The 67,839-nt window shown below is 31.1% G+C and overlaps 3 protein-coding genes and 1 long non-coding RNA gene across 6 annotated transcripts; 2 read left to right on the forward strand and 2 right to left on the reverse strand.

Moving 5' to 3' along the window:
* Nucleotides 1–15,241: 15,241 nt before the first annotated feature.
* Nucleotides 15,242–19,802, reverse strand: LOC107860620 (WAT1-related protein At3g28050). Its single transcript, XM_016706035.2, has 7 exons — nt 19,100–19,802; nt 18,823–18,888; nt 17,656–17,769; nt 16,728–16,977; nt 16,344–16,502; nt 15,868–16,019; nt 15,242–15,761 (listed from the first exon to the last, which is right to left on the reverse strand). Exons 1-7 carry the CDS (start codon nt 19,300–19,302, stop codon nt 15,599–15,601), a joined length of 1,107 nt encoding a protein of 368 aa, XP_016561521.1. The 5' UTR covers nt 19,303–19,802; the 3' UTR covers nt 15,242–15,598.
* Nucleotides 19,803–30,770: 10,968 nt separating this feature from the next.
* On the reverse strand, nt 30,771–34,067 carry LOC107860621 (WAT1-related protein At5g40240). Of its 3 annotated transcripts, none has more exons than XM_016706036.2 (7): nt 33,626–34,051; nt 33,469–33,531; nt 33,253–33,369; nt 32,383–32,620; nt 31,796–31,954; nt 31,547–31,698; nt 30,771–31,159 (listed from the first exon to the last, which is right to left on the reverse strand). In XM_016706036.2, exons 1-7 carry the CDS (start codon nt 33,820–33,822, stop codon nt 31,015–31,017), a joined length of 1,071 nt encoding a protein of 356 aa, XP_016561522.1. In that variant the 5' UTR covers nt 33,823–34,051; the 3' UTR covers nt 30,771–31,014. The 3 variants fall into 3 exon arrangements, with proteins under 3 accessions (XP_016561522.1, XP_016561524.1, XP_016561523.1); XM_016706037.2 differs by having other exon boundaries at nt 30,976–31,206; nt 33,626–34,067; XM_016706038.1 differs by lacking the exon at nt 33,626–34,051 and having other exon boundaries at nt 33,253–33,353.
* A 321-nt stretch (nt 34,068–34,388) lies between these two features.
* LOC107861474 lies at nt 34,389–39,627 on the forward strand. The gene is made up of 3 exons (XR_001671818.2): nt 34,389–34,766; nt 39,300–39,454; nt 39,540–39,627. It is a non-coding gene; the product is annotated as an uncharacterized LOC107861474 (long non-coding RNA).
* An 8,544-nt stretch (nt 39,628–48,171) lies between these two features.
* Nucleotides 48,172–50,108, forward strand: LOC107860622 (RING-H2 finger protein ATL46). Its single transcript, XM_016706039.2, has one exon. It carries the CDS (start codon nt 48,743–48,745, stop codon nt 49,892–49,894), a length of 1,152 nt encoding a protein of 383 aa, XP_016561525.1. The 5' UTR covers nt 48,172–48,742; the 3' UTR covers nt 49,895–50,108.
* The last annotated feature ends 17,731 nt before the right edge of the window (nt 50,109–67,839 follow it).

The following is a 67,839-nucleotide window of genomic DNA, read 5'->3' on the forward strand; positions in this document are numbered from 1 at the left end:
ATGGTTTCAACCATTGAAGTATGTAGGCAAACAATTCCCATGACATAAAGAAAATGACTTAGAAATCATATTGAAAGCAAGTTATTAGCATTTGATTTAAAACCCCCATTTAAAAGCATGCATGTTCATAAAAACTACACCCATGAGATTTTTGGATAACTCCACGTACCTCTATTTCCAAGGATAATAGATGTTTCTTGAAACTTGCGGATTGGTAATTCCAAATATGTAATTATCTTTGAAACCCTACGGTCAAATCTTGAACTAGTTGAGTTTTTATTTTGAAACCCTAAGGAGAATCTTGAGCACTTTTGATGAAAGAATATGTATTTTGGGGTCCTTGGAACTAAATCTCGTGTTTTAGGGCTAAGTAAGGGTGAAAAAGGACCATTTTGTCCTCAACACGGAGTGTTTAAATACCATAAATCCTTACATAGGCGCCGCCCATCCCATTGTCTTTGTTCACATAGGTGCCGCCTAGGTTATCGCCTATGTTTACATAGGCGCCGCCTAGGCTATCATCTATGTTTACATAGGCTCTTCCTAGGCTATTGCCTATGCTTTCCAGTGGCCATGGGCAATTGGTTAGGCGACGCTTATCACTCTGAAGGGCCATAACTTCTTTCTCGGGTGTCGGATTTTAGCCAAATTGGTATCGTTGAAAATCTAAATCGAATACCTATCATTTGACACATAGTAGGATTCCTAATTCGATATATGCAGAGAGTTATGTTCGATAGAAGATGACACACTTTACAATATCTACTAAAACTTAGTCGATCTAAGTAGTTTCAACTCGTCCTTGAGTTGAAGAACCTCTATTGTCTAAATTCAAGCTTGAGCAGATTCACATGCTACACAATAATTAACATGTCGTATTGGCATAGGATTTTATGGCTTCGGGATTAGCAATGCATCGAAATCATGGTTTATATTGTAGCCCGAATTACGGGGCGTTACAACTTAAATCTGAAAAGTGTGTGTTATAACAATTGATATTTGACAAATATGTATAAAACATATCAAATTACAAATTATGTATGCTGCAGATGTATTTTTTTGATATGCTTAATGCTAACACTGCATATTTATTTTTGATATGATTTATCTTAACATTGCATATGTATTTTTGTTTTGCTTTTCGAAATTTGAGAATATAAGTGTATATGTGAAAATATATTTCGTACCTGTTTTACTTCCGTTTGATGGAGTATTTTGTTTGGGTAACTTTGTCTGCACTTAAAGCTGTAAATAGTGTGTTAAAATAAGTGATATCTGACAAATATGTATATTTGTTTATTTATTGGTTAAATCAAGTAGAAATGGGAAGCATACCAGTCCTTGTGAAACACTCTGGCCGATGAACGTACGAAAAGAACTTTGAAGAATATGTCACTGATGCTATACTGTTGAGCACATCAACAACATTCGTTGAGCTGCACGATGTTTTGGCATCTCACTTAAGTGTGGATTTAACCAGAAAACGTATTTTAGTGGAATATCAAATCACTGCTAATGCAGGGCAGATAGAAATACATAACAATATGGGTTTGAAGGTGTTTATATTGCATAAAACACTGATACAAGACATGAATTGTCTTCCTTTATATGTAAGCATTTTGGATAAAGTTGTAGGGAACAACTTGGCAAGTTCATCTATATGTGTTGCTGAAAGAGAAATCAACTGTAATAACTTTCAAACATTGATAAATACAACAAATGAAGGAGCTTTGGTGGTTTGTGAAGATACACAAGCATTAGATTTTTTTGAGATGGATATTGTTGAGGTGATTATCTCAGACCCACATCACAAGCATGTTGAGGACGATCAGGTTTACTTGACAAAAAAAATTTTAAGTCAATCATGAAGGACTATGCAATTAGGGAAAAGTTTCAAACGCGCAGTAAAAGGTCTAGTAAGAAAATGTATGTACATTCTATATCACTCTGATTTTGTTAAATATTACTTTGGATATGTATTTTGAATATATTTAATCATGTTTGATGCAGTTATACATTATTTTGCAAATCAAAAAACTGCGAGTTCTTAATGTGTGCATCAGGCATGGGAGACACTGGAATGTTTAGAATTAGAAGATTCATACCTAAACATACTTTCCCAATGAAGGAAAAGATCTATCCAAAGGTGCATGCAACTAGTATGTTGATAGCTGGTATGGTTAAACAAAAATTCAAAAACCACAAACAAAAATATAGTGCGACGGAAATAAAAAATGACATGAAGGAAGATTTTGGTATGGATTTGACATACACTTTATGTTAGAGGGTCAAGGAAAGAGCGTTAGAAGAGTTGAGGGGTAAGCCATCAGCATCTTATAGGAAACTGTCATCATACTTATATGTGTTGAATACTAATCATCCGGACTCACATTTAAGAATATAGAAGACAGATGATAATGTGTTCTTGTATGTATTTATCGCTCTACATGCATTCATTACAGGATTCGATCATTGTAGACCAGTCATAGTTGTTGATGCTAGTCATCTGAGAGGAATGTATACTGGGGCATTTGTAACAGCATGTACAACGAACGGAGCAGGTTAGTATCATTTAATAATAATTACATTGTATAGCTGATTGTATTTTTTAGTATTTCTGCTGTTGACTTGAAAAATACATATATCAAATTCATATATACATATCTGTATGTAATTACAAATATTTTCAAAGTTTCCTGAATAAAACATGTAAAATTGATTATATTTGATAGTTAGGTGTAATTATATTTTATTATATGTAATTGATACCATTTCTGGTAGATAAAATATACATTTTAATTGACCTATATTTGTAATAAATACATATGCAATTCCTAACTGTATTTAAATCGGTCTGCGTTGTGCAGTTTATATTTTTTCTTTGGCATATGGTGTGCTTGATTTTGAAAATAATGAATTATATATACAGGTCATATATTTCCTTTGACATATGGTGTGCTTGATTCTGAAAATGATCCATCCTGGACGTGGTTCTTCGAGAATCTAAACGAAGCGTACGGGGTAAGACAAAACATGTGTGTTGTGTCTGATAGGAATCCAAGCATCATAAAAGTTGTTGGTGATATGTACGAAGATGTTCCACATTATGCATGTATGTGACATCTATGGAAAAATATGAAAAAACTTTACAGAAATTCACACGATGCATTATCAGAGATCTTTTATACAATGGCCAAATCATATTCAAAGTCAGAATTTCACGTGTTAATAGAAAAAGTTGAGGCAGCTGATATGAGGGTGAAAAAATATTTGAAATTGGCGGGTTACAAAATGTGGGCTAGGTCGTATGCAACAGTTCACCGAGGATGGACTTTAACTTCAAACATTGCGGAGTCAATAAATGAAGTACTTGTATCAGCTAGAGAACTGCCAATTTATGACTTTCTTGAGGAAGTTCGAATACTGTTTGCAAAATGAAATTGTACAAATAGGAAGGAGGCTTCATATACCTTCACAACACTCATTGGAAAGTTTAATGACATACTTAGCGAGAACGAGGCTTTGTGTACCCGTATGACGGTATGACCTTTTAGATTTGTGTAAATTATAATTATGGAAACATAATTATGAAAATACTTTCCATGCAGTTGTAAATTAATGAAAAGATATACAACATAAAAAATATGAAAATTTAAAAATATAATATGTATTTTGTAGATGCATTTTGTTGTATTGAAAATTATTAACAGTTGCATATGTATTTGGCTGCTCTGTAAAAAAGTACTCTGCATATGTATTTTCATTTAAACAAGTATTTTTTTTAAATGTTGGTGTGCTTACAACATATCATGAAATATGGAATTCATTTTTTTGTATCGGTGCATTTAATTTTTTTTATGTCAGGTTGTACCAGCCACAGAATATGTGTATACGGTACACGATAAACAAAAGCACTTCATTGTTTGCATCAAGGAAAAAAAGTGCTCATGTAATGTTTTTCAAATAGATGAGATTCCATGTGCACATGCTTGTGCGGTGTTGAAGAAAAAGAATTTTGAGAAGGGGCCATACTGTTCAGATTTGTTTAAACCAAAAACTGTTTTGAAGACATATGATGTTCCAATCTACCCGTTACCATACAACGATGACTGGATAATTCCAGAGAGCATACGTGATGAAATAGTACTGCCTCCAAAATTCAAAAGACCTCCAGGAAGACCTGCAAAGAAGGATCGTGGAAAATCAGGTCGGGATATGTTTGAAAAGAAGAATATCAACTCATACGGTGGTTGTGGGGTTAAGGGTAACAATAGACGTTCTTGTAGGAAATATCGCAAATGATACATTTCTTCTTCTGTATTATTTCTTAAAACATTTTTTTTATAATGATGAACTAATTCAGTTTAGTTAATGCATTTATGAATCATTTGATAATTGAAGATAGTAATATTTGAATAATGGAGCTATATATGTTTCAAAAGTTGTACATTACACATGTATTTTCTAGCAGTAGTTCATATGTATTTTTGACATAGTAAATATATTTTAGGCTAAAGGTGGTAAACTTTGATTAACCAAACAAGTATATGTTTCTTAATTGTTCAAATGTTTAAATATATGTGACATATTCTGCAAATATATGTTTGAATTGCATAATGTTATTACTGGATATGTATTTACATTGTAAAAATACCTTTGATGTATAATTCATATGTATTTTTAATAAAAATATCATCACTACATATGTATTTTGTAACTAAAATCAAATCTATAACTGCATTAAAAAGTTAAATTTATCTGTAATTCAAATTCTCTTGTATAATGATTTAAAATGAACACATATCAAAATTACATATTAGGTTTGATCTATATGTATTTTTCATTAGCTTTATATTAACACGGCATATGTATTTTTTTGACGAATATTTTTAATGTATAATTCATATGTATTTTGTAGCAAAATATCAACACTGTATATTTATTTTATAAATAACTGCAATAATTTTTGAAATTTCATTTTAATTTAAATCCTAATTTATAATTATAGGTAATCAAAACATCCTCAAAATGCGTATAAGGTATGTCGAAGTTGTATTTTTGTAATGTTTGATTCTAGCATTTCATATGTATTTTTATGCTGAAAAATAATTGATTTATACAACATATGTATTTTTCTGCATAATATGAAAACTACATATGTAGTTTTTAACTAAATCTCACAGTAAAAGGTAGAACTCCATAAATCTCACACTACATGTTATATTTAATAATATAGGAAGGTGGTGAAAAACTTTAAAGAACAACAACAATATAGTAAAATACATATTATGAATGTTCTATATGTATTTTTGCAATATTTGATTTTAACACTGCATATGTATTTTTAGGCTAAATACAATTGATTTATATGATATATATATTTTTAAACATAATATAAAAACTACGTAAGTTTTTTTTAACAATACCTCACAGTAAATGGTAGAACTTCATGAAATAGAACCAATTCAAAACATAAAAATTAGTCTAGACAATCAAAAACTACATCCATAAACTAGTTTCTAAAATACAAAAAGTCAAAAATCCATCAACCATCATACATCAACAACTTCAGTGACACTAGTTATTCTAGTTTGCCTTGCAGGCCTCAATGGTGCTTCGACATCACTAATGGCATTTGCTTTTTATTTTCGGATCCCATAGTCCCACAAAAGTGCAGCATATCTTGTACGTAGTGCGTTGGGGTTGAACTCAGTCGCAATAACTTTGTGACCATAAGAAAGGCACTCTGCAAACATAATTATAAAGACACCACAATCCCTAAAAAAAAAATCTGATTAAATAGTGAAATATATTTTGTACAAACATACAATTTTGGTATATGTAAATTGAAAACTTACAAGCTTCCACTCAGTTGTTGAGGCAAATCATCTTCAAATAAAACATCAAACATATCTGAGGATTCTTTGTCTTTTTATCTTGGATGGTTTTGAAGATCAATTTCTTTCTTAACATAGAAATCACAAGTTTGGAGACACAATGGAATAATCGTTGCTATTTTTTCGATCTCAGCAAGAACAGCCGCATAATGACCACTGAATTCATATAAATCATACAAGAATATACACCTCTCTGAAAATGATAAAACCGCTTGAACCCAGTGATGTTTCTCATTTATATTGATCGGAACAAAAATGTCTTCCACTGTATGCCATGGCACTGCAACATGAATACGGAACCCATTGATGTATTCAATAAGATGGTGCTCCTGTCCTCCAGCATTAAGGTTTTGATGATCCATAGAATATACATCATTCAAAGATCTAATTACGTTCATAAAGTTACAGTCAACTGTACTGTATTTGTATGATTTGTTTGGCTCATTTTTGTACGAACTGTGCGGACCATATTTCGAATTTTTCCTCAAGTAGTATAAGAAGACATCAATATACTGCATTAGTGAATATCACAAAATTTAGAGCATTCAAAAAAATTATATTCTAAATATTAAAGTGTATGCAAGAAAAAAATACATATGCACTTTTTTATATTAATGTAGAAGACTTGTGTATCTAAAATTGCATTCTTAAAGTTCAGTTACATGCAGACAATGTTATCTAATAGTATATGCAACAGTATGTGATGTAGTATACTATATCATACTTTGAATACTTAAAAATACATATATGTTAAACCATATGTATTTTCAATGTAACCTAATATGTATTTTTAACTATTGTTACAGATGAAATGAAATTTTTTTAAAAATAATATACTAACCGAGTCTATCCATGTATGATCTGCAAACCCCATCGTATAGAATCAATTTTTGTCTTCAACAGTCTCACGCCAAAATGCATCTTTGAAATTTCTGATTTTCCCCTCTTGTAATGATCCACTTTTCCTTTCCTAGGTATTTTATGGAGATGGTAAACCATGAAAACATCTATTGATATAAAAAAATAATTTGAAGCAATTCAAAAGAACTACCTCTTGACAGTAGCTTTTAATAGGTCGGCAGAAATTCAGTCGTTGAAGTTCTTGACAATCTTTGTATCTATTATCCCATCAATAAGGTGATATAAAAATGGATGTTTCTGTGGGAATATTCGTATTAGCCCTGCTGAGCTCCCTATATAATTATAGAACACAAAAACTTAATAAATTCAAACGTATTTGCAACACATATTACATAAAAAATTATATATATCTTATTGTACTTACCAGCTGCTGAACCAAATTTTTTGGTGTATGGCGATTCCTTGAATTTTGATGGTCGCCTAATTCTTAAATTTGGTATGGGAGTATTAACTTCATGATTAGCGGATGGATGAATCATGATGCTTTTTTGATCATAGACATTCAAGCTAGGTAGAAACTCATCCGGAATTGTGTTTTGTGAATCAGGCCACAATTGTTCATCCCTCTGTTCATCATTGGTTACTTCTTGTGTATTAGGAGGTGTCCTAACTTTCTCCTCTGTAGCAAGTTCGACCTCTGCATTCATCAGTGAATTTGAACTCAAATCAGTGATCCCTCTGTTCATCTAACAAAAAAATTGAAAAAAAAATATTACTTTTTTTCTATCAACTTGAACCTAAATAAACTCTAAATATATTATAGTAAAATACATACTTGAGCATGATCTTCGGTAATAGTCTCAGAAGTTTTTGCATCCAAAATTTCATGTTCATCTTGACGGTTTGTCGATGGATGTATGATGATGTTTTGTATTTGATAGGCATTTAGGCTCGATAACATCTTATCAGGGATTGTGAATTGTGAATCAGACAAAATTGTTTCATCAATTTTCTCATCGCTGGTCTGGAAAAAAAAAATTAATTGTCCTCTGGATTATTACATGACATGAAGACAAAGTTAACATCACTATACGTACTCGACAATCATGTTGAACAACCTTCTCAGAATATAAGTAATTCAAATTTATGCTTTGGAGAAGCTCATCAGGGATTAATTGTTGAGAATCAATTTCAACATTCATTTTTTCGGAATTCAAATCAGTGCACCCCTTGATCAAGTAAATTTTTACCTTTTTACCAAGTAAATTTGCCTCCAATTCTTAATCAACCTCCGAACTTAATCGTTGTGGTGATCTTTCGGTACCAACATAATCCATATTCTGTAGGTCAGGATCTTTATCTGCATGTTGTTGCTACAAATACATATACAAATTCAAATAACATATTAATACTTGAGTCAAACAAAATATATTTTTTTTTATGAAAATGAATATATGTATATACAAATACATTTAAATACATATTGATATATAACATCAAACTCAAAAATACATATTAAAGAACATAACAAAAAAAAAAACTACTCTTTGTTAAAATACATATGAAGTGTTAAAAAATACATATGGGTAAAATAGAAATACATATGCAGTGTATAGAACACATTAAAAATACATATTGATATATAACATAAAACTTAAAAATACATATTTATGAACATAACAAAAAAAACACTCAGTGTTAAAATACATATATATGTAGTGTTAAAAAAATACATATGAGTAAAACTAAAAAATACATTTGCGGTGTGTAGAACACATTAAAAATACATATTGATATATAACAACAAATTGAAAAATATATATATTTGAAAAAAACTAAATACACACTGTGTTGCATGTTATAATGTTTTTAATAAACGAAATTATATGTATTATTATGTGAGCATCATAAAATATGTATATATACACTACGTGTGATGTAAAAAATAATTGTATTTAATGAACAATGCATATGTATTTAATAAGTAAACAACACATAAAAAGAAATAAAACTTGCATATCATACTAAAGTCAATCTTCAATTCAATTTCAAATTTGAAAGTTCTATAAACTTTAAAAGTACAACTAAATCTGTATTTGAACTTTAATATTTACCTTTGTACCATCAGAAATATTATCCGAAGATTGAACAACATCAGGACTGAAATATTGTTCAGATTGCTCTAACCCTCCCTCATCAACATATTTATCAGCTTCTATATCTACAACCTAATCCTGAAAAAATTATGTCCAATAACATAATGAGTTATTATGTTGTATTTGTATGAGGCAGTCCAATAAGTATACATATTCAAATCAACTAAGATTTTTAAAGAAAAAACTTACGTTCCTTTGAGCAAATGTTTTCTTCATCTTTTTGAAATTTTTTCTCATTAGTCCACGAATTTCTTTAAACTCGCGACGAACCTGTTTTGATACAAAATCAATAAACAAAATTTTTTTCATGTAAAACAAATATTTACCAAAAAATAATTACCTCATCGCGGAATGAAAATGTATATATGTATACTGTAAATTACATATGAATACATATGTATTTAGTAACAACAAACTTTGTCATTGTCATTGAACATAACATTCTTCAAAAACTCAAAGCGTGGACGTGGTGTAATCGTCTTTCAATTTAATAATCGAAAAATCTGATTATCAACCTTCGATGCAATCTTTGGTGGGACATTGGAACAACACTCGTAAAGCCACACTTGAATAGCCAGTGGCATTCCCTGAATCAAATAAAATTGACCACCAGCTTTCAACCGGTTGTTCAAACTTCTGGTCAAATCTTCAAAAGATAAAGAACCTCATGGAAAATCCTTATATCTTCCACTATCGACCAAATCGAAATGAAGACAAGGTATAACCACAGTTTCAACATTAGATAACACAAATGAATGCAGGAAATACAGGATTGCAAATTTCTCAACATCCTCATCATTGTTCTCCCCCCCATACTTTCTCCGTGAATGCTAGAAATAGTTGCCTTTTCTGTATAATTTCTATCCCATTGAAATACTTCTCAACCATCCTATTTGGTACATCCTCGTCAAAAATAAAGTCATATCTATTTGACACACAATTCAATCCAGTTATGATAACAAATTTCCTAGGAGTAAAATTAAGAAAGATGCCATTAGCACAAATCAGAATCCCAGAAGAAGAACTACCCTTCACCTCAAGCGTCATAACGCATCTGCACAACTGTGCTTGCACTATACATTGTTGTTTCTTCATAAAATAACCAAAAATATTATTGTCGCAAAAGTTTTTAAACTGTTTCGTGTTAAAATTGCGTGTATGCTTCCATAAATATCTTTATTACTGTACGAGCACATGTGTGGTGCAAATCTTGAAAGTTTTCTGACTATGAATATTTTGTCCCGCAAACCTATACAAAGTAAAACTACCATTTCTTAATCTGTAAACAAAATTCAAGCATACAAAAAAAAAATAGAACATGCAACCAACACTGAAAAAACATATCACATATAATCAAAATTATAAGCAACACTAAAAAATACAAATCAAGTATGCTAAAAATACAAGCAACACTGAAAAATATAAATCAATTGTGGTAAAAATACAACCAAGACTAAAAGAAACATATCAAGTAAGCCAAAAATACATATAGCCAATGGCATACCCTATAGCTAATATACGGATATGGTAGTTAAACTAAAAGTAATATGCATATATATTTTATCAGCGCAAAATATAATAAATTTTTAAAAAAATATATATTAAATATATAAAAATACATATAGCAAAAAAAACTTGTTCATGAGTATTAACCTATTTATTAACAGTATATTTTCACAATTATCCTATCATCTTCACAAATATGTTTTCTACTAAATTTGTCCTCCACATATCATCAAAAACATAAAATACATATTCAGTATTTCGAAAAATACATATAACTTACAACTTTAGTAACATCTAAACTTATAGCAAAGTACATTTACTTAAAAAATACATTTACACCAAAAAAAAAAAAATACTTCTTCATCACTATCTTCTTGAGAATCGTCAGCAAAAGAATTCTGCACTTCCTCGTCAACCTTACTACTCAAAACTTCAATTTCTTGAGCTTTTCTTTTCTTCTCTGTCCCCTTTTTAATTTTTATTTTCTTTGGAGAATGCTTTTTCTGCAACCTTTTTTTTTTTTTCATAATTTCTGTCATCTTAACCGGATCGTTACGAAATTTTGACCTAATCTACTTCGATTTGTGAGAAACTGTAAAGAAGATCAAACAACTTTAACAACTTCTTATTGAGTTAAGCCGATACTAAAAGACAGTCCACAATCTGAAACCAAATTTAAATTTCGTATGTCAGTAGTTTTATTTTGTGATTCTAGTGTTTGTTCATCCATTAAAACAAAAAAGAAATCTGATTATGAGATATGTTAGAGTTGAAAAATCTCAAAAAAAAAAAAATACAATAGTTAAATTAAGTGTTACCTAAAATATATGAAGATTTGATATAGCTAAAATCGTGCAAAAGAAAGTAAAAGTAAAGCTGAAAGTTTTTGTTAATGGCGGAAAAAAGGGGAAAAAATCTTTCAAAAATGGAGAGAGAAGGAATAGTGGCGTGAAAAGAGGGGTAACTGAAGGTTACTTTTTCAATGCGGTAAAAAAAAGAGAAACACAATAAAAATATGCCACAAATGCTATGAAATGTAATTTCATAAAACTAGTGTTATTTTTTATAATTTAATACATAGATATGTTACTTTATGTATTTTGTCCATCTAAAAAATAGACCCAAATTGAGGTGACTTCAAATTTTAGCCCAAATAAAAAAGTTTTCTTAAAATAACTTTTATCTATTAACTAATATTTTTTGGGACAAAATTACCCCTTATCAATAGAGTAAAATTACATAAATAATCCTCATAATGGATAATAACTCCATATTTTTGATCTTTCAACTTTTATTTTTTTTCTCTTTTTAATTTTACTTTGATTTTTATTTTTTATTTTCTCTTTTTATTTTTAATTTTTTCAACCCTTACTGTTTTTCTTTTTTCTTGTCAGCTTCTTTTTTTCTTTTTTATTTTATATTATTTTGGTTTTTTTGTTATTTTTAGTTTTTTTCTCAACCCTTAATTTTTTTCTTTACACCTCTCAACGTCTACTTTTATTAAAAAAAAAAAAAATTCTTTGATTTTTATTTTTTCTTTTTTCTTTTTTTTCTTTTTAAATTTTTCTCGACCTTTATTTTTATTCGATCTTTTTTTATTTTTATGAACCTTTATTTTTTTCTATTCTCTCTCAACTTCTACATTTTCTTTGATTTTTCTTTTTTTAATATTTTTCTTCATTTTCTTATTTTTTTCGTAATTTTTATTATTTTTGTTATTTTCTTCAATTTCTTCCATTCAAGTTACATCTCATGAACAAGAGTTGACACTATCACATTATAAAGGCAAGACTTATGACTTTCGAACAACAAGCTATGTTTCATGGGCAAGAGTTGACACTACTACATTGTAGAGGCAAGACTTATGACTTTCAAACAACAAGTTATGTTTCATGAGCAAGAGTTGACACTACCACATTGTATTTTGATTTATGAGATGTTTTATAACTCTTACCTTAGAGGCAAGACTTAGCTCAGGAACTTTCAAACAACAAATTATGCCCCACGGACAAGAGTTGATTCTATCACATTATATTTTCATTTATGAGATGTTCTACAACTATTGCCTTCGAGGCAAGACTTGACTCAAGGACCTTCAAACTACAAATTATGCCCACAGACAAAAGTTGACTTTTTCACGTTATGTTTTCATTTAAAAGATATTCTACAACTATTGGCTTAAAAGCAAGACTTAGCTCAAGGCCTTTCAAACAACAAATTAGGCCTCACGGGCAAGAGTTGACTCTACCACGTTATGTTTTCATGCCCTTAAATTTGCTTTGATGTCAAAAAAAGAAGATCTCTTTGCAGATTATTCAATTTTTTATTTATTAGCAAAATAAAATAGAAGTTGAGAAAAAAGAGAAAGCGACCAAACAAAATAGAGAAATAAAAAAATTGAGAAAAAAAGACAAGAAAAAAATAAAGATTAAGAAAAAAGTGAAGAATTAAAAAAATTGAGAAAAATAAAAATGAGAGGAAAAAATAAAAGTAAAGTCTGAGAAAAGTGGGGGAGAAAAAGAGAAATGATAAAAACCAAAAATAAAAGAAAAATAGAGGTAGAGACAAATGAATTAAAAAAAGAAAAAATAAAGAAATAGATAATGTTTGCGGAAAAATAAAAAAGAGAAAAAATAAAGGTTGAGACAAATGAATCAAAATATGAAAATAAAATTAAAGAAAAAAATAAATAATAAAAATAAAAATAAAATTTGAGAGATAAATGAGTATGAAAAGTTAAAAAATATTTGAGGTGTTGAGGAAAAAATTGTATTTGCACTATATTTAAACGGAATGAAATAGATAATGCTTGAGAAAAAAAAAAAAAAAGAGGAAAAATCAAAGGTTGAGATAAATAAATTAAAATAAAAAATAAAAAAGTAAAAATAATATAAAATAGAACAAGAGAGACGAATAAGTATGAAAATTTTAAAAATATTTGAGGTGTAGAGGGGTATTTGAGAAAAATCAGGACAAAAAAGAGAAATAATAAAAACAAAAAATAAAGGTTAAAGATAAATGAATTAAAAATAAGAAAAAAATGATGAAATAGATAATGCTTGAAAAAAATAAAGGTTGAGACAGATAAATTAAAACAAGAAAGTAAAATTAAAATAAAAAATAAAAAAAGTAAAATAATAAAAAATAGAATTTAAGAGACAAATGAGTATAAAAAGTTTAAAAATATATTTGAGATGTACGGGGGTAAAATTATACTTGTACAATACTTAAAAAGGTAGAAAAATTAGTTTTCAAAGACTTTTATTAGGGTAAAAAATCTAATGTCATTTTATATTTGTGACTATGACATGTAATTTTCTGAAACTAAAATATCTAGATATGACTTATCAAAGTTTGAGTTATTACGTGCCAACTAATTAGGCCAAATGTACATTATTCTTTATAATTTATCATTTTATTTATACATGTCCATTGCCTCCCAAAGGTTTACTTCTCTTCTTCTTAAAAATCCAAATAAGTGCTGAAATCTGGATCTTAATTAAATTAGTGAATAGTAGAAAACTTTTGACACAGACCTCATATACCAATATAGTGAGGATTAATAATAGAGATTACTTTATCCAAGAAGCAAATTTCTGTTCCCCCAAGTGATTTTCCCGACATATCTTAATAAGTTCAAGAGTTATTTTGAGATGACGAGTGAGTTCAGTGTGACGATGTATGAGTTTAAATTTTTTAAAAAGGGTAAAAAATTGTATAGTTGATTCTTTAATTAATAAGTAGCATGTTTTTATTTTTTGTGACCACTGTGATGGCTAGGCTTTGTGTTGGTTCGGTCAAATACGCCACCTTTTTCTTTTAATTACTGTCTAATCAATAAAATTCTCTTTATCTTATATCTTAAGAAAACGCAATAAAAAAATTACAGAATATATTTGTTTCTAGAGATTGCTTCGAAGACTTTGAATGTTCAACCCTAATCATCCTACTTTTTAAAGCTTATTAAAATAATTCAAATCTTAATTTATGTAAATAAAAATATACTTCTAAAGTATAATAATGCTTTAGGTAACACATTAAGTTTGTGTGGGTAGCGAAATGCTATTTACTTTATTAAAATTGTACAGGAGGGTAAAATATTAATTACCCATCGCATCGCAATTTTGGGGTGTATATTGATAGGATCATCAGGTACCTATTAAAAACGTTTTTGGATCAAAACGAATTGAGTTAAACAATGAATCAAATAACACGTCATATGTAACTCGCCCAACATTGGGATCCAACTTTTTTATTCTTTTTACCCTCCGCCCATTTTAACGATGGTTTTAGCTCAAAAAAATTCCATTTTGACTAGACAATTCTAATTAACTCCCAATGTCTAAATTCCATTTTGTATGCTTGATGGGTCGTTTGGGGTTCAGCCTTTGGATCAAGTCAACAGATGATGATAATCCATTAGTTTAAACATGAGTAGATTGAACAATTTACTAAAAAATGAGTTGATTTTGCTACTCTAGCATCCATATGCTTGCAATTTTTAGTGTTTAATTTGACTAGAGCACTCTGCAGATAGATGCTGCAATAGATTCTGGATACCAGTGCACTCTGCAGATAGAAGTAACTGCTTCCACATGCGGGTTCAATTCGTGAAAACAACCTCTTGCAATAATGCAGGGTGAGGCTGCGTCAATAGACCACCCTTGTGATCCGGCCCTTCTCCAGACCATGCGCACAGTGAGAGCTTTACTGCACCGGACTGCCTTGCCTTTTACTGTTGTACAATCTAGACCCTCTTGCAGACTTAATTGAGGTTTAACAATCTTTCTTAGCATAAATTTACATTAAGACCCATTCAGATACAGAAAGGGTGCCCATATCCTGTTTAATTGAGATTAACTGGCAAGCCTTTAGTTACATGTTTCATTTTGTTCAGTTACTGTACTAACATAGGCTTTAGTTCATTCATGTTATACAAATGGATCATTTTGTTTCCCCTCTAGTGACTTTCAGTACTTTGAAGCCAATGAAAACATGTCACTTGGTAAACAAGTCTTTTTCCAAAATAGCTGTACAGAACAAAGGATATACGCCAACAACTTGCTGCTCTTTTTTCCCAGAGCAGCATTTTGTTTCTTCCTATACAAAGATAGCACCTTCTTCGCTATGCAGCTACAACCTTTTGTGTGATATCCCATTCTTCCTTCCAACTAACTGTTACTTGTTTGAGATGCTTTCATTTTTGTAATTGTGTAACAACGGGAACTTTTGGGCTGCAGATGACTCGAGATCACTAGAATCATCGTAGTCCGGCGTCTCTTTTGCCTTACCCCACATTACAGTGTAGAAGCCAACGGCAATTACTGTCGCTCCGAGGATGCTGATTGTCGAAGCAGAAAGTAGTCAATCAGATTGATGATGACGTAGTTTGTAAAAGACAATGAATTGGTTGGGTGGAAAAAATATATAATATGCAAAAATAGTACCTTCCTAAATAAAGAGTATCTCCTAGGAGAGCGACTCCCATGGCAACTGCAATGGCGATTGCCAAAGGTTTGAACATTGCTACATACACCGGTCCTTTCACGCGCAAAGCCCAGGTGTGAACTGTATTGTTTAGGGATGAACCCAAAACTCCCTGTGTGATGCAACACGCGTCATTTCATCATAAAAGAACAGAGGCGGCAAAATCAACCTGGAGAATACAATGCAATGCCTGCTATATATAAAGGGTAGCACGGCGCACTGAAGCTCCCCCTATGCGCGGGGTTCGGCCTTTCGGATAAGGTCCGGACCACAAGGGTCTATTGTACGCAGCCTTACCTTGCATTTCTGCAAGAGGCTATTTCCACTGCTTGAATCTGTGACCTCCTCGTCACATGGCAGCAACTTTACAAGTTACGCCTGATATATGTAAAAGATAAGGAAAAGGAAAATCAAACCTATTTCTCGGTGCACTTACAGAGCAAAGGATGGAGGCCATTGTGATATCCGGTTTAATTATCCATTTGTTGGAGTCAGGTTCGGAGAAGAATCCTACAATACCAGCTAGGATGCTCACACACAAGTTGTAGAAGAAAACTACAGTCACTTCTGCTGGATACTCCTTCATAATCCATGTCTGTCATAAAATGACTCAACTAAAAGTTACTTTCTTTGGTTGCAACAAAAATATAAAATAAAAAATAGCTCCTTATTCCAAGACTAAGTCTGTATTGAAGAACATTTATTTAGTGAGAATATTATCGTTTAATTGGTGTTAAACGGACAAAACTGTATATACGACACGTATTTTCCATCAATTCGCTTGTTATAAGCATTGAGTGTGAAGAGAAATAAATCAGACCTGAACTATATACCACATGGGGACTAAAAAATATTCAGTTGTGAGGAAAAGGCCACCAAGCATCCAATTCGATTGAGATGAGCTGAGAGGTTGATGCAGTAAATTGGGTAGTAAATTGGGTGTGGACGTGGTTGGCACTAGGATTTTTGGGCCTTTGTATAGAGTCACTACGAATGCCCCAGCTATGGATACCGCAGTGCCCAAGACTTTGGCCCGAGTGGTTGACCTTTTCAGCTGTATCTTTTCCATCCTGTTCAACAGTTTCAATCATCAAATTTCTTATTCTAAAAAACAAAGACCACCAAGCCGATCAAATTATTTGCCATGTTAAAACAACTACGTGACTTCATTTCAGACCGGAGAGCCACATTTGAGCTTGAGACTACTGGTCTAACTTTGGAAAGTGGCCAACTTAAAAATACAATCCACAAAGTGTTATTTTTGTAAATCAGGGGGGAAAAAAATGGACTACTTGTACCATATGGCCTATCTTGAGGTCATTTTTAAAATTTTGCCTCACCGTTAGGTCAATTGACTAAACGTTTCCCTTAAAAGTGGAGGTTGGCAAGCTTTTCTTTTCTCAGACAAGTTTAATTGCCTAACTTAACAGAAATAGATTTCGAATAGTAGCATCGAAAGGCCACTTGTGCAAATGACCAAAAGAACTTGCAACCTTGGCCTACAACTTTTTGGTTATAAAATACAGGATTAGATGGCCTCCAACATAAGATATCTTAAATCTTTGTCAAGTTTTTTCTTTATTTCAACTGTTTCTTTCGGTTGCGAAAAATTGATTGGATACTGACAAAAGATGTTTAACAACCAACTTGACACAAATAAGAGATAAAAACCAATCATTTCATTTTAGTGGGGACTTGAAAATTAAGAAAATGACCTGAAATTAGGACATGAGAACATAAAAGAGAACCTGAAAATGACAGCCAGGATGAAAGTAAAGGCAGGGACGAGATTGCTGATGGCGGAGGCAAGCGTAGGAGAGGCATAGTTGATGCCTGTATACCCCATTATCTGTGATGTACACCTGCACTTCCAATTATGCACTATAATATATTATGAAAAAGCAAGAAAACATAATTATTGTTTGTTCTTAGACTATTTTGTAGCAATTAACTGGATAAACATCGACGAATGATCATTAAGGCATATAGTCTTAAATGCTACTGGTGTGAGTTGTATTTCCACTGATCCACCGAATTATTTGCAGCTTATGGCCTTTTTTCAGGTTAATCTTTATATTCTGTCACTATCGTTGTGTTGTAGCTAAATTTTGCTTTCAAAAGCAATTGGATGATTTTTTTTTTAACGGACAAATTTAGCATAATGCGAAGCAAATTTAAGTAGTGGCTTTAAAAAAGGTCATTCATGCAAATGCCCCACTCCTTTCTCCATCTTTGAGTATGTAACGTAAAAAATAAAATACAGAAATATAAGGAAAAGAGGAAAGGACTAAACTTTATTCTTCCTTCCATTTCAATAGAGCTTACTTCCCTTTTTCCTTTTTAATCGGTTGAAAAAGAATGTCATTCTCCTCTTTCGGTAAATCCTTAATTTCAACTTTATACATGACAACATAAAAGAATGTCATTCTCCTCTTTCGGTACTTTCTTAATTTCAACTTTACACACGACAATTTCTTAATTTCAACTTTACCCATGACAATACAGAACACATTAAAATCATAAAATTAAAAAATATTTTGATACATTATTTTAGTTTAAGAACACAAAATTCGAAAGTACTTTATGAGCTTATTTGCCAAGTCAAAACTACACCAACAAATTGAAACAGAACAGACCCTAATAAATCTCCACATCTGAAACAGAATTACAATAGTAGCATCAATCAACTTGTACTCTAAATCTCAATTTCATTTAAGTATCTCAATATTGATTAATCACTAACTTAACAATTTTATTCAATTAATTTCCTCATGAATAACACTAACAACATCCAATCAGCCTAATTTTCTCGAAAATAACGAAACTTGTTTGAGCTTTTAGACTTTATCGTATCTGCAGATTAACATATTAAGAGTGATAAAAACAAGAAAAGAAAAGAAAAAGTCAAATTTTACCCGATTACTCCAAGAAGAAAGATTTTTGCAAGAATTGAGCTGTTGAGAGGTGGAAGTATTCTTGATCTGCAATTAGATAATTCCAATTTTCCAAACCCCCATCAGATTCTTGATGAAAATTTACACGAGTTCATTTCTTATATAATCAATTACGACTTTTTCAGATAATAATAATTGTTATTTGAGTGATCATCCGAGTAATCGACCCAAATTACGCACATGCAATAGAAAAATAAAATTCTTTGTAACTCAAAAAGATCATAAAAGACTTGAGTACCTGGTGGAGAAAAAAGGAGAAGGAAGAAGGAGAAAAGCAGCAACACCATAACTGTAAACAACAAAGACATGATTACTCATGCCTTTGTTAGTTGCAGCTTTATAAAGTGTATTTAATCCAACATTTATGGATTCCATAGCTACCATAGCTGCAAATGGTAGCACTTCTTTGTAAAAAAGTGACTCCCTGTTATTGCTTCCCATTTTTGTTCTTCACTTTTTTTCTGTCTCTGATTTTGTGTGTTGACAACTCAAACACATCAAGTTTTTTGTTGCCAAATATCAATTCCTACGCGTGGTGGACATAAGCATTACCGAAAAATCTGCTATATAGGAGTGTGTGTATGCGCGCGCGTTTAATAATAACTAATATAAGAGCATATATTAAGGACCACTGGACCAGAATTAAAGCAACTGTTTTTTTAGCTACGAATACACTCACTTTTTATTTTGTTTTATTATTACTTGGGTTCGGATGTCATTTTCTTTTTTCTATCTAGAGGGGTGCAAATATTTCTCCTTTAACCATCAATCCATGAAAAAGTAGTTTCGTTCATGTCCAATCGGACAGTAATTTCAACTTGCAAAAGGTATTTTCCAATCAAACCAATTTGTAATTAAATCAAGAAGAAATTTGAGCTCTTTGAATATGACTAAAAATGTGCTTACTATTTATGATTGGCTAAGCTTAAAATATCAATTGACAAGTGAGCCGGATGATGATTTCTACATGTTTAAGTTGATGTGAAGGAATGAAATGTAGAATAAAGAAATAATTTCACTTTATTTATTGTAGCCCACTTAATTTATTTATTATCGCAGAATCATAATTGAAATTCAAATTTTTTATTAAAATCTAGCTACATGAAAACTCTTGAGTTTTCATATCCTCGAATAAACTTCTTCTCCGTCTCCACTTCAATATGACGGTCGACGGAGAATCTGTCAAATATCTATATAATATAATATAATATAAGTGTGAAGATCATTAAAAAAGTAATTTAAACCATTTATTCTTCATTAAAAAACCTTACAATAGACAAAACTGTCATTTAAATTTTTTCAAAATTATTATGTATTATTTACTGCTTATTCAGCTTTAGATTTTAATATTAGATTAAAACTTCTTACACAATTTATTTTACTTTTCTTTATTTGGATTTATCTCCTTAGGTTTAGAGTCATATTAGTGGTATTGCCGTCGTTGGTCCATGGCATTTTAGTATTAGAATAGTAGGTAGTTTAATTGTCAAATTGAAGTTCTAATTAAGGTCATATAATTGTAGAAGGAAAGAAACTATTTTACCCCTTTTTATATATAAATTCAATTGTTAATTAAGAATAATACATTGATGTATGTTTATTTTCTCATCCTGCATAACATTTTTTTCGTTAGTTTATTGATCTTAATTTCTCATATGCTTTTATTGCATTTTTATCTGCAATTATGTTATATTAATCATTCATCTTATATTTTTCAAATGTACTATACTGATCTTTATCATATGTTATTTTCTTAGTTTAATTTGACTTATTTTACTCACCTTTATAATATTAAGATATTGGAGATGCACGTCTTTGGATAGTGATGCAAAAATGTCTTCAGAAATTTTTGCTTATTATTAGTGGTAAAACAATATTTTCTGTCAACACCATAAATAAATATTATTATCATATTTATAACATTTATTTTTAAGCTTACTAACATGTATCTGTGACATGTAAATTTCACTAAAACTTAAAACCAAGAGTTATATATAAAACTTAAACAGATAACAAGAGATACAAGATATTAAAAAAAATATTATGTATGTCTAAATGTGTATCTAAACCTAAAATTACCCAGATTTGAAATAACAAGAGATACATAAATCCATAAAAACACAAAATCAAATATATAAAAAGTGTAAAATGTATTTGTTGTTTTAGAAAATATGTATATTTGGTATAAATAATTGAATCAAAATAAAAAATAATGTGAGATACATATATACAAAACACCGTCGTACACAATATGTATCTTTAAACTTACTAACATGTATCTTTGATATTCTTATTTCACTAAAGTTTTAAAAATAAGAGATATATATAAAAACATAAACAAGGAACAAGAGATACAAGAAATTGAAAAAAATATCTTTAGTGTCTAAATATGTATCTCTTATTTTTCATGAATAACAAATAGTGGGATATATATAATATTTTTAGAGTGGAAGAATTTTTAATAGTTTATAAACTTAAGTTGTTATTTTAAATAATTTTTCTTTTTATTAAAACCAAGCTACTCGAATACACTTTTTCTTTTTTCTCCCCTTTGATATGAAGGAGAGTTTGTCAATGTTATCTTAAAGGTGTGGAAACCTTTTGCATATGACATTTATTCATTAGATCCAAATTATAAAAAAGAAATCAATTTACCTCAAAATATCTAATTTATGTTGAAGAAGCATTTTTTGAATTAGATGAATGGACACGCTGAGTCGTCACGAGCGGTGAGAGTTGCTTTTGAGTGACTATTAGATTGTGCTTTTGGGTGACAAACGGACACTCTGCATAATTGGTTTCCTTCTAAATAAACGACAAATCAACAAGGGACGTTTCAAGTAGTATTGGGACCGACTAAACGCAAATAAGTTGGTTATGTTTTATTTTTTTATTAATAAATAAAAAGATAATTTTATGAAAAATAAGTGTGAATATTTTGAAAAAAAAAAATTCAATATAAGTAAAGTATAAAAAATATTTAAATAATATATTTATAATTTAATAAAAAATAATTATTTTTAATATAATAACCAACTTATACGAGATATGGAGCGAAAAGCTACTACTTTAGAAGGTGAATGCCGACACTAATTGATAGATGACGTTTCGGCAATTAATGGGCTTCAATTATTGATACTTTTAAGCTCTATAATAGAGTAATGCCTAGGCTCAAGAACCAATCATACAATAAGAAATAAATATGAGGAAATTATCTGCAAATTGAAGGAAAGAAAATAATTATTTTTTTTCATATTTCATGGGTATAAAAATGAAAAACTTCTGAAAAAAAGAATATAAAATTTTAAAAATAACTTCACTTTTTTTAAAAAATAAAATTTGAAAAATAACTCCTGTTACTATTTGAAAATTCGTTTTTCCTTCTAAGAACCTTGAAAAAACACCAATTTGCATAAAATGAATCCCTCAGATTATTGGAATTACTTCTTGCGCTCGTAATCACAATTTACAAAGTGAATGCTGTATGTATATTTCACTTTACATAGTTTTGCTTCTCCATTGACCACTTTTCTCCTCTCTCTCTCTCTTTATTTTTTTCCTAAAGAAAATCTATTTTCATCATTAACGATCCACTTATTTATTTATTAAACCTAACATAAAAAGTACTATTCCTACTATGTCAAGCAAATACTTTTTTTTATCCAACAATAAATGTACAAAAATAGATGTTAAATAACATTTGCTCAATCCTAAACCGTTCCTACTATGTCAAGAAAATACTTTTTTTGTCCAATAATATGTGTACAAAAATAGATGTTAAATAGCATTTATTCAATTTGGAAAATAATATATATTTTTATCCATTTTATCCTTACTATTAAATGCTATTTATACATTTTTCAAGAAAATAAGTTTATTATATTTAAAAAAATAATACAGCAAAATTACTTCTAAGTATTATTTATTAGCATTTTTTAACTATGCATCAAATCAATAGTCGAAGTATTGTTGTGTGAGCCACTAATATACTATGCCTTCTAAAGGGAGCGTTACCTTTGACCGAATAAATGCCAATAAGTTCCAAAAATGGAACTCAAAAAGTCTCTCTTTCTATAATACTAGAGGCGCATGACCCGTGTCAGCACGGGTCTAATACTATAGATATTTTTTATTACGAATATTTGATATTGATGAGATACAAATATAAATATACATTAAATTAAAATGATAATTTTTTAAATAAGAATTATTTGGCGGTACTCGCTAAGGAGTGAAGTTTTAAAAGATAGTTTTTTTCCACATTCTAAAAAAGTGTGATGTGTCGTATAGTCGAGTTATTTTAATTATTTGATGATAAGATTGAGACCTGTTACAAAATATAGAAAAGATGTAGAACTAATATTTATAGGATTATTTCATATAAAAACTGAAAAAAAAGATACTTCAATTAACAACAAAATCTTGGATCATCTTCCCAAAGATGATTATGGTTGAAACAGCTGCAACAAACATGTCATAAACGCATATTTTTCTTGTTTTAATTAAAATACTATTAATTTTCTAATACATAAATAACTTATAATAATTAATTAGGTGTGATATAGTAAAATCACGGCGCAACTCTTGAAGCAGCCATGCCGAAATCAATGTTTTAATTTAATATTATGAATTTTTTAATATATAAATGACTTATAATAATTAATTAGGGGTGATACAGTAAAATTACAGTTAAAAGAGGTCAACTTAATTTGATATATCAAGAGTTAATTTATCATTTTATATTTATTTTATTTTTTTAAATAAGATTAAATTTTTAACACTTAGATGACTTATAATAATTAATTATAAGCGATATTTAGCAAAATTATGGTTGAATCAGCTGCAGCAGACCTGTCATCTATTTTTTTAATTAAATATTATTAATTTTTAATACATAAAATACTTATAATGATTAATTAGGGATGATATAGTAAAATCACGGTCAAAGCAGCTAAAACAAACGTCTTAAAATATCTATTTTTTAATTAAATATTATTAATTCTAATATATAAGACTTATAATAATTAATTAGCGGTAATATAGAAAAAAAATTAATTCTAATATATAAAAGACTTATAATAATTAATTTAGGGTAATATAGTAAATCACGGAGCAATTAGGAATAATATAGGCAGACATGTCATCTATTTTTTTAATTAAACATTATTAATCTCTTAATATATAAATAACTTATAATAATTAATTAGGGATGATACAGTAAAATCACGGTTAAAGCAGCTGAAACAAATGTCATAAATATATATTTTTTAATTAAATATTATCAATTCTAATATATAAATCACTTATAATAATTAATTAGGGGTAATATAATAAAAATATATTATTAATTCTAATATATAAATGACTTATAATAATTAATTAGAGGTAATATAATAAGTCACTGAGCAATTAGGGTAATATAGTAAATAACGAAGCAGCTGATTTTTTCAATTAAATATTATTAATTTTTAATATATAAATGACTTATAATAATTAATTAGGGGTGATATAGTAAAATTACGGCTAAAGCAGCTGAAACAAACGCTATAAATATCTATTTTTTTAGTTATATAATATTAATTCTAATATATAAATGACTTATAATAATTAATTAAGGGTAATATAGTAAAACATATTATTAATTCTAATATATAAATGACTTATAATAATTAATTAGGGATGATATAATAAATCGCGGAGCAATTAAGGGTAATATAGGCAAACATGTCATTCATTTTTTTGATTAAATATTATTAATTTTTAATACATAAATGACTTATAATAATTAATTAAGGATGATATAGTAAAATCACGGTTAAAGCAGCTGAAAAAAAGTCATGAATATCTATTTTTTTAATTAAATATTATTAATTCTAATATATGAATGACCTATAATAATTAATTAGGTGTAATATAATACAAATATTATTAATTCTAATATATGAATGACTTATAATAATTAATTAGGGGTAATATAGTAAATCACAGAGCAATTAAGGGTAATATAGAGGAAGCACTGGTCTAAACCATAGACAGACATGTCATCTATTTTTTATTTAAATATTATTAATTTTTTAATACATAAATGACTTATAATAATTAATTAGGGATGATATAGTAAAATCACGGTTAAAGCAGCTAAAACAAACATCATAAATATCTATTTTTCATCATAAATATCTATTTTTAATTAAATAATATTAATTCTAATATATAAATGACTTATAATAATTAATTAGGGGTAATATAGTAAATCACGGAGCAATTAGGGTAATATCGTAAATGCCGAAGCAGCTGATTTTTTTAATTAAATATTATTAATTTTTTAATACATAAATAACTTTTAATAATTAATCAGAGATGATATAGTAAAATCACGGTTAAAGTAGCTGAAACTAACGTCATAAATATCTATTTTTAAATTAAATATTATTAATCCTAATATATAAATGACTTATAGTAATTAATTAGGGTAATCTAGTAAAAAAATATTATTAATTTTAATATATAAATGAATTATAATAATTAATTAGGGATAATATAGTAAATCACGAAATAATTAAGGGTAGTATATTAATTGATGAAGCATTGGTCGAAACTAATGCTTCTATTATATAGAAATACTTATATTTATACATAGCTTCAGCTAAAAGCAATGAATCGAGAAAAAACATTTTGACCCCATCCTAGATTTGTTTCTGCTTGTATAACTAGGGGTGTATATAAGTTGGGTTGGTTCGATTTTTTATTAAAATATAACCAAATTAATAATGTCGATTTTCTAAATTTATAAACCAAATCAAACTAATATACAATTATTTTTTTTATTTTGGTTTTAGTCGGGTTTTTTCAATTTTTTTATTTTCTCAATTTTTTTATAATTATAATGTGATTGAAGAAAAAAATTAAATGTTTTCACTAAAAGGATTTTAAAAAAAAATGGCCATAGAGTAGTTCCAATAAAAATTAAGTTAGCAAATTACTAAGACGTCTAAACTACTATCTCTCAAAGTAATATTATGTGGATACCTAAGTAGTTCAATTTCTAAGTCACTAGTCACAGTAGCTTGTCTGAAAGTTTTCTTCACATAAAATGTGAGCACACAAATGAAAAATTGGAAATAACTTATTAAAAACTTAACTCCAAAAGCATTAATTATTTATAACTTCATTTCATTAAAAAAAAAGAAACAAACCTAAATCACAACTTGACGAATGAGAAACGTAAGATGAGAAAATAATGAGAACTCTCTGAAAACTTGGAAAGTAAAATGTAAAAAGTGAAGCAATTAAAGAGTTTTAGGTTTTTATATTAACTAGTTAAACCCCATGTGTCTCGCACGTGTAACATTTCAACAACAACACTAACAAACCCAGTGTATTCCCACACACTGGGGTCTGAGGAGGGTAAGCTGTACGCAGTCCATACCACTACCTCCGGAGAAGTAGCAAGGTTGTTTCCAATAGACCCTCCGCTCAAGAAAATGAGTAATAAATAAATTTATAATAAAAACATGAAACAAGATGGAACAACAGAAATAAGACACCCATAAAGTAATACCCTACGCTAACGAACCAAAGGCCCCCCACCCCGACGCTCCCCTAATTACTAACTGCGACCCTCCCGCATGCACTAGTCTTCTATCCTAATTCGCGTCCTCCAAATCTTCCTATCTAGGGTCATGTCCTCAGTAAGTTGTAACTGCTCCATGTCATGTCTAATCACCTCTCTCCAATATTTCTTCGACCTATCCATATCCCACCTGAAACCATCCAAAACTAACCTCTCACATCTACGAACTGGGGCATCCTTGCCCCTCCTCATCACATGGCCGAACCATCTCAACCAAACTACCCGTATCTTGTCCTCCACCGAAGCTACATCAACCTTTTCTCGGACAGTCTCATTCCTAACTCTATCACTCCAAGTAAGCCCACACATCCAATGCAACATCCGCATTTCCGCCACCTTCAGTTTTTGAATATGGAAGTTCTTGACTGGCCAACACTCTGCTTCATACAGCATGACCGGACGGACCGCCACTCTGTAGAATTTGCCTTTAAGTTTGGGCGGCACCTTCTTATCACACAACACTCCCGAGGCCGCACGTGTAACATTTAATTATTTAAAATTAGATGATTTTGTCTATTGCAAATTTTTTTAATGAAGAGCAAGAAATTTAAACCACTTCTCAAAGATCCTTCACACTTTAATAAAATAGCGCAAACATAACATATATTTTATTAAAATATTTGATAACTTTTCAATTCTTAAATATTGAAGAAATAATTTTGTCTAAAGCAGACACTTTTAACGAAGGACAAACTGAATACCGAATCAAATAAAAACGAAGTTGAAAGAAAATGAACCAAACTGAAATAGTTCGATTCGGTGTTCGATGTCTACTTTTTAAAATTGTAAATCAAAGAATTGAATTGAAATTTGATAAAATCGAATCAAAGAGCAGAACGTGCACTTCTAATCAACGCCTTAACAACATAAATTGTACTGATATGAATGAGAAATAATTCTTTTTTAAAAAAACACACCTTTAAATCCTCTCGTAATCCGCACGAAGTCTCAACCATACACTTACATAATTTTTCTTTACCTGCACATCATGCGAAAGTCAACAATTGAAATTATAATAAATCATACAATAAAAAAACGTTAATAAAAGATGCATAATATTTAATATTGTTGACCTACAAATTAAAAACTAATATTAAAGAACATAAAACTAATCTTCTCTTAAACATACTCTTTAACAATTAAATTGTGAATGTTATTCTATAATTTATTGGAAAAAAAGGAATGCTCAATATATAGATGTATAATTTTTTTCCTTTTAAGAAAGAGTTGATGAAACATGGAAGAAATTTAATCTAATTTGAGAAACTTTTTTCATAAAAAACTAATTATTCTAGAAAATCAAGACAAACGAAACTTAAAAGAAAAGAAAATTAAGGACTCCTAATTAAATCAAAAATCATACTTAAAAGAAATAAATTAAGTTGTATGCTAACTACAATCTGACACTACTTATTTTTTTTTCTTTTTGAGGTGGGACATATTTTTTTAGTAAAAATAGTTAAATAATCATTTGATAAAATAATAAAAAGACGTTTCTTATTACGTATTTAAAACTTTTTAAAATTTAATAATTATTAAAATTTTCTTATTCTAAGGTTTTTATATTTGTTTCTAGATTTTTCAAATCTTATTAAATCAAATTTAGTTGTTTTATAATTCTTAAACTAATGAAAAGGTATTAATTGTCATTAATTCTAACGACTTCTAATAAGAAAAGGTTTTACCATAAATATATATTAATTAATTATTAACTTTTTTAAATGAGAAAAAAAATAGTGAAAAGATAATTTTGTCTAAAGAGAAACTTTTAATGAAGGGCAAAAAGTTCAAACAACAATTCTAATGCCCTTCACACTTTTAATATATTATAAATATAGATATAGATAGATTATAGATATAGATATAGATATTAGGCTTTGTATTAATTTGTTATTAATGGAAAAGTACTATAATTAAAGGCCCAAGAATATATATATCTATTTTCTGAATATAAAAAAATAATAAAAGTAATTAGAAAGTAGATTATAAGTAATATTTTTTTACGTATAAAAAATTAAAATTATATATGTATTACGTCGGTTCGGTTTGATTTTATTTTTTCTAATACCAAACCAAACCAAGAATGATCAGTTTTTTTTGCCAACACCAAACCAATCAAACCAAACCATAAGTCAATTTTTTCCTCGGTTTGGTTTGATTCATCGGTTCGGTTTGACTTAACGGTTCGGTTTGTACACCCCTATGTATAACCATTTCAATACATTTTTATATTATTCTCTTTTCTTTTCTACAGGAAAAATGTTGTATGTAATGTAAACAATACGTAAACGAATGTTTGTCAATCATATAATATTTATATGCGAATAATATATGTCAATCATATAATATTTATATGTAAATAATATATGTCAATCATATAACATTTGTTCGATTTGGAAAATCTATGGATATTTTTATCCATTTTATTCTTTCTATTAAGGTCAAACCCATCGATAGGACCTCAACTTGTCCCTAAAATTTCCTTAGGCCCTTAAACTAAGGTTTGTACCTATCAGACCCCCAAATCCCCCGAATTTTTTCTAATTGAGCATTTTTTTCCCAATCAGCTAACGGCTCAAGTGTGTGTAATACACACGCGACGACGTAGAAAAAATATCAATTAGAAAAAAAAAAACACGTTATATTTTTTTTAATATCTGATTTTGCCCCTTTCCTATTTAATACTAATAATTTTTTAATTTAATAAAAGGGAAAAAATCACCCCCAACCACGTAGTTGTCTTCTTCACAAACCCCCCTCCCCCTCCCCCGTCGTCTTCACACACACACCCCTCCCCCGTCGTCTTCACACACACACACACTGTTTTTATAAAAAAAAAAAGATTTTTTTTTCCACATCTTTGATGTTGTTAATAATGGTGAAGAATTTTTTTTCATATCTTTAATGTTGTTAACAATGGTGGAGAAATTTTTTTTCACATCTTTGATATTGTTGACAATGGTGGAGAATGATTACTCATTTTGCGATTAATGGAGTTTCTCTATTCTTTAATTTTGTCTTCAATGGAGTTTCTCTATTCTTTGGTGAATTTTGGTTTGAAGCTTTTCTTCAAATTATTGGGCTCTAAATTTCTGAGAAACAAATGCAAAAAAAAATTTATGTAATTGATATTCTCTCTGTTAATTGTCAACAATGGGATAAAATAGATTGATTCTTTGTTAATCTTCTTCTCCATTTTCAATTGATTTAGTGGATAATATAATTCCATCTTCTTCTCCAATTAATGCTACCAAAGGGGGGTTGAAGTCGATGAAGAGGGGGGTACGGGGAGGGTGGAGGGTTGAAGACGATGAGGAGGGGGTACGGGAAGGGTGGGGGGTCGAAGATGGTGGGGGTGGGGGGTGGTGAAGAAGACAATGACTTGGGTTGGGAGCTTCTTTTTTTTTAAATTAAATTATTAGAATAATTAAAAGTTATATCAATAAAATAATTTAAATATAATTTTTTTAATAAAATAAAATAAAATATTATTTATTTTACTATCAGTGTTTTGTGTCTGATAGGTACCAGTTTTAACAATTGAGGTGACTAATAGGTACAAACCTTAGTTTAAGGGTCTAAGTGAATTTTTGGGACAAGTTTGAGCGGATATCGATGAGTTTGACCTTCTATTAAATATTATTTATGCATTTTTGAGGACACTAAGTTTATTATATTCAAAAAAACTAAATAGATTTATTGTTTTTTAACTATGTCTCAAGTCAATAGTTCACAAATATTGTTGTGAGTAATATACTGTTCCTTCAAAAGGGAGCGTTACCTTTGACCGAATCAAATGCCAATAAGTCTCTCTTTCTACAGTATATATTTAAACAAAGCTTCAGTTAAAAGCAATGAATCGAGAAAAAAACATTTTGACCCCATCCTAGATTTGTTTCTGCTTGTATAGCCATTTCAATACATTTTTGTATTATTCTTTTTTCTTTTCTACAGGAAAAATGCTGATTTAATCCATTTGAGATGGGAGTGTTAATCATTACATGTTGTCCTACTTCTGGAGATCATGGAACTCATAATCCTCAAGATTATGGTAACAACTAACAAAGCAATTAATTAAGCTGTAATCTTCCACATGGTGGATTGCTCTAGACAGCCTATTTCTGCCAAGCAACATTTAATCAAGTGAAGGAATCATGTAAAGAAACTATTAGAGAGGCACTATGTATCTTGGCACAAATGCCTATTAGAGGCAGATGCAACATATGAATCCTATCTTTTTTTTAGAAAAAAAAAACAAAAAAACGAGGCATAGATATATACGTGAAAAGCTAAATATTAAACAAATATACAGTTCAAAAACTGACAAGTTGAAGTTGAGTAGAAACATACGTTAAGATTGACAGTATCAAGTTTAAAGCCTGATTCCGTTTCTGTTTTAGTTACTTGTCTACCCCGGCTAACTTGTGTCTCCTTTATCAGATGCCTCGGCCACTCAGCATTTTTCTTGTTCATCTTAAGTCAAGCATTCAATTAATACTTGATGTTTTTTTTGTTGTAATTTACTTGTGCAAAAGAGGGCTTCTTTGGTTTGATGAGTCAATTACACAAACAATGTCCTCAACTTCAACCATGGACTTGATCTCTTTAGCCTTTCCCCACAGCACGGAATAAAATCCAGCAGATATGACAACTGCTCCGATAACACTGTCCACGACATTGCAACAAATAATTCACTTCAAAAATGCTTGTAACTGAAAATAGAAGAAGTTAACTGATGAAAACGCTGGCTAGGGACTCTTCAAGTAAATATATATGCACAGAGAACTACTTCAAAATCAAAAGGAATATGTTATGACATGTTTAACATCACACGTTTCCAAAGACTTATTTTCTTTTAAACTTCGTGTCCAGTCAAATAAATTCACGTATATTCAAATGGAGGGTGTTACACAGGGAAAAAAAGAGGCATACATGGGTTCAAAGGTTAATTCTTAGGAACAAACACTTACTATATAGATACATTAATCTACTCTGAAAAAACCCAAAGCTAATTGATCATTCATGTAAACAGAAAGATGGCCAAATATATACCTTCCTAAATGGAGTGAATCTCCAAGGAAAATGATCCCCATAATTGCTGCTATGACCATTCCCAAAGGCTTGTACATGGCTACGTAAAGAGGACCTTTCTTATCCAAGCACCATGTCAAAACGTTGTAACGAAAGACATTTCCTGAAACTCCCTAGTGTTTAATATAACAGATGAGTCACATATACATAATATATTAGAAAAGAACAAGAAGAAGAGAATAGAAAATGAAAAAGGATCAAATTTCTTACTGAAAAAACAATGGCTATTATCTCAATCCCAGGCTTCACCATCCATGCCTTTGGATTGCTTTCTAATGCCAGAGTTAAAGTTGCAATTTGAATACTCCCAAACAAGCAAGTAAAGAACACTATTGTCATATGTTCAGGGTACTTCTTCACTGTATCTGTCTGATTAAATTCAACCAGAATTGAGTATATAATTGATGTCCTAATTGTCAGATATACACATATTTATGTTTATATGAAGCAATACCAAATTAACAGTCAGAGTTTAGTGTCTAAACTGATTAAGACAATGAGAGTCCATGATTAAGAAGATTTCGGCACTAACTATACAAACGAAATTCTTTGTTATGTTACGTGGTATGAATTGATAAGGAGTTCACCCTACACATAAACGAGAGCTGAGCTTCTCATCGAAACCTTCATGATTGAACCATCTTCTACTATGATGTGTTTTAAACAAAGTGTCATTAACAAAAGTAAGTCCGACGTATATGAAATGCACTGCTAACTGTGAGAGATTGTAAGGCTGGTTTTTAACTTCAAATAGTTCATTTTGTCAATCTTGAAGCACTTTCTAATATGTTAATTACCTGAAGAATGTTCCATCCAGCAGACATGATGCAGGTGGTGATTATCAGAAGAGCTCCGAGTATCCAATTTGATTCTTGTGAAAGTACTAAAGAGTGATAAGATGAATCAGAAGGAAAATTTGATCCTAATACTCTTGGTCCTTTGTATAGAGTCATGATGGATGCCCCTACAATTGCCACTACAGTGCCTACAGATTTTGCTTGACTGCTGGCCTTTCTTATATCTAACTTCTCCATTCTGAAAATTGCAAAAGACATGAAATAAATTCTGAACATGGAAATGCAAGTGATAGTAGGAAAAAATAGCGAACGAACTAGTTACAACTGAAACTTATGATCTAACATAGTACCACTTTTACTGTAAAAGAAACTAATGCTAGTGTCAATGACACAAAAAAGAGGAGAGATCAGTAAATTCTTTATTGTCCTCTGTCACACGATTGTGGACAAATATATTACGTTTCAGCAAATATTCAAGCAATGACAGACCTACATCAACATTACTGATGCTCAAGCATTAACAGAGAAATAGGTTCACCCAGCTGCGAGCACTTTTTTGCGATTAGTACAACTGTAGATTAAGAGCAAATGGGCATCCACGACCAACAAATTCTGGATCCGCCACTGTATTCAAGGGGAGAACAAGCTAGTGACCCAAAAGCCAGAAGCTAGTGATTATATGAAAAGTATTCACATAACCGAATCGCTTATAAAGTAATTACACACAAATCTCACAATCATCAACTAGTAACTTAATAAAAATGGTAACTATATTGCTACAATATAGCCAATCTACTTATGTGACAATCTTTACACTGCATATAAATCAAACAAAATATTAGTTGACTAAGCCCAATTTGGAAATACTACCTGAAAATGATGGCAAGCAAAAATGTAAAACCAGGCATCAAATTCCCTAAAGCAGCTGCTAGAGTAGGAGAGCTGTATTTAATACCTGTAAAAGCCATTGCCTGCAGGAAACAAATTCTGCAATAGAGTTTACAAATAAAGTTCTCATCTTTTCTAATCCAAATTTGATAACAATAAAACAAAGGAAAAAAAAGAAGTAGTACTACAATATATTACCCCAACAGGCCAAGAAGGAAGAATCTCCACAATATAGACAAGGTAATAGGAGCCATATTGCTTCTGGAAAAAAAAAAAAAAGAAGAGGCAAATAAGACTTTGACTTTGAGTTAATTTCAAGAAATAGCTAAATGCACATTGATGAATTTTGACAAACCTGCTGCACCTATGGAAGATTAAGAAAGGAAGAAGAAAAAGGGTACCAAGGGCATTATAGTAAACAACATAAACAAGATTGTTGAGTCCATCATTCATAGCAGCTTTACCAAGTGTAATCATCCCCATTTCACCGCATTCCACAATCACCATTGCCAAAAATGGCAAGAAATCAGTTGACCATGATTGCATCTCCATTTATCCTCTTTACACTTTCAGTGTCTTTTTTTTTCTTATCATAAAAATCAAGAATCTTGGTTCAGAATCTGAGGAAAAACAACTAGTACTTTGTTTCATAGATTACTCATGTGACACATGATTCTGTAATAAATTTGACAATGTTGTTTTTTGTTTTTTTGTGGATGTCATAAATCAAGTTGGACCTTTTTTATCTGTCTGTAGTTTAATTTTTTTGTTAAAAAGATCAGTTATTATAGTGACCCCTCATATATAAAATTCGCTAGAAAATGATATAGAAAAAGAAGTTTGATTATAAAGGGCAAAGCAGGTAGGGTAGAGTTGCCAAGTTGAATATTGTTCAGTTTTTTCAGATAGTACAAGTGCTTATATACGTTAAATGGGATCGATCATATTTTATTTTTTTTGTTTTTTAATCCAAAACCAGGCTAACAGCCCATTTATTAAATAAAGAGACTTAATGTTCAATACAAGTAAAGGCTAGGCCCAAAATTAAGACCTGGCCCAAACCCATCAATAATAAATCAGACAACAAAACAAATAGCAAAATGTCCCAACATTAGATTAGGAAAGTCCATCATCTTCCTCACAGTCAGACGAACCATTTTCATGGTGCTTCCTGTCGAGAAATTGGAAAAGGCAAAATTTGGAAGCTTCAATGTTCCTCATTCAGCTCAACCAATACAGAGCAGTTGGTACTGGTTTGCCTTGTAATGAAGGTCGAATCCCCAATATGTTGGTGATTAAAGGCACTTTGTGCTAGTTAAATCTGGACGGAGTTGCCGGCACCTCTAATAATCGATGACAAATTAAGTCATCCTCGTTTTTATAATAGCTGGAACCCCACATAAGCTCGATCTCTTATCTTAACATGATTTCTCTAATGATGCATGGATACAAGATTAAAAGCTGAAGAACCTCATCAATTTATGAGTGTAACTCAGGTACATCTAACCCCTTTCGAAATAACTTTCAATTTCATTACCTTTCCTTCTATGGATTGAATCCCAACAGGAATTAATACCACCGTATAAATTCAAGATACTAAAATTGATTATTACCTCAAAATGGTTATACTTGCAACCCTGGAACTGATTGAAAGAATCTTGTCTGTGGTGAAGAATATGAATAGTATTGTTAAGTCCTGGTTTAGTACTCAATGAACACCTCAACCCTCTCACCAAGTGCAGGTACTGTCAACCACTAGAAATTGCTTCAGACTTTGCAACCAACTACTCAAAAATTCACCAATAGCCTCACTTGTAACTTAGTAATGAAAATTGTACAGTAGAACTTGAGATTTGTGCTTAACAATTGAAATTGCTTGAGATATTTGTTTTTCTGATTCTCATGATTGGGGTGTTTATCTTGTCAAGATTAATAAAAAAATTTCCCGCACTTGGGACTTCCTGAATTGAGCTGAATTCATAGGTACCTGCAAAACTACAAACTAGGTTAGCAAAAAAATCAGCAAGATTATTTCCCTCCCTTAAGGAGCGTTGTACTTTTACTGATATGACACTTTTGATCTTATTAATAGTCTTGACCTCCATAGAAACAGTCCAAGGGACCTCCCAATCTCTATTGATAATGTTAACCATAGCCAATGAGTCAGTTTCCAGGATAATATTGGTGAGCTGATTATCTAAACAGTATTGGAGCCCTTCCCTAATAGCTCTAGCCTCAGCCACTATGTTTGTTGTATTAGCAATTTGGAAACCTTTAGCTCCCACAAAATCTCCTTCATGATTTCTTAAACAAAATGCAGCAGCGCTAGGACCTGAATTCCCTTTAGAGGCACCATCAGTATTACATTTTAACCATCCAAAAGGAGATGTCATCCACCTAACAACTTTACAAAGAACATTAGGTCTGTAATTTTCCAAAAGAGAAACCATTTGGGGCCAATTATTAGGAAAAGATAAGTTGAACTTTAACCTAATAAATTTACAGATAGAATCATTAATACCCCACATAACCTTATTTTTGGAATATGAACCACCATGAAGAATTGTATTTCTTCTTTTCCACAAAAACCAGAGAATGATGTTAGGAAGTGTTTGAAAGACTATTTTCTGTCTAAAATTACTTTGAACATCCCACCATTTCTTCATAATCTATTTAACCTGTACCCAAGGACCTAAGAGACCAGAACCTCTAGCAGAATAATCCCAGATAAAAATAGCTACTTCTTCTGTCAAGAATAGGTGCTCTACTGTCTCCCTCGTGGGAATTCTGCAAAAATGACACATTTAAGAAATATTAGGATTCCAGGTATCCATAAGAGCAGTTACAGGAACCCTATGTGTCCAGACCCTCCATCCAAAAAAGAAAGTTTTGAAAGGAAACCCTTTCACCCACAACATCTTAAAATCATCATTAGGAGCAGATTTTTTTCTAAGAATTTCCCAAACAGACTTGACAGAGAACTTTCCAGTAATATTCTTTGTCCACCAGGGTTTGTCCATTTCTCTAGTCTGTCTAAAATTGCCCATATTCATCTTAACATGCTCAATAATATTACTAGACAAATGTTCCTGCATGAGGTCAAAATCCTAACCCTTTTTTGTTATGAAGATGTCAATATCAGTCAAAGAATGACAACCTAGCACATCAGTGGGTTGAACATATAATGGCCCAAGATTAGTTCAATTATCAAACCAAATACTAGATGAACCTCCTCTTGGTTCCCACCACAAATTCTGTTCAACAATCTCTCTATTCTGTAGCATGTGTTTTCAGACTTGAGAACCACTTTTCCACTGAACAAGAGTTGGAATTTGTTTTTTGCAGTATTTGTTCCACATGAAATTAGCCCATAATGAATTTTGGGTCCTGAATTTCCACCAAAGCTTGGCAAACATGGCTTGAGATATATCACCCACAGATCTAAAACCCAAACCGCCTTCAATTTTAGGTAAACAAACCTTATCCCAAGCAGCCCAGTGCTTGCTCCCACCTAAAATGTTATTACTCCAAAAGAATTTTGCAAGAATTCTATGAAGCTCTTTCAAAACACAATTAGGAGGAACAACTGCTGCTAACACATGAACTGGTATACTTTGTAAAACATTAGTAATTAACACTTCCTTACCACCAAATGACAACATGTTACATTTTCAAGCATGAAGTTTGTCTCTCACCATTTTAATCAGCTCAACATAGTGCTCCTTTCTTTTCCTAGCATGAGTGATAGGATAACCAAGGTATTTGAAAGGAAACTAACCCCGGGAAAAACCTGTGCATTCTTCTACCAATCTTCTTAAATCTGCAGCAACACTCTGGTGTAAAAAGAAAGAACTTTTTTCTTTATTAATTTTTTGACTAGACTAAACTTCATATTCCTGTAAAATTGATACAATTTTTTTTAAAGAGTATTTGTCAGTAAAGGCAAAAATAATAGTATCATCTGCATATGCAAGATGATTTAATTGTGAACTCCGCTTAGGAAGACCATAACCAACATACTGCACATCCTCAAATAAAGCATTCAACGATCGAGATAGAACCTCACCGATAGAATAAAAAGGGTAGCAGATAAAGGATCTCATTGCTTAACACCTCTAGTTGAATGAAAGAAACCCTGAGCTTGGCCATTAATCAATACCGAATACCAATTGTGTGTTACCAATCTCCAAATCAAATCCACAAAAATATGAAAGAAACCCATTTTTCTTAAAATTTTCATCAGAAAGAACCACGAAACTCTGTCATATGCTTTAGCCATATCAAGCTTAAGTATCACATTAGTAGGTTTACCTCTCTTTCTGATATCTATAACAATCTCTTGAGTCAGTAAAATATTTTCAATGATGCTTCTACCTTTCACAAATTCAGATTGATTACAAGAAATCATTAGGTAGCAAAACCTCAAGTCTATCATGAATAATTCTAGAAAGAATTTTATTTATGAAATTACTCAAACTAATAGGTCTCAAATCAAAGAAAGATTGTACATTTTCTTTCTTTGGTAAGAGCACCAAATTAGTATGAGTAATAGACTTAGACAAAGAATTACCTTAAAAAAATCCTGAACCATTGTTAGGATATCATTCCCACCAATATCCCAACAACGCTGGTAAAATCTTTCTGTCAAACCATCAGGTCCACTAGCACTATCACCATTTAAGGCAAAAACAACCTTCTTGACCTCCTCTAACTCTGGGATTTTGCATAACAAAAGGTTCTCGTTATCAGGGATGTGCCTCAATAAAGAAAAATCAGTGGCATCTCTCTCTTGAGAGAACTGTGTATGGTAAAAATCAATGGCTTCAACAGTTATCTCTCCTTCCTCTTCTAACCAGATCCCCTATCTATTTTGTATTCTTTTCAGATGAAGTCTCTTCCTTCTTCCCTTTACTATGCTATGAAAAAATCTTGTGTTCCTATCTCCATTTTCAAACCAATCATACCCTGCCTTTTATTGCCAGAATATCTCCTCAAAATGAAGATATCTTTTAAATCTAGCTTGAGTTTTTTGCAACACAACTCTGTTCATAGAATTTGGCACTTCTTCAAAGAGCTTCTCTTTGATTCTAACAGTGTCTTCTCTAATAATCAATTATTTGAAAATATCCCCATAAGTGTCCTTGCTCCATTTGGTCAAAGCATTCTTGACCCTCTTGATATTTTCCTTAAAAACTAGAAAAGGATTTTCAGACTCATTGAAAACCCAATTTTGTCTGACAATCTTCTTAAAGTCTTCATGGTCGATCCAAAATTTTATAAACCTAAAGGGTTTCCTATACCTAGTATCATTTTCTTCACAAGTAAGCAACATTGGAGCATGATCTGACCTAGTTCTTGGTAAATATTCAACTTCAGTATGATTGAACCAGCTTTGCATCTCTTGATTAATAACAATTCTCCAACCTCTCAAAAATACAATCATTATCAGCTCTACCATTTCACCATGTGAAAGGGCTCCCTTTGTAAGGAACTTTTATTAAGTCACAAGATGAGATACAACATTCAAAGTCTTCATTATCAGCATCTACCACAGGAAGACCTCCAATTTTCTCTTCTGCATTCATCACCACATTAAAGTTACCCCACGAACCAAGGACCATCTATTTCATTTTTCATATGATAAATATCATTCCACATATCTAATCTTTGAACTTTACTACACTTAGCATAAATAGTAGTGATGTAAAAGCTATATTGCATGATCTGATGTTTCAACTATAAAGTAAGTTGTTGTTATGTATTACTAATAACTATAATATCAAAATCATGGTTTATAAAAACCCATATTTTGCCATTACAGTTAGAAGTAGCTAGAGGCATGCGCAATCTTCTTTTGTACTTGTAGATGAATTTACTATCTTGAAAAGATTCCATAAGAGCAATAAAAGAAAACTTGTGATACTTATGCAGCATTTGAACCTTCTGAAAAGCATGTTGTGACTTCACTGATCTTATATTCCAAATGAATGATTTCATCTTTTATATATTAACCTACTTCTTTTTGGTAGGACTGTGACACTTTGAGCACTTTCTCTAGCTCCTTGCTTTTTACCTTTTCTAGCAGCTTTCATGACCCTTGGAGATAAATCAACATCTTTGGTAATGTGTAGCAATGCATTTTCAGTGTCTTCTCCCTCCATGAGAGCCTCAACCTAGTGCTCAGGTATCTCTCTCTCTACTAGTTCTTTTTCATTCACATTATGAGATATGATGTCATGCAAAACTTTATTTGGGTACTCTTTCTGCAGTATCACCATCTGGGACTCATCTATCTGCACAGCAGTAGGTAGCAAAACTATTGCCCCATTATTATTTTCTACCATTTGATCATCATTATTATTGCCAATATCAGAGTACTCTTGAATTGCTAAACTGCTCTCATCTTTTCTATCATTTTCAATAACAGCAATTACTGCAATCCCTGTGTTTATGAGCGCGTCTTCTGTTTCCTCCACTTGTTAATCTTTCACCTTTTTGTGTTGTTCAACCATTGGTGCTTCAGTAGCTATTGTAGATGATGTTTCTACTCTGTTGTGTTGTCCAAAATCTGCTTCTGATGATGTTTCTACCCTTTTGTGTTGTTCAAGAGCTGCTGCAGATGATGTTTCAGTTTGTGAAATCTATCAAAAAGACTTCGTGACCTATTCCTTTGTTGATATTATTTCCCCTCCAGACCCTATTTTTGGAGATATACTAGTAGTATTTAAATTATCATTCTTGCAATTATCAGCTGTTGTATGTGGTCTCTCTGCATTATCATCCTTCTCTCGAGCGAGGGCATCAAACTTACTCTTAATTGCTAGGGTGGTTTGATCATTAATATGCCTTTTATCATTTACCACATTCCATTGACCAGGGTCTCCAACCACTCTACCACTAGAGAGAATTCTAGCTTTTCCTTTTTGAAATTTATACACTTGTGAGATATAAGGAGGACTAGGTTCCTGGGACCTTTTTTTCACCACTATGAACTTTACTTTCTTCCTTATGCTTTGATACCTTGCTTACTCGACACTCTTCCATGTTGTGCCCTGCATCTTGCATTCCCAATAATATTTGGGGATATAATCATATTTGATAGAAACCATGCTAACTCTTACTTCCCCAGTAGATTCATTCTCAATATTCATCTGTATTGCCTTAGGAAAATCTTTTTTAAGATCAACTAGCACCTTCACACGAGCACAACTAGGTCTAGACTTATTAATTGTATCCTTATCTAGTTGTAACGGTTTGCCCACAATTGCAGCTAAAGAGAATAAACATTATTTCACAAAGAAGGTGGGCAAAAGATTAGGAAACGAAATCCATGCCATGCCATCGATGTTTCCTCAATAACCTTGAATCTAGTATCATATATCAATGTGCACATTAGGTAAGAATATCCATCTTTGCAATTGATGTAATATGCTCCCTTAGAAACTAGATTAATAAAGTCTTCCTACTTTATTAGGCGAATAAGAATATGCTTACACCGAAACAATCCAATCTGATATCCTCCCTTAATATCACATTGCTGAGGAATAATCCTCGTTAATTCATCTAAATCACTCCATTCATACGTAAATTTACCAATGACTGCAAATTGAAGATCTTGAATTTAGTTCATTCTATTGACTTCTTCCTCTGTTCATTTGATCTGAGGGATATCTCCAACCATAGTAATGTCTTTACGGAGGCTTTCATAAGTGTGTTGATCCATTTGGTTAAGGGAATCTACAAAAGACTTCTTTTTTTTTTTGCAAACTAGGGTTCAATCTATTAGAGTCAATATAACAACTGGGATTAGATGGCAATGGTGGAAAATCAGAAGGAGAAAGATGTAGACCAGCCACCGGAGATGGCTGGCCGTCGGCAGGCATATTTAACCTAAAAAATGAGAGCTTATGGCGAGATTAGAAGAATATCAACTATTGAACGCTTCTTTTTTGTTGGATTAATCTGGGATCGATCATATTAGCGAATTGAAGTACTATTTAAGTGTTAATTGAATAAGTATACAGAAGCCATAGTAAATAGTTATTCAGAATCCCAAGGCCCAAGCTGATAAACTCAGTAAGCCTAGGAGAGGATATATGGATTCCATATTCCAATTTTGAGGACATCTCTTGAAAATGGGCAAAGCCTAAACTTAATTTTGTGATATTCAAAGTAAATGATCCAAGCCTAAATAAAGTTGAAACATATCAAGATCCATAAGAACGATAGGATGATCGAATTAGTGTAATTGGACTTATAGGCTTGAATAGCCATATAAGGGAAAATTAACTAAATAAACTTATTAAATTGTTTATTGCAGATTTTAAATTGTTTATTGCAGATTATAACAACTCTTTTTAGTTTACAAGTTATAGCAACTTTCATTTTAAAAAAAATTAAAAAATTATTTTATATATTTTTCATTTTAAAAAAAAATATCAAAATCATTACAAAAAAGGAAAATATAGATTTAATATAATTAAAATGCAATATTCCTTCCTTAATTATAGATAAACTTAAATAACAATATCCCTTCCTTAAATATAGTTAATAGTAACTATAGATACCAATCACACCATTATTCTCTCTTTAATCATTTTTCACACCACTATTCTCTCTTTAACCATTTTTTCTCCATTTTTAAACAATTCGATTTTTTTTCACCTTCATATACATTCGTTTTTTTTATATCAGAAATTATTATTTCAATAAAAAGATTCCACAAGTTGTTATTGTTTCATACAACGTTTGAATATTTTTATTGAGAAAAAGTGTTCAATAGTCTGCAAAAAATAAAAAAATGAGACACACAAATATGAATTGTGCTAATTTGCACTCAATCATGATATATCATGGAGGAAGATGGGGCCTCAGGCATATCTTGGTTATTAACTTTGATATTTTGTATTAATTCTTTTTTTTTTTCTTTTTAAATATATATTGTCTAATTATTGATTAAGAAAAAGACATTCAGAGAAAAATTTAATATTATTTTTTATATTTATTTTTAATTATGTGATGTTGAAATGTTGATTATTCACGAGAACGTGGTGGAAAGTCACAAAAAAATATTGTTCAATCAATTTATAGGTGTATGATTATTGGTTGTCAAATGTTTTCATTCGATTGTATTACATTCAGTGACCTATTATGATATTATATTTATAGTTTTAGTAATTTTTTTTATTTTTAATTTTATTGATGTGTATTTTTGTCAGTATTAAAATATGTTGAAATTATCAAATTTCATGTGTTTATCATTTTTTATTTTTTTGATGTGTATGTTTTGTGAATTTCAAAATATGAATTTTTTAATTACATATCGTTACCAATTATTGAGTATTAGTTACTTAACATATCTATATTATATTTGCAGGTAGACCTAAAGATTTTTCTATAGATGAAATTTTGTATGATTAAAATACCAAGTTTAAAGAATTGCTAAATGCAATAGCAAAATAACTCAAGATCGACATCAACTCAATTCAGATTTGAAATTAAGCTCTTGATTGGTAGATTCCACCAATGATCATACATAATGATACAGGAATCATGATGTATCTAGATCGAAAACGAACTGTTATCAATAATCATACATAATGATAAAGTCATTTAAACTTTTGTTATGTTTCTGCATGATGTTTTCAGCTATTAAAATATGTTTTTGTTGATTTTATAAAAACAATATCATCTTTAGATTCAATAACATAAATTTTTGTTTCTGAAATTGTAGACTCAATATGTTATATATGTATATTGGAAAATATAAGTAGATAACTGATAATAAAATATTAAAATACATAATTTCATTTATCTGATATCAATTTTAAGATTTAAAGAAAAACTTACATCAATTTTAAATAAAAAAAATACTTGATATAAGTAAAATATAGCGGAATAAAATTTATCGCAAAGTATAAGTTCGCGAAAGTAATAATTTTAAGTTATTTTATATCAAATTTAATACAAAATATCATTCCCATTAAGTAAGAAAAATAATTACCATTATATGCAATTTGCAAGATAAATCATATATTATGTTTTACTGAAACTTGAATAAAAAAATTAATCTGCAAATTTATTAATGTGGCAAAATGAATATACAAGAGTAGCAAAATCCAGCTGATAATTAACAACATAAAAAGATGTTTTGGATATAAAATATCCTATTTAGAGTAGAATTAAATTTTATTTTTCAGACAGGACTCAAGAAAAAAAAATACACTAAATTGAAGAAACTTTAAATCCGAATGAAGAAATTAATGTTGGAAAATCCAACTTCATACACATGAATATGAAAAGAATAGAAAAAAAAAAAAGAAAAATAATTTATGAAATTGAAGATAAATTAGTGGTTGAAGAAAACTTTTATCAATGAAGTTGATTTGAAAATCCTGTAACCATTGGACTACTAAGTTAATTAATAAAATTAAAAAAAAAAGTCAAATAGCATGTATAAATGTAAAAAAAATATCTTTACTACATTTGATTCCCTAATTTGATAACAAATTATGAAACTTAATAACAAAATAAAAAATAAGATATAATGATTGACATCAACAATGACACTTGCCATAATTATCAAAAGATTTAATGAAGAGTGATAATTATTAAAGTCTATAAATAAGAATATATTTGAATATTAAATATGTAAAAACATTATTTAATATTTAAAAAAAATAGTTTAAACAAGATAAATTTGTGGTTAAAAATAACTTTTATCGGTAAAGTTGATTTGGAAATCCAGTAAACATTGGCCTACCAAGTTAATTAATAAAGTTAATAAAAAGTCAAATATCATGTATAAATGTAAAAAAACTAATATGTTTACCATATTTGATTCATTAATTTGAGAACAAATTAGAAAACTTAATTAACAAAATAACAAAAAGATATAATTGTTGATACCAATAATAACACTTGCCATAATTATCAAAAGATTTAATGAAGAGTGATAACTATTAAAGGTTATAAATAAGGATATATTTGAATATTAAATATGAAAAAAATATTTTTTAAATATTTTAAAAAATAATTTTTTATGAGTAAAAGATCTTGTGTAAATAATAATGAGTTTTAAAAGTTTTATTGAAAGTTGGTAAAAGGTAAAAGAGTTTGTGTCTGATTTTAGCTAAAAATACCCCATAAAACGTGAATATTTTTTTAATAAAGTTAAAACTATGAAATCAGTTCTTTTTAAAATTTATAAGATGTTAAGAAAGGTAAAGATATAAGAATTTTATTGGTAATTAAAGACAGTAAAACATGAAAAAATCTAGAAGCAAGTTAATTATTCAAATTAATAAAAAGTAAAAAATCAGTTCTTAACTTTAAAAAATATATTTACCATATATGACTCCTTAAATTGTGAACAAACTTTAATAATTAATTATAAAAAAAAACACTGATACCTTAACTTGCCATAATTATCCAAAGTTTTAATTAAGAGAGATAAATGTTAAATGCTAAATATAAGGAAAGAATATAAATAATAAATATTAAAAAACTGAATATCGAACAATTAATTAAAATATTTTTTTTTTCAAAAATTGCTATACCTTGTAATTATTTTCTAAATCTGATAATTATTGAAAAGTTATGCTATAACTTGCAATAAACAATCTATTAAGTCTATTTTGGATAATTTTCACGCCACATAATGTGATAGAAGGTTCTATATTATAAACTTGACTTCATGAATCCAAATGTCCTTTAATTGCCCGGTTGTTCCCTTTAAATGAGTTAATATTGTAGACATCAAAATTTTGGTGACTCTAAGAAATTTAATTTTTATTAGAGTTCTTGCTATTTTACCTTAAATCTAGCTTGGAGGCTGTATCCAAATCCTAATTTCTGCCTATATAAAGGAGCAGCTCTATCCAAACCTTAAATTATGCCTATATAAAGGAGCAAATATTCTCTTGAATAGGCATCTCCAAAGTCTGAGCAAATATTCTCTTGAATAGGCATCTCCAAAGTCTCAAGAAATTCATGGATATTCATAAAGAGATCCAATTCTCGAATATTCCACTTTCATGAGATATTCATCAATCTCGAATATCTCTAGATAATTTCTTAAACTCAAGCCCTCTCTTCTTGATAACCAAATACTTTCACAAATGAGATATTCATCAATCTCGAATATCTCTAGATAATTTCATAAACTCAAACCCTCTCTTCTTGATAATCAAATACATTCACAAGCTCTCCTCCTTTTATGGAGATCGAATTCAAATATTCCTACATTCGATTCGAGAAATACGCCACTAACGAGCCTTGAATTACGGAGAAATTCATATTAAATTCAAATATTCCTACGTTCGAGAAATACACTACTAACAACACTCGAATTACGGAATCATGAGATAAGAATCAAGGGAGATCAAATTCAAATATTCCTACATTCGATTCGAGAAATACGCCACTAACAGGCCTTAAATTACGGAGAAATTCATATCAAATTTAAATATTCTCACGTTTGAGAAATACACTACTGACAATCCTCGAATTATGGAGAAAATCATGAGATAAGAATCAAGGGAGGAACATATTTGTACCCACATCGTTTATCAATAAAATTCTTATTTCTTCATATTTTTGTTTGTGGTTAAGTTTATTAAATTAAAACAATCAAATTTAAGTCGCGGGGGGGGGGGGGGGGGGATGAGTTTTTAAATGGTGTGAGATCCCGTGAAATATTATAACGTGAAAATATAAATTTATATCCCGTGAAAAAGTTATTTGTCTCGAGGTACAAAAATTTAAACTAAAGATAAACAAAAAACAAAATAAGGGCAAAAGTGAAAATGACCCCTATTATATTACCAACTTATTGTGTGAAGTCAATAAAAAAAACAAACAATGTCCCTATTAGCAACTTATTGTTATGTTAGTTACCAAAAAAAACTTATTGTTATGTTTTTTATTCTGATTTTCTTATTAATATGAGTATTAATTTTTTATTGAAGTAAAGTCAAAAGTATTATCATAATTACTTTTATTTTTTTTGAAAAAATTATAATTTTCTTCAATATTTGTCTAACCTTCTTTTTAAAGGAAAGATTTGTACCTGGATCATTCTTTTTATTCCATAAAACAATAGCATCCGTAATCGTCAAAGAATCTTGTTTAGAGGGATATTTTCTGTCATAACTTTTTATGATTTTCTTATATTAGTTTTCATCGTCAAATCTATCAATAATATGCTTATTAGTATGTTATTCTTTATCGTCTGAATCACCGATTCTATGATTGCAAATTAATAGCATCCACGCGATGCCTTGATGATTTCAAACTCCACACTTCTTGTGTGAAGTCATGATCACGAAGAAAAACAACAACAATTTTGTCCATAAAATTGAGTCGTTGTTGATTCAAAAAGAAGATAAGCACATCGTGTGGTGATTATAATTTGTTGTATCTAAGCTTATCTCTTTTTCAACAACTAACACTTGTTTTTAATCAAATTCTTCACCTAATTGCCTACATAATAAAGACAAGACATATATTTTATTTATTCCTTAACAAGTGACAGCTAAATAACATAATTTTCTTAAAAAAGAATTAAAGATGTTTAGAGTAAAATATATCCTTTATAAGCAAATTAAAAATATTACTGATTTAACATTCATTCATGTATGATATAGGCTAGTATAAAGTAACGCTTAATGCCTTTAAATGTCGTTATAACTAAATTTTGAATTCTTCCAATTTTGATATCTTTATATCTAGTAACAATTATTTATTCATTTAAATCTTTCTAAGTTTTTCTCAGATCCAATGCAGTATCAAATGAATATAATCCTCTTAAACTTGCAAAAAGTACGTTACATTTGCTTAAACTTCAAGAAAGTTAACTATTAACTTAATGGGATGCATTAATTCAAAAATTTGAATTAATAAAGGATTAGAGCTCAAAATAAGGTAATTAAAATTTGAAAGTGGTCCAGTTGGCAATTGAGTAAGAATATCAATAACATAACTATTAAAGGAATTAGTAAGAAAATTGCTAATAATATCATCATGATATTTTTATTCAATCCGTTTCATCATTAATATTGTCTAATTAAATCTAGTTTACTTCCTATTAAATGTGTGTAAGAAAATCACCCGGCGCCAGTGCAGAGTTTTGAAACTTCTTGTAAAGAACAATCCATTGAATTTATTATTCGAATAATCATAATACTATTTCCATTTCAGTTTTTTCATCATTAATTTTTTGCCATTCAATCATATTTATTCCCTACTCTTAATTTGTTTCTCTTATTATTTTTAATTTGTTTTTAAAGAATGACTCTTTCATTATTTTTCTTGTGACTCTCTAATTTAAATTTTTCATTGACATATTTTGTTAGAATTTGTGATCGAATTTTGTTAATCCGGCCCTAAAAAGTTCGCGCTGCGATCATGTTTGTGATTTTTCATGGACCTGTATGTTTTTGGGCTGAGAATTTATGTATACACACGTGTTATATAAGTGCGTTTAGTGAATCGTTTTGGACGTTTTAAATACGTCATCCTCCTCATTCTATTCTCTATCCATTATAAAAAATTTTGCCTCTACCTATGATTTTTCTCGTAAGAATTTTCACATAAATTTGTGTATCTTCTTTTGCTTTGTGTATTGTTTATTCTCCCCGAATATAATATATTTATTATCATAAAATTAAAAAATATTTTAATATATGTAGCAAGTATATTTTTTGTTTAAGACCATAAATTTTTTTAAAAGTTCTCTTTATTTATTTAAGCTTTCATTTCCCTTTTTCTTTTTCTCTTTATCTTTCCCTTCCTTTTTCTCTCCTTTACCTTTTCTTTTATTTTCCTTTTTGCTTTAATTTTCTTTTAACAGTGGTGAGTATTTCTTTTTGTCATATTTTACTGTTTATTTTGGAGAATAGTGACGCTTGTCAGTGCCAGCCTTTGGCTTCTAAATAAGTCAATGTCCCTTTCTAGTTCAAAATCACTCCCCCTAACACCTCTCCTCCCTTGCCCTTGTTTATGTAAGTACCTTTTTTCTTTTAGTTTGCTAGAAACTAGACAATTGTTCAACATATGTACAGATATAATAAAAAGAGCTAACAGGAGGCTCAAATATTAAAACTTTTTCCTTTTTAATTTTTGCTAAGGGATTTCAAGATCCTCTATGTATGTTGGTACTAAATCTTTAGGGTTTTGATGCAGCTAGAAGTGCTTTTTTATTTTTAATACACATATAAAGGGGTTGTTGTAAGTATTGTTTTTGTGACTAATGGTGACTAAGTGGGAATCAAGACAGGTAAAGATTCTACCTTTAGCATTTTCTGCTTGGTTTCTTCACTATTTACTGTTATTTGCTCTGTCAGTGACTTGTGTTTGCAATTAAAAAATTGCTGCAAGACTCAACTTTTGTTGAATCTAAGTGTGTTTTGAGTGTTTTTTTTTGGTTCAGAGATGGTGAAAAGAGTTGGGTTCTTTTGAATGTGTTTTTGAGATGATTTGTTCATTTGGTGAAGTTGGGTCACAAAGATGGGTTTCTAGTCATACCCATTTGAAAAGTTCTTGGATTCAACATAGAAAAGATGGTGTCTTTACATATCCCCCTCCTCCATTTGGTGAAATTTCAGATTTTCACAAAGAACCAAACACTTCTTCTTCATCCCCATCTGGGAACAAGATTAGTCCAGCTGTTCTTTTCATTATAGTTATATTAGCTGTCCTATTTTTCATATCTGGTCTACTCCATTTGCTAGTTAGGTTCCTTATCAAACACCCTCCTTCTTCAGAATCATCTCAGTCTAATGGGTACCCTGAAGTTTCTAGTTCAGATGTATTGCAAAGACAGTTACAGCAGTTGTTTCATTTACATGATTCTGGTCTGGATCAAGCATTTATTGATGCCTTACCTGTTTTTATGTATAAAGAGGTTGTTGGTCCTAAAGAGCCCTTTGATTGTGCTGTTTGTTTGTGTGAGTTCTCTGAGAAGGATAAGTTGAGATTGCTCCCTACTTGTAGCCATGCTTTCCATATCAACTGCATTGATACTTGGCTCCTGTCGAACTCAACGTGCCCCCTTTGCCGAGGAACTCTTTTTAATCCCGGGTTTTCCATTGAAAATCCAATTTTCGATTACGATGAGCCAAGAGAAGATGATGGTTATCATGGTAATGGGGATCATGAGTTCCCTACTTCTCAAAAGACAGTTGAAATAGAGGAAGTTGCAGTTGCTAAAGGAACGTTTCCCGTGAGACTTGGTAAGTTTCGAAAATTGAATGATGGGGCAGGGGAAGTAGATGGAGTAGGAGAGAGCAGTAGTAGTAATTTGGATGCAAGAAGGTGCTTTTCAATGGGTTCATATCAGTATGTGGTTGGTGATGCTAATCTTAAGGTAGCCTTGAGCAGTGAGCGAAAGACGAATAATATGAATCAAGCCAATTTGGCGTCGCATGATCCTAATCCATCAATTCTTGAAGATAATGAGGGGAAAAAGATAGGTATTGGGATAAAAACAGATAGTTATTCTGTTTCCAAGATTTGGCTTTGGTCAAAAAGAGGCAAATTCGCCAGTTCTTCAGACGGCCAAATGGATGATCAACCTCCTTCTAGTATGGACTTACCATGGCTTAGAAGAACAGAAGGCATGTAGTGGATTCTGATCTCTTATTCTCTTTGTTTTATCTTTTTTTGTTAAATGATACACATAGAGGTGAGTTTGCCTTTTGTCTAGTATTCTTTTAGATGCTAATTCAACAAAGCCATACTTGATAATCAGCTTGAATGGGCAAGTTTGTTCCAGGACTGTTCTTACTGTTATTCTTTTGTTTCTTAAGTTCTGTAAATGTATAGTCATCTCTTGATTCTATCGGTTCTTGAGTTTTTTCATGATTAACATATGAAGCCCAATGCCATAAGCCATGTTAGTGATCACCTGTAAAATGCACAAAAATTGTAACTTTGACCTTAAGCAGTTTCAGACTGACTTGTTATCTGCTACTAGAGCCGAGGGTCTTTTGGGAACAACCTCTCTATCTCCACGAGGTAAGGATAAGGTGTACATACGCTTCACCATCCCTAGACAATACACTGGGTATGTTGTTAATCCTCAAGCAGTTTCCTTAAGCATGAAGCTCATGCACTGTGTTCCAAAGGATAAGGATAACTGACAAATTTCCAAGTTCTAGTAGTTGCAACTTTTGACAATGAATAGATGATGGAAGATGCTGTCTACCCTTTTCCACTTAAATAGCAGGTATTGTGTGGCAGTACTCCATTTGTGTCACATGCTTAACTCACGTATCTATCACAAGTTGTGCTCTTACCATTGAACCAAACCAAAGCCCCCCCTATGTTAGTTCGTAGAAAGTGAAGATTGGGATTCTCTTGGTTCACAAAGCATTCTAATTGTTTGGCTTACATGGTCTATATTTTTGGTCTTATTGACCTGCCTTTTGCCTTTAAAACCCCCCACCCAAGCAAACTTGCTTCATTCTTTTCTTCTTTTACTGTATCTTTTTTTTTATAGGGGTATCTTTTTTTATTGGTGGGATCCATGAAAGCAATGCTTTGCTGGAGACCAGATTAAGTGGCATCAGTTATGGGTCATTTGTCTTTCATCAAATATGACCCTGTTGTAATTAAAGTCTCGTTGATTCTCCAAGAATGAGGCTGGCAAAATCATTAAGTTACAAGTAGAGATTAGATATCATAACCCCCTGCTAATTATTGATGAATTGGCAATAATGATGTACCCTCACGTGTTGCACTGAGGCTTGCTTAATCTTTGATTAGTTGAAAGTGTACCATTTTTTAATTCAGTAACAGGGTTTCCGCTACCCTGAGCCGGGGGTCTATCGGAAACAGTCTCTCTATTTCATCTAAGTTAGTGGTATGGTCTGCGTACACTTTACTCTCCCCAGACCCCACTATGTGGGAATACACTGGGTATGTTGTTGTTGTTGTTATTGAACAGTGTTTCCGCTACATTAAACACATTACTATTTTCCTAGTTCTAATAATGCGGTTTCTTTCACCTTTGACAAGATGTCTGGGTTCGAGCCTTAGAAAGGAAAAAATCTTAGTAGGGAGCGACTTTCAGTCAAATAGTTGGATTGTCCTACAAAGTTCTTTGGTCTTGTCTCTCTTAATAGCGGAGGTTCAGGCTCAACTATAGTTTGGTGCACATGTATGAGCGCAGCCCTCTACCCTCCTCGTAGCTTAAAACCAGTAACTTGTCCCCGATCAATTGGAGCTAATGATGTGTTCCTAACCGACACTTAACGTGTTGTGTCCGTGCCATTGAACCAAATTCCTGTGGAGCATAAAGTTCCCTTAATTGTCCTGGCACAATCTAGCAAGCAATGTGGAGTAACTGGTGGCAGGGAAAAAATAATGTGGAATCACGAGTGTAGATTATAGTAGGACAAAGTCCTTATCAACCACTACATCTTGTAAATCTGCAGCACATGACAACCCCCCATTGGTAAAGTGGACCAGGAGATTTTTTAGATTTATTCAACTAGCGTAACTTTTATGCTGGGTTGTTAGTTTATTTGGACTCACACATTGTATTTTTCTTTGGGTAGACAAATGAATTGTCAATATTCTGCAGTGACTGGAAAATTGACTTACAGGGTCCACACACATTAGTACTAATAATAAACTGAAACTTCACCTTTCAATCATGCTGAAGTAAGTCCATTATTGGGTATTCATCATAGTTTGTTTGTCTCTTCTCTTGAGTTGATTCATTAGATCATTCTATACTGCCCATGTCACATATATAATAATTAAAATTATGAAACTTAATTGTTAATTTATGCTTGATGTACTAATTTCGATCTCATTAGGTTAGGTAATTGTCTTCTCAGATAATCCCAAGGAAGCTGCAACCACCTTATAATCAAAGCCATATAAGATGATCAAATAGTATTGCTGCTTGATTTAGAGATATGGAGAATCAATTGGGCCAACAATGTAGAGCATATAGTGAAAAAAATAATAATGGAGAACCATAGTATGGGGGCCATTGATGATGAAAATGATTATAAGTTAGAAAAAAGTTGGTAGCAATTGGCAAATCTTGGTGGGGAGTTGAGCATTTTTTTGTAACGGAGAAGGACCCAATTGCATTATTCAAAAATTTAGAACACAGCATTCAAACGTTTTCTTTACCTTCTTAGATTTTATTGTTACTCAAACTCATAATAAACAGGGTAAGAAATGTCTAAGGTGCTCGTTATTAACCTTAACTAAGTTGTCGATTACGTTTGAAAAATAGTAGTATATCATAAATTCAACTACAACACAGGCAAGCAGAGAATCAACCTTGTGAAATTATTGGGAACTAGAGAAGCAAAAATGAGAAGATGTTGAGCAACATAAAGAAAATAGAAATGAATTAGCAAAGATGACCATGGGTTACTTAATGAATTCATCCTACCTCTTTTATTTAGTTAACATGAATTTGTCATTCCAGTAATTAGGGTGTACAGACCAAACCGTCAAGTTAAATTGAATCGACGAACCAAACCAAACCGAGAAAAAAAATCGACTTATGATTTGATTTGATTAGTTTGGTGTTAGAAAAAAAATGACCATTCTTGATTTGATTTGGTGTTGACGAAAAGAAAGTCAAATCGAACCTGAATCAAACCGACATAATATATATATATAGAGAGAGAGAGATAGATAGATAGATAGATATTATATAGTTGAAAAAGTTATATTTAAAAAGTAGTTGAAACTAGTTGAAAAAGTATTTAAAAAGTAGATTATAATTAATATTTTATGTATAAGAAAGTTCGAATATATATATATATATATATATATATATATATATTAATTATAATCTACTTTTTAAATACTTTTTCAATTAATTTTAATAATTCAATAATTTGAAAGTAGACGTAGATATATATTTACATTTGGGTCTTTAAGTTGTAATATTTGTCATTTAATTGCTAATTAAATTATTCAAAACCCAATATAAACTTAAAACCTAAACTTTTTCACTCTTCATCTCACTTTTAATTTCAAGAGAGTTTTCCTCTCCTCATTTTTTCATAATTATGATTTTTCATTAGCACATGAGTGAAAACATATTTGATCTAATCTTCTATCACAATATAATTGTAAAAACTAAAGATTATAAAAAAATTGAAAAAAACAGAAAAAACCGACTAAAACCTAAACCGAAAAATTCAATTTTATGTTGGTTTGATTTGGTTTATAGTTTTAATAAACCGACATGATTGATTTGATTTTTTTTTAATAAAAAATGAACCAACCCGATCTATGTACCCCTACCAGTAACAACAAAATATAACTGTAGAAATGCAGTCAATATATTATGAATATATATATGTTAATTATATATATTATAAATATGTTATGAATATATATATGTTAATTATGTTTATTTATATATATATATTATGTTAATATATTTAATTAAAATATATTATATTAAATTATGTTAATTATGTTTAATTATATATAACAATCTTAAGAGGGTATTTTTGCCCTTATATAATTTTATACCAAAGAAAAATACTTAAATTTGGGTGGATAATTTATCCTGAGACTAATTATTATTCTCGGAATAAGTTATCTCAAATATTTACAACCAAACGACGAATAAAAATTTTTATCTCAAAATTATTATTTTATCCCAAAATTATTTGCAAACCAAACGGTCCCTTAATTTTCGGTGCCTCCGACTCCAAGGAATCCAGCCACAGAGTTTTCCAGCTCAAGGCTCTCTATCTATAGATTTAAGTCACTATCAAGCAACTGATTCATTCAGAGCTTATTTATTTATTGAAATACTTTATGTAACTTTTTTATTTTCGCAATGTCATTCTACATGATAAGATAGAGGTAAGGTCTGTTACGCTCTATTTTTCCTCATACTCTAACTTGTGATATTATATCGGGTATATTCTTATTTGTTTTCACAACTTCTTAAGATCATCAAATCGACGTATGGAAGAATACTAGTACTGTACCATTGAAGAGGGAAATTAAGTCCGTGATTACGCTCCAAGAAGGCAATTCACTAGGAAAGGTGTTATTCAGATGAATCAAGAGAAGATCAGATTAGTCGTGGACCGAAAAGTATGTTACCCAATTCTTACAGTTAAATATCTTTTATTAGTCCAGTTTAAGTTAACATTCTCTTAATCAATGTCATAAATCTTCATGATCTTCTTTTTAAATACTGGTAAATATCCGGTTGAAGACATTACACATTAATCCTCTCCAATTCTACTACCATAAATCTGTTTTTCGCAAATATCCTTCTATAGAAATTATGTTAATCTACTCTTAATCAATTTAATTATACGAACCATCCCTAATATCTGATGGACCAAATCAAAAAGAAACAAAGCAGACAAAAAGGGTAAAAAAAAGGGAACTGATAACACCTTTGTGAATTATCCAACTGTATACGAATACAAACAAACAAAACAAAGTTGGTAGTAACATTTTCCAATTAAAAAATTCAATTGAATAATACTCCCTAAAACAATTAACTAATCAACCCAATTAAAAAAACATTACTCATCCCCAAATCAATCAACCGACCAATTTTTATGTCAGAATCAAAACCACCTGTTTCATCACCGTCACATGCGGTTGCAATTAACCGAATCTCCGCCGCAATTCTCGGCCGTTCGTCGCCGCTCTCCGATTCAACATCATGGAATTCTCCTACTTTATTTGCGGCTAAATCAATTTTCCGGCAGCTGAGGAACTCACAAGAAGGAAGGTGGGTCCTTACCCAAATCCATTGAAGACTTAGCCGAAACCGGAATCGACGCATATCTCGAGGAGAAATCACAGAAGAAACGATCATCTTCCGAATGCTCATTTACCCCAGGTCCATCATCGAAATTCAATGAATAACTCAACGGATCATAATTGTATTTATTCGTTTTCGAACTTTTTTTATTGAATCGACGAATAAACGTCTTCCATTTTGGACCAGCTACAACTTCCGACCATTCCCTAACTTTCATAACGGCTTTAAAACCTTTATCCCACCAATGTGATTCTTCCTTTTGATCGCTTGTAGACACCCGTTCCCAAACTCTCCCTCCACATCTGAATGACGGAAACCAAAAACAACAACCCCTTTTCGCAAACTCAATGTCCTGCAATTCTTCGTTTTCTGGGTCTTTTGGGGACAATTCCGGGTTGTTTTGACCCGACATTTCTTAACAAAAATTCGAAGGAGGAGGAGAAAATACCACAAATTTTCTCCACAAACCGAAGCCCTATTGAGAATTAGGGCTTTGTTGTTTGTAGAGAAATGAGGAATTTCTTAAGAAACCCTAAAGAGTAATGTGGTTTCTCTTTCTCCTTTCTTCGATTTTTCTCTGCTCATTAGTTGCGGGGTTTGTATATAAAGGAGAGAAATAAATGAGATTTTAGGGAATGTTTGTAACGGAAAAATCGGAAGAAGACCGGGAAATGCCGGTGACTAATTATGAGTGGGGTGGGCGGTACAACTGTTATAGGAACACAGCTGGAGCCAACCAATTATGGGGGGAATATACACGTGGTGATCTCTGATTGGAAGAACGATTATTCCACTGTGGGCCTGCGGCGCCTCTACTTAGATAATGTAATTTCGTCTTAATTGAAAGTTACCTGCTATTGCCGGTAATTCTTTAGAGGGTATTAAAGTCCTGAACGGTCGAAAATCCAAGTAATTTATGCATCCTTCATAAAAAAAATAATCTAGAAACACACGGAGAAATGATTTTCTAGAACATTATAATTTTTATTTTTTAAAAAAATATTTTCTTTTTATGTGGTAGGAGGAGACTCGAAACACTTCTATGTGAACATAGAGTTGCACTAGAAATCGACTCTTAGTTTTTTTTTTTTTTTTTTTAATCTTTGTGATGGATGTATTAATGACATTCAAGAAGATACAGTATCTTGGTGTATGTTATTTGCACATGCATAGTACTATTGATAAAATGCATTGTGAAGTGAATGATAAATTAGAGGTATGAAGACATACTTTAAAAGTTAAAGGGTTCAGGATAAGAACAAAACTGAGTATTTGGAGTGCAAGTTAAGTGAAAGATTGTATGAGGCAGGTGTTCGGGGTGGTTATCCGTAAGAGCGATAGTTTCAAGTATCTCGGCTCTATTATTTAGGGCAGTGGAGACATCAACCGTGATGTCACATATTCGATTAGTGCGGTGTGGATAAAGTGGAGGCTTACCTCCGGAGTCTTATGTGATAGAAAAATGTATCGCTGAAACTTAGAGGTAAGTTTTATAGAGTGGTGGTTATATCGACATTGTTGTATGGGGCATAGTGTTGACTAATCAAAAACTCCCTAGTTCAGAAGTTGCATATCGTAGAGATGAGGATATTGAGTTGGTTGTGTGGGCATACTAGGTGTTATAGGATCAACATGAGGTTACTCGATATAAGGTTAGGGTGACCTCCGTGATGGATAAGATGAGGAATCGGAATTCAGATGATTTGGACATATGATGAGGCGAGGTACAGATGCCCAGTGAAAAGGTATACGAGATGGGATATAGTATTTACAAGGAAAAGTAGAGGTAGATCGAAGAAGTATATAGGAGAAAGGTGATTAGATAGGACATTGCACTATTAATACCTTGTTATTCACCATATTTCTTTCATTGTTTTTCTTTTTTTGTGCTTGAATTTGCTACACTTGAGCCGATGATCTTTCGAAAGCAACCTCTCTACCACCTAAATATAGTGGTAAGATATGATTCATTTTACACTCCTCATACCTCACTTGTGAGATTTTAGATATTTTGTTGTTACATTTTTTTTGATTGCTATGTGGAATAGATTTGAAATAGTTATCTTTTTCTATTTAAATGGTAAAAAAACAAGAGATTTCGTTCCTACTAGGTGCCTTTGGTACGTGAGTGTATGTTACTACCACGTGGGTGTCCTATTTCTTACTCCCTCCATCCCAAATTATGTATCGTCATTTCCTTTTTGGTTCGTCCCAAAAAGAATGTCGCATTTCCTTATTTTGTAAGTTTTAAAAACACAATTATAATTTTACCCCTAGTGGTCCCACTTGACTTTAAATACTATTACTCCTTTTTTTTATTTGTTTTTTCGATTAAAAGTGGTCCCACTTGATTTTAAATACTATTATTCCTTTTTTAAAAATGGTAATTTTGTAACTTTAACAAAGTTAATACTTATTTTTTAAATATCGTGTCCGATCAAATGACGACACATAATTTGGGACGGAGGGAGTATTTCTTAGTTCCTATTTTTCTTATTCCATGTTCCTCTTATTTTCCGTATTTCATATGTCTCTGATTTTTATTTTATTATTTCTTATTCTTCACTTCGGTTATCTCATTCATCTCCTTGTTTACTATCCGTTATCTTGAGCCGAGGGTCTATCGGAAACAACCTCTCTACTTCTTCGGAGGTAGCGGTATGGACTGCGTACATCTTACTCTCCCCAGACTCCACGCTGTGGGAATACACTGGGGTTGTTGTTGTTGTATTGATTGAAAATAAAATTATTTGGAACTATATTTGTACTAATTCAATAAATACATAATTTATATTTATATAAATTATTATTAATTAGTTATAATTAAATTAAACAGATACTTACCTTATTTTTATCACTAATCATGATAAATTCTGGTATAAATGTCAAATATGAGTAATTCTTTTCGGTATTGTCCACGGTGCTAAGAAAGTTATTAAAATCGAAATTTATGTTACTATAGTTTACAAGAATTGCATTTAGATTCTGGATAAATCTTTTGTGCTCTGTAACAATTTTGTTGTCTTAACATAAAACTGAAAATATTTTATCATTGGTTAAATTTTTGCTACATAAAACGGAAAAAATAAGTGTAGTTCAAAATCCATAATATATTGTCACCTGTTATAATTTGAATTAAAAAGAAAGACATTTATTATGATCTCATATGTTGTTTTTAACTATGTATTTTTCATGAAGGAGTTATATAATTAACTAAAGAGCATCTGTAATGGACTGTAAAACTTATTTGTCATGTATCAAATGTCGAACTAAAAAAGATTAGTTAGTGTTTATGTTTTGTACTCCCTCCGTTCTCACAATTTGACTTGCCACATTCATTAAAAAAAAAATAATTAATAACATAGTTATTTTACTATAGTTATCCTATTAAATGACATTTTCATTGTGTGTTGAATTAATTTGGAGGAAAAATAATTAATACTAAGAGTAAAATAATAAAAAAAAAGTTTTTTCTTGATATGCCAAAAATGACAAATAAAAATAGAAATATAATTAATAAATTTGAGATAAGTAAAAGCGAACGGAGAGTAGTTGGTTATTTGCGCACCTAATCATATTCCCTAAAGAACCTTTATTATAAAACTCTCTTGAGCTCTTTTATTTTCACCTAAAATTATTGTATTTATTGTTCCTCCTAGTAGCTTTTAGTCAACTTTGAGAAAGAAAAAGAAGAAGAATTCTGTCCTTATTTATTTATTAATAAATAATACTCCAATAAAGTTTTAATAAGCATTATATTCCACCAAAATCTTTGTGTGCAGATATTAGTATAGCTGGAAAAAGCAATTGGTAAGGGAGTAGGACATACGCAACCAAATGCTGAAGCTCCAAATAAAGGGAAAATGGAATCTAGTGGATGGTATGAATTTATTTTTATTTATTATATTAATATATGTATTTTTAGCACTTTGAATATTAGTTGAAGAAAAGGAAAAAAAGTGCTTGCTGATGTTATATTCCAATTTTTGTCTCCCAAATAATACCCAACTGCCCTTCAATTTTTAACCAATCTATTTTTTACAATTTTTTTTTTTTTGAATAAGAATATCCTTAATTTGATTATTATGAGAGTTAAGATCTCAAATGAATGTGAGTCACAAAAAGAATTGAAAAATTGTGTTGCACTGATATGTTGAAAAGGAAGAAACAAAAAGAGGAAATGGGACAAGTTGGGCAGGTTGTGATCCATTTATTAGGGTTTTTGTTCTCATTTTTTTAGTATATTTAAGTTTTACTTTTTCTTAGAAGAAAAATAAAAGTTACTATAATTATTTTTATTTTTTCTGAAAGAAAAAATATAATTATTTTTCATATTTGGCTAACCTCTTTCTTATAGGAAAAGTTTTGGACATCTATAAATAGAAATCCCTTCTCATACCATAACACAATAGCATCCATAATGTAGTTCTTAAAAGAGTCTTGTTTAGGGGAGACTTCCCCATTATTTTTATGTTTTTTAATAATATTAGTTTTTAATATGTAGGCCAATATATTTTTAGTATATTTTTATTTGTCATCTGAATTATCACCGTCTTTATTTACAAACTTTAAAGCTTCTGCATGACGCTCTCTCTATTTTGAACCCAACACCGTTGTGGTATATGTGACACAACTTGAGTAAATTCATTTTAACTAAAATAAATTACGGCCAGAGTTAAATTTTGACCCTTTTTGATGATTTATTTGTTTAAATGCGATGAAATTTTATTCAATCCGTTCAATTGTCACTCCAAATTGTGACAAATGGTTTTGTAAGTAATCATTGCCTGTTTTTCTAGCCTATTTTTCCCAACAGACATTCAACGGCTCTCCGTCTACTTATTTTCCTTGCTTGACTTGTTGTTTTGTTACTTATTAAAATTAATTCGTTGGTTCATGGCCATCGATCTTTCATAAAAGGTAGATTTGTTTAATATTGACAACATATTTCATATTGCTCAAGTAATATTTTAGGATAGAGTCCAAACACAATTTATGCATGTCTACTCATAAATTATATGTAGTGATGTTCTATTTTTTCATTGTTATTCCAACCCTTTAATCGCTCATTTTGTCACTAACCTCAGTCTCATTTCATTCTTAATTCATTTTCTTTGCATGATATATATATATGTTTGTTAATATGAACTATATTGTGTGCATATAGCTCCATCTGCTCGCATAACCACTGAAATCTCGTATACGATCATGTGCATAAATTGATACTGACCTAATTTAGTGACGGAATCAAGAATTTTAACAAGGAATTCAAGCAAAAAAAAGTAATGTGCAAAATCGCATCTTAAAGCTAATTTTGAACTACCCCACTTACCTTATAATGAGAATTGAAATTGAGTCCTTTTTTACCAAATTCAAAGTTTAAAAAAGAGAGAAATTTTTTTTCAGGTTCCTCAGTTGTTCGCGTTAGTTATTGATTATAAATTTAGTAGTACGTTGAAATGCGTTAAAAATGGCAATTTGTATGGTAATGAGTCAAGTTTAAGCCGTCATTTTCGATCCAAGTCTCCATCAAAGAAATAATATATTTTTAATACAAGGTTCATCTCATTATATTGAGCAAAACGTGTTTCAGCAAGCATCTTTTAATATTCAATTCCCTATATATATTGTTTTACCTTCTGAGTATTGACTTTTATAATGTAAAATATATATTCCTCTCTGTCTCTCGAATCAAAATTCAAAAATGGGAAGAGCAAAATGTTTTGCCATTTTCATGAGCTTCTTTTTGTTAGTCACTACTTGCATCCAATGCCGTCCAATTGCAAGAATAACAATTATGCATACCTTTCATTCTGAATCAATCAAGAATATTAGTGATATTCTTAACCAAGGCCATCAACTAATTAATGGCTCACCACATTCTCTAACTGAAGCCAAGAACTCGGGTCCGAGTCCTGGGGAAGGCCATGCAGTCGTACATGGTACACACAATTGATATTGTTCGAGCTATAAATCTTGAGGAATTGTCAAGTGTTTCACATTGGTTGAGAGATCATCACGGGTTGTTATTACAATTTTAACCCCATAATTAGCTTTTCAAATTGTGGCATATATATTCAAAGTTTTATATTCTTTGCAAGTATAGCATTTCGATCAGTTAGCCAATTAATGTATATAGTTCGCACTTATACATCACTTCATCCAGAGACGGAGCCAGAATTTCAAGTAAGGAGGTTCAATGTTCAAAGAAAACTAAGTCGAGGGGGTTCAACACCTACTATAACCACATAAAAATAATTTTAATCATCTATAAATAGTATATTTTTTCGTCGAATAGGGTTCGGATGAACCCCTACAGAGGGCTGGCTCTGCCTCTGACTTCATCTTCAATTTTTTAATATATTTATTTTATTTTTCAGAATTCTAGTGATAGACTCAAACCGGCGGCTTCCATTTTTGAGTTACTATATTTTTTGTAACACACCAATAATGTTAATTTGATTTCCTCAAGGAAATCATGTCTTGCTTTATCATTTACTATCTGAATTTATTTTATTTAATGTTTTAAGCCTTGCAGCAAAATAATTACTCAACGTTGTTGTTTTAACTTGTAATGAACCAATGTCCCACATCGGAAAAAAAAAAAGAAATGCTAAGGGGTTTATATGTCAAATGGGTTCTTCCACCTATTAGACTAGTCTTTTGGGTTGGACTCTCCCATTTGGTTTATAACATAACTTTCCATCACATTGCTTGACGAGCAGTGGATTATGCTTGCAAGAAATAGAAAATATATATTGTGTTGAGAAGAGTATATGAAGAAGGGAGTTCCAGACACTGATGCAGCAACCTTATACTACTATTATTATAATGTGTTCCAATAATTAGTTGGCTTTTTGTCCCACATATATATTTGAATTCATCAAGTAATTTCAACCAACAAGATTTCTTCACAGGAAAAAAAAAAATGGAATAAATGGTGTGTGTAAATAGTACTTTCCTGAAAAATATTACTAGGGCGTGTAAACAATAGACTGACACCGCTTGTAGTGATTCAAAGTAATTCACTCCCTTTACTAAAAAAAATAGATATTCACTCTTACTTCTCCGTTTGAAAAATCAAGAAAAAATTATCATTAGTTCCTAATACACTCTCATTATTAAGTATTAGTATTATTTTATCAAAGCATTTCCCAAAAAATTGATTCATTACATTCAATGTGTGATATATATAGTAAACTTATTATTTTATTTACGTTTTTAAAAGTATGTCAAATCAAATATGAACAAATACAAATGGATGAGGGAGTACTAGCTAGTATATACAAATTAAATTAGTGACGATAAATTATTGCTTACACAAATTTTGCGTGCCATTGTATGCTAATCAGTGACCAGGATGCATGTGTCCTCCAATCAGTTAGTTATCCACAACTAACGACAGCTTCTTCTTTGATGTGGCCTCACTCATGTAATTACTTGGAAAAAAAGCATTACTAGCACTTTTAGTAGTCTAACTCTAACAGGCCATGTCTAATACAAGTTGATCACTCTTCTCTTAAAGGCTAGAGTGAATAAAAAGTCATATTTATAAATTGTACTAATTAAATATGACCATTTGCTTCAATTTGTAAGTATTCATGTGTTTATGTCATGATAGATAGTGTTATCTAATCTATGTACATATTCAGATGTCTAAGTCTTGATATGCTGTAGGTAGGTATTCAAGTGTCTAAGTCTGAAATCTGGATAGATAGCGATATCTAATATATATACTCGTGAGAAGTAACAAATACATATGTGTTCGTGAGAAGTAACAGGTTCAAGTGTAGGTAGGTATTCAAGTGTCTAAGTCTGAAATCTGGATAGATAGCGATATCTAATATATATACTCGTGAGAAGTAACAAATACATATGTGTTCGTGAGAAGTAACAGGTTCAAGATGAAAGTTTGATATATCTGTAGCCTGACACACAAAACTTAATGTGAATACGTAGTTGTAAGTGCTAAGCCCTATGTTGAGGGCCACATCGATCCCCTTGCGTCGTATGTTATTTAAATTGGACAAGTCATGTCAATATACCTAATTAAGAAGGCAAATCATGTGTTTGCTTCGAGACAAATTAATGTTCCTTTGAAAACTCAAATTAGACCTGTTTTTGGTTAAGTATGCCAAGAGAGATTTCTTCATGATTACTTTATTTTTTAGGTCATTATTGATTGTTTTCAAAGGGAATTGATCTCCACACTAATCAAGGTCTAATCAAAAACATTTTCCTCCCCCAGTTTTTTGACATGGTCAAGTCCCATATATACTTCTGTAAAAAGCTCAACTTAAAGCTAATATGATCAGTTTCATGTGATCTGACTAATATATTGAGTATATACGAGTCTCTTAATTTTGACCACGTTGAACCTTGAGTCAATATGTAATGACCCTTCAGGTCATTAGTCGTGTTCTTTCTTACTTTTGTCGATAGAGCTCCTCCATAGCCGTTCCAAGTCATTAATGACTTGCTGGAACCGATAGTTCGGTTACCTGACGGTTCGTTTGGTTTTTAGAACCACTTTTCCCATTTGAAGTCTTCATCGATTCCGAATGGCTGCCGAGTGAAAAATTCAGTAAAATAATTTCTAATGCAAATTTTGACTGCGCCAGCAGATAAATATTATCGATTCTAGGATAGATAAACCTTTGGTTCGGATCCCACAGCAGCCGAGCTCATTTCGATCAACTAGTCCAAAAAGTCAAAAATCGAAATATATGGGTGTGGGACCCATAAGTGGTTCAAATGACCTTGGATGTAAAATCTGAGCTTATCAATACGTCCAGAATGTCGAATTTAGTAGGGTTGCATAGTTTGTTTGCGAAAGACGGAGTTCGAATGAGCCCGGGAGGTCAAAAACAAGTTTTGACCTTGCGGGCCCATCTAAAACCGTATAAAAGGGGCTTTTTGGCATATTTTGAGCATTCTTCACTTTTATTAAAACCCTAGGAGATTGGTAACTCAAAAATCTCTCTTGTGGGTTGATTGGAAGCTTAACAACTTGTGTAACCCATCTTTTTAGTACAAATCCAAGGTGAGATTTCTCTAATTTGATATTAATTTCATGGTTTATTGACTCAAAACCCTAAATCATTGTGGGTCAATTGTAGCCCCAAAATTAAGTGCTTGACTCAAATTTCTTGAGGGTTTTAACTCCCTAAAGATAATTAGGTTATGGGTTGATCTTGGAAACTCCTTTCCAAGGGTGAAACCTAATTGGGGTTTTAGTGTTCATTTGAAACCCATGGCACAATGATGCTATTATGGGTATTTTCATTCTTTTTGTAATGCTTGGAGTGTATTGTTGATAACATTACTCTTGGAAGGAAAAAATTCTCAAAAAGGAAAGCAAAAGCTCGTTGATTCGTGAGTTGCTTGGATTCAAGGAAGGTTAGGCTTACCCGTAGTTAGATTGAGCGTGGTTGTAATATAATTGTTGATATCTTGTGAGATTGGGCGGGTTTTTTAGATGATAAATGGTTGATGATGATGCTTGAGATTAGTTGATTCTTATAGGTTGTTAAACTTGTAAAAGTATGATCATTGACCTTTAGCTTAGAACCTTGGATAGTACTACGTTTCATCTCATGAATAGCATGATAACACTTTAGTTGCTCTAATAGTTGAGAATGATGTTGTTGGCTAATCTTAAGAGTATGTTTCTGTGTCTTCAAGGGAGGAAAAGTTCATGTGGTTCGATGTGTCATTAATGTCTGTTTTAGTTTCCTGATAGTGTACTGTGAAGTATGAGTACAGTTCCCGAATCTTTCATTTTAATGTTGTTGCACCACTAAGGATATTTACTTGTACTAAACAATTTAATGGCATGTTAAATTGGCTTGAGAATCTTCAGAACGTTGAATCTAGAAGGGTTCTTAATTGGGAAAGAAGAATTATGCCATGGATTGATGAGTATTACTATGTTTCCTGCCATTTCTTGTTGTAAATGCTGATAGCCTATCACGCTGAACTAATACTGTAGTTACCAAGAGAAAAATAGATCATGTTATAAGATTTGGACTATGCTATGTCTAGACTTTTAGTGCAACTAGTTGTCTCAAAAAAAATGACTAAGACTTATAAACTAGTGTTTCATGGATATGGATGACTTAGCCTAATTCCGGGTAAAAGTTAGACATGTGTTAGTAAGTTGACATTCTTGGGATTTAGAAATGGGACTTGACCCACCTTAGGCTTGAGCGATGAAATTCCCTAGGTGATGAACGTCTAAATTACATTATTGAGATTATAATGGTTAAATATGGGTGTTGGTTTATGTGCATGGTCGATGGTTGGATAATATGTAATTACCCCTTTTAGTCGTCCTTTTCTTTATTGTTGATATTCTGATAAAAGTGATAAACCATATGTGTACTATATCTTCCATGTTTGTGGTAACCAAAGTGTTGTGATTATGTGTCATATGCCTTAAGAAAGATCAAAGATTAATTAATGAGTGGATACTTAAGGTGGTTACTGATCAGAATTGTTATGTTTGAAAGACTCCTAGTGCATAACTTATCCTATTCTTATTCTTTTCAGTGGACTGAAAAGTGTGTTAATATAAGATAATTTAGTTATTGTATTACTTTATATCGTCATTATATTATAACTTAGCTCAGTGGGCCGATGATGCCTACTGAGTACTCGTGTTTTGGTACTCATACTACACTTCTGTACCTTTTTTGTGCAGACCTAGGTCCTAGTTGCCGCTGTTGAGCTAGTTCATGCGAATCGACTTGTAACATCCCGTATCTTGCTTGTACTTATTCTAATTATATGGAACCTGGTATGGTCATATGGTATAGGTAACAGATGAGATTTGCTATGCAAGTATTAATGGTGTAGATGGAATTATAGAGGCTGCCCGTACAGTTTAATGTGATCCAACCAAATTAACATCAATACGACCATTTAAACTTAGGATCGTAAGCTGATATTTGAATATAAAGTTTAAAGTGACCAAGTGTGTATAAGTTGTAAGTTAGATTAAGGTGATTAGGAGATGGAAATGGAAGGAAATATTGAGGTGCTTGCTTGACTTAATTAAGCTAGTAGGTGAGTCACCTACTTGAGCTATATGATCCAAGTTAATGGACCAAGTCCATGAATCAGGTTTGAGCTTTTATTAGAATACTTATTTGGGACAAAATTAAGTAAAATAAGAAGAAAAATGGGAAAAAGGCCCAACGCTCAAATCTGCCAAGGCCTAAATATAATTGAGCCCAACTAAGAAATTAAGCAAGTAGGTGCATCACCTACTTTGACATTTGATTAAATTTGTGGTCCAAAATCATCTAAGTGGATGGCCAAAAAAATAGAGGCTTTATAAGAAGAAGTTGCCAGCCATTTCCCTCATTATTAAGTCATAAAGAAGGGTTACATTTCACAAACTCTCTCTACTTTCTTTGAAGCAGCTAGGAGCATCCCTATTTTCCTTTCTAGGGTTCTTGGAGAAACCCTAACTTTTGTAGCAAAAGGTAAGTGAAAATACTTTTGTTTTTGTTTAATTATCTCATAGAAGATTAGGAGAATTTGTTAGAAGTGGTTAATTATAAATATATGACAGAATATAGAACAAGCGATCTGCTCACTTTTTTTTATATTAAAGAACTTCTCTTTTCTTCTTTGGTCTAAAGTGTGAAGGAAAGTTCAAGTTCTTGAAGAGTTCAATTAAAGGAATATGTTGCAGAATTGAGGTAAGGTGACTGCTCCATTTTGGTTCTCCTTGTATATGAATTTGAAAGAGAGTTATGGATGTGTTGTTATTGAGAACTCAAGAGATGATGAGTTCAATAATGGGTTACTACAATAAGAGTGATTTGGGACTATTTTGGGGAGTGTTTTGTATGTTCATGTTATGGGATGCCATGTTGATATTGGAGAAGGGTGTGATTAGTTTGTAATGAAATATAAAAGAAAGGTGTAGTGGTACACCACCGAACTAATTATTGCTCGTGTTTACTGCCCGGTTACTGTTTTGGTGAAGTTAAGTAGCCTAAACATGTTGGTTGGTTGCTAATACTAGTTTACCATATATTCTATTGTAGATAAGTAATCTAAAAGGCGGGAAGTCAAGTCGGGTTAGTTTCGAAGTTATATAACCAGGTATGTAAGGCATACTCTATTTCACACTCTTTGGCAGGAAATCGTACAATTGTTCCATCAAGCAAGTTTTCGAGGTTATCCTATAACAAAGTGATACATAATGGTAGCACATTACATTCCATGTAGCCAATGACCTTGTTCCCACTCTCTAATGTGTTAAAACACCTCGATACATGTTTGTTATTTGACCTGCACATCTATTTTCACTAGAAAATTTCAGAAGTTCTCTGTTTACTCAAATAAGACCCATGTGTATTTTCAGCATCTAAACACTTCATTTTGTGTGCCAACAGCTCCCTACCTCATTGTTGTTGCATTAAGTATCCATTTATATGTCTCTTATTAGCAGATTATTGGTTCAAGGTACCATAATGTGACGACCACCAAAGTAACAATCTCAAAGGCTAAATAAACTAAGTAACGTAAATCTGTAAAATGACGAGTGGCAGCTCAGGGGCATTTTCCTAGCATGGGCCGATCTCGATACCTTTATTTGTGGGTGGCATCTCAGGGGCATAAGCCTAGCATGGGCCGATCCCAATCTTTATATGTAGGTGGTAGCTCAGGGGCGTAAGCCTAGCATGGGCCGATCCTAATTTATCTATTTACCACTGATCAGCTGGTCATTTGCATTATATGGCTTACAAAGATTATGAAGTAAGAAGGTTAAA

The sequence above is a fragment of the Capsicum annuum genome, chromosome 2, assembly GCF_002878395.1.
Source record: "Capsicum annuum cultivar UCD-10X-F1 chromosome 2, UCD10Xv1.1, whole genome shotgun sequence".
Taxonomy (NCBI): Eukaryota; Viridiplantae; Streptophyta; class Magnoliopsida; order Solanales; family Solanaceae; genus Capsicum; species Capsicum annuum.

What these genes read in the sequence shown, in the direction of transcription:
- LOC107860620 (XM_016706035.2), bottom strand. Translation starts at nt 19,302, where the DNA reads ATGGGAAGCAATAACAGGGAGTCACTTTTTTACAAAGAAGTGCTACCA. An exon ending in ATCCTGGCTGTCATTTTCAG is followed by an intron (nt 16,978 to 17,655) that starts GTTCTCTTTTAT and finishes ACTGTTGAACAG; the next exon opens with GATGGAAAAGATACAGCTGA. An exon ending in CCATGTGGTATATAGTTCAG is followed by an intron (nt 16,503 to 16,727) that starts GTCTGATTTATT and finishes ATTTTATGACAG; the next exon opens with ACATGGATTATGAAGGAGTA.
- LOC107860621 (XM_016706036.2), bottom strand. Translation starts at nt 33,822, where the DNA reads ATGGAGATGCAATCATGGTCAACTGATTTCTTGCCATTTTTGGCAATG. An exon ending in ATCTTCCATAGGTGCAGCAG is followed by an intron (nt 33,532 to 33,625) that starts GTTTGTCAAAAT and finishes TTTTTTTTCCAG; the next exon opens with AAGCAATATGGCTCCTATTA. An exon ending in TTCCTTCTTGGCCTGTTGGG is followed by an intron (nt 33,370 to 33,468) that starts GTAATATATTGT and finishes ACTCTATTGCAG; the next exon opens with AATTTGTTTCCTGCAGGCAA.
- LOC107860622 (XM_016706039.2), top strand. Translation starts at nt 48,743, where the DNA reads ATGATTTGTTCATTTGGTGAAGTTGGGTCACAAAGATGGGTTTCTAGT.